This window comes from Melopsittacus undulatus, chromosome 8, assembly GCF_012275295.1.
Source record: "Melopsittacus undulatus isolate bMelUnd1 chromosome 8, bMelUnd1.mat.Z, whole genome shotgun sequence".
In the NCBI taxonomy this organism is placed as follows: Eukaryota; Metazoa; Chordata; class Aves; order Psittaciformes; family Psittaculidae; genus Melopsittacus; species Melopsittacus undulatus.
In genome coordinates this window covers 6,029,775-6,100,423 of record NC_047534.1, presented here as the reverse complement: position 1 = coordinate 6,100,423, position 70,649 = coordinate 6,029,775, and the positions used below count along the sequence as shown (strand labels likewise).

General features: G+C 45.6%; 4 protein-coding genes and 1 pseudogene across 5 annotated transcripts in view; 2 read left to right on the top strand and 3 right to left on the bottom strand.

Moving 5' to 3' along the window:
- The window catches only part of ADAP1 (ArfGAP with dual PH domains 1), a 58,978-nt gene extending 46,961 nt beyond the window's left edge, over positions 1 to 12,017 (bottom strand). The window contains exons 1-2 of one of the 2 annotated variants that reach the window (XM_034065401.1): positions 11,913 to 12,017; positions 1,481 to 1,611 (exon numbers count right to left, since the gene is read on the bottom strand). In XM_034065401.1, coding sequence (XP_033921292.1) covers positions 1,481 to 1,611; positions 11,913 to 11,997 — 216 coding nt within the window. In that variant the 5' untranslated portion in view covers positions 11,998 to 12,017. Of the gene's footprint in view, positions 1 to 1,480; positions 1,612 to 9,749; positions 9,815 to 11,912 lie in introns of those variants that run through there. The other variant, XM_034065402.1, reaches the window with a different exon arrangement.
- Positions 12,018 to 24,835: 12,818 nt separating this feature from the next.
- On the bottom strand, positions 24,836 to 26,672 carry COX19 (cytochrome c oxidase assembly factor COX19). The gene is made up of 3 exons (XM_005145277.4): positions 26,480 to 26,672; positions 26,233 to 26,344; positions 24,836 to 25,361 (listed from the first exon to the last, which is right to left on the bottom strand). Exons 1-3 carry the CDS (start codon positions 26,661 to 26,663, stop codon positions 25,274 to 25,276), a joined length of 384 nt encoding a protein of 127 aa, XP_005145334.3. The 5' UTR covers positions 26,664 to 26,672; the 3' UTR covers positions 24,836 to 25,273.
- A 7,883-nt stretch (positions 26,673 to 34,555) lies between these two features.
- On the top strand, positions 34,556 to 44,417 carry LOC101880972 (cytochrome P450 2K1-like). The gene is made up of 9 exons (XM_005145307.3): positions 34,556 to 34,753; positions 37,094 to 37,256; positions 37,445 to 37,594; positions 37,872 to 38,032; positions 39,214 to 39,387; positions 39,927 to 40,068; positions 40,618 to 40,805; positions 41,320 to 41,461; positions 41,845 to 44,417. Exons 1-9 carry the CDS (start codon positions 34,556 to 34,558, stop codon positions 42,030 to 42,032), a joined length of 1,506 nt encoding a protein of 501 aa, XP_005145364.2. The 3' UTR covers positions 42,033 to 44,417.
- Positions 44,418 to 46,799: 2,382 nt separating this feature from the next.
- Positions 46,800 to 57,290, top strand: LOC101875200 (cytochrome P450 2W1-like). The gene is made up of 9 exons (XM_005145276.3): positions 46,800 to 47,099; positions 49,408 to 49,570; positions 51,348 to 51,497; positions 51,591 to 51,748; positions 52,093 to 52,266; positions 53,082 to 53,223; positions 53,613 to 53,797; positions 54,368 to 54,509; positions 56,278 to 57,290. The coding sequence occupies exons 1-9, from the start codon at positions 46,902 to 46,904 to the stop codon at positions 56,466 to 56,468; spliced, it is 1,503 nt and encodes a 500-aa protein (XP_005145333.2). The 5' UTR covers positions 46,800 to 46,901; the 3' UTR covers positions 56,469 to 57,290.
- Positions 57,291 to 60,508: 3,218 nt separating this feature from the next.
- On the bottom strand, positions 60,509 to 70,371 carry LOC101880802 (cytochrome P450 2W1-like; annotated as a pseudogene).
- Between the last annotated feature and the right edge of the window lie 278 nt (positions 70,372 to 70,649).

The window sequence follows — 70,649 nt, the reverse complement described above, 5'->3', positions numbered from 1 at the left end:
TAAAATTGTTGGGATGGAGCCTCTGTTCCCTTACTAAGAGGTTTCCCCAGGACTGTACACAGAAGGGATGCTGTAAAGACTGTGCCTGCAAATCAGGGCTCAGAAATGAATGTTGATTATTATTGCCAGGTCTCACAGCTTAATATGATGCTGAGGACAGCTCCATGTCCCAGTCACACGTGCACAATGCCCCCTGGTCTCCACAGGAGCAGAAGGCAGCACACGGTGGCATTTCCCACTTGCAGGCATAGGAATGAGATTACTCCCAGGGAATCCAGCACAGAAATTAGGTAACCAGAAGGCAAAACCTGACACTGACTTCAAGTCCCTGTATGTTACGGTTCCAGAGAGGTAACAGCCTCTGACAATACACCTTTTGTTTTGGATCACATCACTTGTTCCAAGAGGATAACTTTATTTTCCCAAAGCCGTGCCAGCAAGCTCAGGGGTTTGAAGCATCTAATACATAAACAAACAAACAAACACACATCCTATCTGCCCTGACAGCCCTCCTTCCTTTCTGATCTCGGATATGAAAGTCTAGTTGAGAACTCTGCAAACAAACCCACATATTCCCCTATTCATAAATTTTATGTAATGAAAGTCACTTTGTAAGTGTAAAAAAAAAGCCCATTATTTTCCAGGCAGACATTCTAAATACGCTTTGTCTTGTATTAAATGCCAAGCATACAAGCATAACAAGCAGCAAAGTGCTTTTTTTCCCCTCTCCTAAACATTTTTCCCCATTATTTTAATGGTTTTGAGCTTCTCAAGTTTACATATTCAATCTGTTCTAAAAAGGAAATCAGGGAAGGGAAAACCCATGCAACACAAAGACCTATTTTTCTCATAAAACACATGACAGCCTGAGCTGTGGCTTTCATAAAAACCTCAAATCTATAACATACAAGAACAAGATAAAGATCAAAGACTGGTAGTGTTCTTCATGCCTTTAAAAGGCACCAGTAGTCAAAGTAGATGGGTTTACTGGGTAGGCTTGTCCTTAGCAACACCACCCAAATCTAGGCAGGTGTGTGGCTTAAAGAGAATTTATACTGTAAGGGTTCAGTTCTTTGAGATGTGAGTTTAAGGGTCTTCAACACTAAGTGGAACAAAGCCAGAAACTGGTGATCTGGGCAGGGGTGGTAGACTCAAGGGCTAGTCTCCTGCCTGGTCTAAGCTACAGGTAATGTAAGGAACAGAAGACAATTCATTTAAAATTAGTTACTTCTACACACCCTATTTCATTGATATTTCTATAGGGGTGGGAGAAACCCTCACAGTTCTTCATGAAATGGCTATTCTATTCCATTTTTCAATCAGCACCATCAACCTCACTCCCACATTCAGGAATTACCTAGACATGTTTCCTAAAATCAGTTTTGTTGGGGCATCTTTAGAAAGGATTCTGGTTTACAGCTTTGCTGGTTAAACACAGCAACCCAAGCTCACTGGTACTTCACACCTCAGATGCACGTACCTCCACTTGAGCATCATCCCAGTCATCCAGGCGGACCGACTTCACTTTGCTGACTTGGGGAATATTGCGATGGATTCCTGAACAATTTAAGCAGATGAAGATCCCTAAGCTGTAGGATGCCCAGTCCGGGTCTGAAAGCAAGAAGGAAAGAGAGAATTGCACTTGACTGCTCTATGGGATTCAGTGCTGAAGGAAGGAGAGATGGGGCAGGACAGGTCATGGAAAGTAAATTCAGGAGGCACCAGGTCCAAATTCCTTGACTGTAAAGGCATCAAATAAATAAACAAGCAAAAGAGATATATGTGCCATTTATATTGATAGTAACACAAATTAAACAGATCTGCAATCTCAAGTGTAGCTGTTATTCACAGAAACCTAATATACAGACAACTTGTATGCCCAAAACCTCCTAAACAACAGGCTCACATGAAGAGGTGAATGTCCATCTTTCATCAGCAAATCCCACCCAAGTGCTGCATGGAACAGAAACTGCACAGTTAAAACAAACAGCTCAGGGATGCTGCTCTCTTGATTTGCTGTTTTTTGTTTCATTCTTTTTTCTTAATTTTCATTTATTTGTTATTTTCGTTATTTTTGACCATGGGAGTGTTCCACAGAGAGACTTCCCTCCCACAGCTACAGCACAGCTCTCCATGCCAGGAGGTTTCCAGCCTTTGCCTTAATGGAAAAATGCCACCAGTGGCAGCTCTGTACTTTCTCTGAGCAGAACCACGCGCTGTTTACAGCCCCGAGCTGACGTCTCACACAAAGCACTTTAAACACACGTCCCTCGCCTCCAAATTCCTCCTCGGGAGAGGCACTGCCTGAAGCGCAGGGCAATGGAGAGGAACTGGAGGAGGGCAGGGGCCAGGGCAGGACACATCCACCAGTGTCCCCAGTGCTGCCTCGCTAATAAAGCCAATACAGGGATCTTTGTTTGAACTCTGACTAGCAAATGTCAGCGCCTGCTATTCCAGCTGCATCCCAGCAGAAAGAGCTTCCTTGCAAGTCACCAACTCAGCCTCTAAATCCTTCCCCTCTACCCATCCTCACCCAAACCCACCCATCGTATGGGGCTGTTGACGGGTAAGGGCAGGTCTTCTCTTCTCACAAACCCTCATCATTTGTTTATTCCCCTGCAGTAATTACACTAAACACTCCTCACAGCACAGCTATTATTTATAAAAGCAAGGGAACGTGATTTCTCCTCCTTCTACATATTTAATGGTCTGGCTATGTCAGTGCAGCAGGAGCAGGCTGGTGTGGGGCAACGCAGCTCCTCTGTACAAGGTACTGAGGTCTGCTACCAGCCCCTGCCTGCAGGTATGGCCACCAGCCCCCCCTGCACGCACTAGGGAAGACAAATTTGGTTCCCCAGAGGTGGCTGTGTTCAGATATAAATGAGGAGCCTCAATGGATGTGGTTGGGTGTCCACACAGGAGAGGGGAGTAAATTCCCAAGCTTTTATAAGTCCTATGTGCTGCAGCTTGATTGGCACAGGGCTGGGACCAGCAGCCGCAAGTAAAGGTGTTTTCTGTTTACATGGTCTCCCATCCACACACAGGACCCTGATGACTCCTGCTGAGGCCTGGCAAATACAGAACCAGTCGAGTCAATCTAAGTGCATTGCAGCCTTAACCAAGTATGGGCTCTATGCCCACATACAACCACACCAGTGAGGACACAGAGTGAGGACCTGATCCCGGCTTCACACAACACTGGAGGTCAGGCACCTCAGTTATTCCGATTGCAGACTGCTGCCAGTTATTGAACTATGAGTTGGCCACAAGAATCAAGAGTTTTGCATGCCACACTCATGCACATTTCTGTGCTTTAACTCCTCATATTGTCCTGTCCCATCTCCAACCACCTGGCTATAAGCAAAGTCTGGGACCTGCCAAACTCCCTACTACAAAACCAGCCCAAGGTGCAGCACTGCTGCCTCGTGGTAGGCCAGGACCATGGGACCAAATGGTGAGAGTCATGCATGGTGAAAGCATCCTGGACTTTTGTTGAAAATCCCATCTCTTGACTTCCATGCAAAGGATGAGGCAAGAGGAAGGGAAAAAGGGTCTGGAGGACGGGGCAGCCACAGAGCAGCAGCAGTGAGGAAGCAGAAGCTGTAGCAGTGAAGTCTGGAGCTGGGAGCTAACGTGGCCACCAACTCCCTGTGCTCAGCACAGCCACTTCACAGTAACTGCTCCAAGCCTTCCCAGTGCAATGAGATGTGATCAAAGCAGTGCCTGACACAGGGAAATGGATATCAAAGTATGCATTTGCCTCCGCAGGTTTTACCAGGAGCCCCAACACTTGTTTTGTGTTGACAGATTTCTCTTAGCACACAGGTGGATTTCTCCATGTTGCCTGCAACTGCCTGCACTGCTGTGTGCGACAGGAGCAGGAGACATCACACCTTCCTCTAGCCAGGAATGAGGATACATTTGGGTGAACATTCTGGAAGGATATCCTCAGGATCCAATGGAGGAGACTGCAGCTCCAGGGGACATTAAGCCAACTCATAACCAAGCATCTCTTCTTGACATGGGTAAACAACACCTCCAGCAACAGGTTTTAATCACAACTGGGGCTTTAAAGCCTTCTCCTCACACCAACAGTATTTTCTTTAGACAAGACTGTTAAACATGCTTCCCCCCTGCTCCACACCATGTCAAACCATGTCTAATTAGGGAAGCAAAAGCTGGACTTTATCACAGAATCACATATTCATGGTCACATGCACATGGATGTTCATCAGAAGATGACAGTATTTTAGAGGAACAGAGACAAGAGGGTCAGTGATGATCCAGCCCTCGGAAGGGATGCTGTCAGCTTGTTCAATACCTATACCTGCTGCTGTCTTCTTCTGGTGTCTTTCCTTTCACTGTTTCCTCTCTTGCCTAGACCCAACCTCCATGTCCATGCAACACCAATAGCATCCCACATAGCAAACTTGGAGGAGGCACCATGACAGAGCTTCACATTTCACTTTACTCACCAGACCAGACACCAGCAGTTTGCGTTGCTCTTATACATTAATAACAACTTCCTCTTCATTGCTCTTCTGGTTTTAAAAGCATGTACCTTTTAAATCCAAAATCGTGCAGCAAGGGTGGATGGAGACATTGTAGGTGCTCGGCTTTCCCGTGACATTCACAGGCCAGAACCACACAGATTTGGCAATTGTTTTAACACCAAAGGGAACACCAGGCAGGAGGAGAGTTCAGAGGCCTCAGGCACTGAGTTAGCCTCATCCAAAAACCCGCCAAGTAGCAAAATCCCCCAGAACCAACAGATCTATCTGGGGAAGTGCCTCTGAAACATCAATGTTACAATCATGTATTAGAGATCTCAATGAACTTGCTCTCCTGGCTGAAGATGTCACTGAGAAAGCAAGCCAGCCCAAGCCTTTCCCAGAGTTTACTTGAAAGCCAAAAGGAATTCCTAAGCATCAGCTAAACAAGCCTGAGGGTTAGAGACCCACACAAGGCACTGGTGTGACCCACCGTGCCACACACTGCCTGCAGGCAGGAAGGATGAGGGTGGAGGATTCCCTGAATCCATCTTCTGGAGGGTTCTGCCCACACTGCTTCCCCTTCTCACCCCCGCCCTGAACTTGTGACACTGTTTTCGAAGAACCCCATAGCTATGAGACTGCTGCATCAGACATAGGATCATAGAACATCTGCAGGAACTGGTGACAGACACCCAGGCAGCCAGCTGCAGGATGCGGTGAGCACCCACTTCTGCAGGGATGCTTGTCCAAAGCCCTTATATAAGATCTAGGGCTGCCAGTGGCTACTCAAGCACATCACAGCCCCCCTCTCTTCATTCCTGCTGCCCACCACAAACAACAGGAAAATCCTGAGCTCGGGAACATGGTAGATAACACCAGTGATCTCTGACCTTGGCATAATCACAGACTCCAACCCTTCAAATGGCTATGCCATCGCTTTGAAATAAGACATCAAGCACATGAATAAATTCACATAAGTGTCTTCATATGAGACAAGTGAGTTTTGGGGCAGCACATTTAGTGAATCCTCAGCTGTATGGGTGGCAAGCCATGGTCTCCATAGCTCGGTGATGTCCACCTTGCTGCTAGACACTTCAACAGCTAGAACATGTTCTGGACATTGCTGGGGAGGTCAGTAATTTTATTTAAGCCATTTTACCTGGGCAGGGCTCAAAAAAAGTGCATCAAAATGGCAATATATCATAACCTGGATCTTTCGGGCACCACCCAAAAGAGATGATTTTCTACTAAGCCCCCAGAGTTTCCAGCAAATAGCAGTGAAGCAGAGTGAAAACTCTCCAGCATGCCTAAGTTCCACACAAATTACTTTATTCCATCATTTCAAGCCAAAAGGAATACAGACTAACAAGGAGCAAGGGGAATATTAAACCAAATACACTGCTGTAAGTGCAAAAAGCCTCTTATCCTGCAGCATTGTTGCTCCAGAATCATCCATGCCAGCCCTAGAAGGCTTTAACTGCCCAATGTACCAGAGATTTCTGGTCACTTATAAACAGATTATAATGACTTTTAAAGCAAAAACTGACTGCAGCTTCATTTTTAAAATTAATACATAAACAAAGCCAGACTAAGCTCAGGAGAAGGGCATGGGCTGGTATCTTCCCATCTCATACATCTGACAGGGAAGGCACAGCCAGGGATCAGAGAAGCATCTAAAACAAAACTAAAACACATGGGCAACACAGCTAAATTCAGAAACTAACTTCCACACACAATCCCTTTTGCCACCACAAGCTCTAGGAAAACCAGGGGCAGCAAGCAATGAACTCTGCAGCTTGAACCCAACGTTACCGAGTGCAAGAACTGCCCATAGGGGGAAAAACAAAGGCTGGACCCAGAAAAATACTGACAAGAACCAATGTAAGAGAACATAAACATAGGGTTCCAGTTTGAAATACCTAGATGCCATCAACCCAAGTAAAATCACACGAAGCAGAGCAGTAGCAGGCTCATAGTAGCCATAAGACAAGAGCAAGAACTCAAGAGTCTCAAAACTTACTTGGATGCCCCTACTCCACCTTCTGCTTTAAACCACAGTTACCACTCTATGTATATAGTGGTATATATACTATACTAGCGGTATAGATAATATATACTATATATATAGTATATTACTGACCAAGAGAATGTCAGCGAGAACATGGGCAATGCACAGCAATACACTGTTAACACACCCTCCAGCACACAAATGAAGGCCTGACCCTTAATTAGCTGCCTGGCTGCATCCCTACTACACCAGCTGGGTGAGAGCCGGTGTTTTGTTGGGATGGAGATCCAACAGATTTTTCTGACCTCTGTCTGTTTGAGGTGTTAAAGAGTAATTAGAAGGGAGAGGATAACCTCTCAAGGTAGGCAAAACCTTTTTTACCCTACAGGTAAGGTAACTCATACCCTATGATACAGGATATAACCACAGGGATTTAAGTGCCATCAACACAAGCAAAAAGCCTTTTCTGTTTGCTGCTCACTGCCTGCTGATTTTCTAAATGCCCCAGTCAGGAGAATCTCATGTCCAGCACTGAAGTTCTGTTGCTATTTACTTTGGACAAAGACTAGGAGGTTAATAAACAGACCCTGGTCATGCATGTTTAAAAATAACAATAAAAGACATTAAGACTGCAGCCAAACAGCCTCCCACCAACACTCCTCCCTAAGTAGGAAAAATCTTCAGTGAAGGCACTAAACTTGCCAAGGTCTTTTTATTCAGCTGGCAGATCCCAGCAGCCCACTCTGATGCTGTCTGCAGCCCCCGACTGTGCTGCGACCCAGGCATCAGGAGCAGACAGAGAACACCATTGCATTAAACCTCCTTTGTTTCAGAAAGTCCCCTTCCCTGCAGAAAGCAGCATCCTGCTAAACACAACTGCTGTGGGATTTTCTTTTTTACCTTTAAAAGGGCAGGCAAATTCCCAGAAAAAGATAAAATAAATCACTATTTAAGTGAGAGGACAATGGAGGTGCGGGAACAAGTTTCCACTTTCAGCTTGAAAACGAAAAGCCTGTTTCACGCCATTAGAGCAGCGAAGCTCTGGAACAGCTTTCCAGTGGGAGGTAGTGGGGGCAAGAGAGAGAACTAGCTGTGAGGCAGAGCCCTGTCGCTCCATAGGGAGGGGATGGGGAGATGTCGCTGTGGATGACAGCACAAGGCAGTACCCGATGACTCACTCAGTTGTCTTCCTGATACGTGTTTTTAGGACCAGTGGTTGGATAGGGTGAAGGAGAGGGTTGACATCAAATCCTTTCAGTGCCCTCCTTAATCCTAAGCAAATCAAGCAATCTCCAGCACTCATGTGTTTCCCTCATTCACCACCCTCACTTCATGACATCAAGGGAATGGAAAAGCTTCACCTGCTTTAGAATGAGAAGAGGCTGGGCCTGCAGGAAAGATGTTTACAATGACCTCAGCCACACACCACCCACCCTCAAGCTTTTACATATACTGTTAGACCAGAATACCAGGTCTGCTCAGCTTTGCAGCATAAAGCTCTGATACCAGGCCCCCTCCATCATCTGCATCTGCTCTTCCTCTATCCTTCATCTGCTCTGAGCCTCAGGCACAGAGGCCGATGTTACCCAGGGTCCCAGTAATCTATCCCAAATAGGAGAGATGAAAACGATAAAACCAGGCCATGTAAACTGCTGCTGGAGGGCTTAAACTGCAGAATCGCTTTGATGGGATTTCCATTTCTGTTTTTGGAGCCTTCCTGTCCTCCTACAATGTAAAATGATTCTCCCCTGGTGGAAACACAAACCTAAGTCATAGAAAAATGGAGTAAAGGGAGAAATAGTCAAGGTCTTGTTATGCCCTGAGATAACCATCCGTCTCATGATGTGAGGAAAGATTGCCAGAGACAAAGAACCATTTAGGGAAAAGAAGGCTGAACTGCCACATTAGTCTTGAAGGAAAAAAAAGATTATTCTAATACATGGAGAACCATCACACACCAGCAGTTCAGGAGATTGCTCAGTTTGCACTGAAGACTGCATTTCCCATACTGTCTGCACTGGGAAAGCACATCTTTAAACCCACCAAAACAAACACACTGCAAACCAACACCCAGGACCCAGACTCCCACACAGAAGTACGCAACAACAAAGAACCTGCTGCCCTAGGTAACAACTTTATTACAGCAGCTCCTACCCCAGAATTCAGCCTGAAAATGCAGCTAAAGCGATCTCATTATTCAATACAGATGGATGACATTTTTGCAACTGAGACATTTTTTATTCAAAACAACTTTTCTTTGCAAATTCAGATTTTGTAAAGACACAATTAATAAAAATCTAACTAAAATCTTACAAACATAAAAACCTTGCCAGTTAAAATGTAACCTCTCACTTTCTTCCCACTCTGATTTTCAATTTCTACTTCAGCATCCTTTCTGCATTCCCAGCTGTCATGGCCAGGTTCACTGTAAGCCTGTTCTCCCTACCTGAAACATGGCCTCAAAATCCGGGAGGAGTTTTTGGAAGCTCTGCTTTTACACAAGAGATTTTCCTGCCAGACACACATGCTGGTCATGGGGAAGACAAAGATCTGACCTTCCTGAGCATCACATTCAATACCATGTTTCACCCAGATGCAAAACGCACAAACCAGAACACGCATCTTGAACACAGCAGCCTGGCTTGCAGGACTTGGCCACTTAAATATCCCTCAATCACCATTAAGTGGCAAATTCTGGCCCAGACCCAAGCAATCAGCAGGTGCTGACTAGATCTCCCCAAGGAGATGCGATGACCCTGTGTAGGATGAGTTACTTACACCTCCTAGGAGGAAAAGCACTGCCTCCCCCAATGCTTCCCATCCATCCCAAGCTTTGGTTTTCTGCATGGTCACAGCTTAGCCACAATAATACCAAGCTGTGGGCTCTTTTGCATCAGGAACCCAGATTTTTGTTACCTGAGTATACAATACCCCGGACAAGCAGTTACTTTAGGGCTATGGCTACTGACCCTCACCTGAATGTCAAAGCAGTAACAAAAGGAAACAACCTTTTTTGACAGCAGGGAAGGGAAAAGCAACTTTCCCTGGCTGATTTCTGAAACAAATATTTCCAACAGCAAAAGCAAACCCAGTTGGCTTCCAAACACACAAATTAAAGTCACTAACAAAGAATTTTCCCCTGCTACATTTCTGACCCATCCCAGTCTTTGTTAGCATCCCTGAGCTAAATGGCTACCTCTTCTGGATCCCACCTTAACTAAGGGTTTCAGGGAAAGGAACACACCCACCTGAGCAGCAGCAATAATAAATCAAGGATCTTGACCTTTTGCTCTCCCCTCCTCAGCTGCACCAGATCAGCGCTCTGATGATGCACACACATGTGGGACAGCACAAGCACGCCCTTGCTTTCCTCATCTGCTCATTCCCCACCCTCTCTCTTCTTTCATTCTCACTTTATTTCTCTGCTCTGGTAGTTTTCCAGTGCCCAGCCGTCCACCCGGTTCCAGCTCTCCCCTTTATCTTTCTGTGCATCCCACTTCTCAGCACTCCATTCCAGAGGCTCTTTGGACACCCACGTTATCTCATACCCAGAAACACCTGGTGTGCCACACCTGCCCAGGAAATACTAGAATTGAGCCTCAATATTGTACATACTACCTAAAGACACAAGTTATATATCTTATGTGAAGTAGCCCTGGGCATCTCCAATTTATTGTCACTCCCAGCAGATGTGCACATCACAGCACCACCAGTAGCTCTTGTTTGTCAAAGAAACTGAGGCAAAGTGATCATTACAGAAACTGGGTTGATGAACAGGGATTCAGTCCCAGGGAAGTAATGCTGTGACAGTTCAGAAGAGAGGCTGAATGGTATTAATATAGCACATCCTGTGTTACAAAAGACACTGGCCCAAATTCTCCTCTCAGAGTTTCAGATCCATTAGGGCATCTCTCCATGCAAATGTCACCAAGAGCAAAATATGGTTTTGTTGTTTTACAAGCCCATTTGAAGCCTTTAACAACGACTCTCTTTCCCTGATGTGAGCTATTTTACTGACCTATAGCTTAATCTCCATCCTGCTGATGGCTGAGAAACTTCCCCTTTTGCAAAGGGGCTTTCTATTACACACAGGGCTAGGGAGAGTTACCCCATTGATCTGAATGGCCCAGGATTGCGAAGTCTTCCCAAGGAAGGAATAATTTAGGTAGCTACCTAATTGGTGAACCCAAGCTGTGCTCAGCAAGATACCTCAAAGGTGGGTTGGTAGAGTCAGACAGCAGACGGGTGGGAGCAGGCAGAGCAGCACAGCGCTGCAAAGCAGTTCACACTATGCAAAAGTTCTTTGTCCTTTCCAGCTGGATACTGGGAGACACAATGCATCTGAAGGTGAACTGCAGTGTCTGAGATGTAGATAAGGGACATAAACCCAGCGGTAACAGCATGAGCTGGGTGGTGGTATCCAATAGGTCTTGGAATCCTAAATAAATCAATAGCCAGAAAAATGAGGTTCAGCTGAAGTGTTGGGTTTTCTTTAACCTACAGAATGACAGAGGTTGGAAATGGCATCCTTTCTCTATGACTGTTCAGAGCCATCCTGCTCGAGCTAATACTAATTTAGGTGTTTCTATATAGGAAATTTTTAATCTTTTTTTAAAGGGAAGTTACTTGCTATGCAATTTTCTAAGGTTCTCCTCAAAGGCAGGTCCCAGCACACCACACAGACCCCGCTCAGCAAGAGCAGAGGCTTCCCCACGCTCACAGCCAGACCCCAGCAATTCACCATCCAAAGAGTGAGGAGGATGCTCCTAGCCCAGGTTTTCTCCCCTCTGTACACGAAGAGGGCCATGGACATTTCAGCCCGGTCCTGTGCCGGGCGTTAAGCAGCGCGCAGGGCAGGCTCCCACCGGTGGCAGCCTGGTCAAAGGTTTGTGGGCAGGATGCCCACGGCAGTGCCCCTGGTCCCTCCCGTCTGTCTGCTCGCCAACAAGGGCAGGAGCGGCGACAGAAGCCGCTGGTGGTGAAGGGACACAGGGAACGACCCCCCAGCAACAGAGCCTCTCCCGGGCAGAGCCCCACGCCACCGCCCGCTGCCGGGTGAGCGGCACCGGGGCTGCACTGCAGACAGCGGGACCCGCCGGGGATGACATCAGCGCTGCCACTACCGGGCGAGGAGCGGGGCTGGACGGGGGGGGGGGGGGAGGATGGAACCTCGGCTGGGGCTGGTCCACGGATACAGCGACAGCGCAACCCCTTCCTCCACCCGCCCCGAGCATCCCGCTGCATCCCCCGGGGGACACAGGGGGTTCGGTACCCTCTCGGCGGGCACATCCCCATCCTTCCCGGAGCAGGCAGAGCCCCCCTGCCCCGTCGCTGTCTCCGTGCCGAGCGGTACCATGCGGGCAGGTGCAGGTGCAGCCGCCGCCCGCACCCCCCCCCAGCCGTGCCCTTACCCGGGGCGGCGCAGTCGGCACACACGGTGTTTCCCGGCCGCTGGAGCAGCTCCACCAGCGCCTTCCTGCTCCTCTCCTTCGCCATGGGGCCGGCGGCGCGGTGCGGGCTCCGCCGCGGGGCGAGCTTCAGGCTGCGGGGCTGGGGGCGCTGGCGAGGCGGGCGGCGCGCCCGGGGTGCTCCATGCGGCCCCGCACAAGGTGAAGGGGCCGCTCCGCTGCCGGTGGGGGACGCGCCGGGGCGGGTCCTGCCCTGCCGCCTCCGAGCCTCGCCGCCGCTGCTGCTGCTGCCGCCGCCGGAGCCGCCCGCCCGGGCACGGTGCCGGTTCCGCCTTCCGCCGGGCCCGGGGGGCTGGCGGCTCCCTCAGCCGCTCGCCCGCGACCTCCAGCGGCCGCTCGGCGCCGGGGAGCCCCGTTCCCGTGGGGGTTCCCCACCATCAGGGCATCCCAGCCCCCACGGGTGTCTCCAGCCACCCTGCGGTCCCTTCCCAGGTTGAGTTTGGGGTGCCCGGAGAAGGGATGCTCTCTGCCATGGGCTGGGAGCTGGCGTGGCAGTGGGGAATATGGGGGCAAGGAGGTTGCAGCTTGCAGCCCCCCAGCCCTTGCTGGATGGGGTCTCACTGCTCCAGCACATTGGTGGGTCCAAGAGCAGTGCTTTTGGGGCACTTCTTAAATTAGCATCGTTAGGGGATACTCATAAGTGCTTAACTGGTACCCACCCACACTCCAGAACGTTCCTCCTTCACCACCACCTTCCATGTCTGCATCTCAGCAGGACTATCCCCCAGGCATCTTCTCACACTTTTCACACCCCTCCATGATGTCAAGGGAGTATTGGTGGAGAAAACACCCCAAGGGCAGGGGCAGAATTCCCCGTACTGTTGTGACTGTGTTTCCTGTCACGTACAGGACAAGGCTCCTGTCCTTGCTTTACCAGCTAAGAACAAGAGGCTGACCTAGGGTGGTGATGAGGGAAGCCTTTGGCTGAGGAGGGGTTCAGAGCTGTGCCTCATGGGCTGCTGCCCTAACCCCTGCTGAAACCTTCCTGTCAGGAATGGGTCACAGGCATCTGCAATGGTGCTATGAGCTACCTATGGTTCATAAGCTCTGCTTACAGAAAGGGTTTTGGTTTAGCAAAGAAAGTCTCCCATTCAAATGGTCCATCTCTGCTTCCTCCAACAAAGCAGAGCACCTTCCCGCAGGCTCAGCTCATACCATTTGTGCTCCTTCCTGGGGTGTGCACCTGTGTCTGCAGGAGGAGTGTGCTCCCGGAAAACATCCACAACCAAATCACCATCTTGGTCCTACAGCCGTACATGGATGTGAGCAGAATTCAGTGGCACACACCCTTAAACACGAGCAGAATCACTGTCTGGCACATTTACAATGCCCCTCTTGCCTGGCAGACGTTTTCCTAAATGACCTTTGTGCTGTCAGACAAGGGACTGTAACCGAGTTGATTTCTGACTGGTTTAAACTAACGTCAGTGTTCCTTGCTGACCCCACGCAGCGTTACGCGTCATGCTGGGGTTTGCTCCTTTTACACGTGCAGGCTGATGAGGTCTGGAACCTCGTTCCTGTGCTAACCAAAGGCATAATCCCACACATGGGCTTTCTGTGGAGAAGCTGAGCTGCTGCATCCGGATCCTCACCTTCTTCAACCTCTGAGTCACTAATCCTAACCCAGAACAGAGCACTGACTTCTACCATCCACTGAGTAACACCAGCTCAGCACAGTATCTTAGCCCTAATCCTCCACACCCGTACTATATTCAAGCTTGTCAATGTAAATGCTTACAGGATCAGAGCTTCACCTAAATCCAGGTTAAGTTATGTTTGCATTTGCACTCTGGCTTTTCCAGAACATGCACTTGCTGAAGTCTTCGTGCAATAGCCAGGATGCTGCACGTCATCATGAGCTTACCGAGGGCAGAGGCTGGGAGGAGGGAAGGGCACTGGTTTTTAAGTCTCTGTTTAGCTTTCCATTAAGACTTATTGATTCTCTTTAATTTCTTGTTCTGCCGGTTGCTAGGCAATCTCTCTCTCTCCTCCATGTGCTGCAAGCCAGGGCTGCAGACAGAAATTTATATCTTGTAATAAAATCAAATATAACAGAGCCTGTTGTCAATGATGAGGGCAGCGTTTCATAAAGGACAGACAGAGCAGGAGAGCAGGGCCAGCAAGGGTTGATCAACAGCGGTTCTCAGAACTGAAGTCCCATCACAATTACTTTAGACCTCACATTGGGAAACAAGCAGCCCAGTGGTGGAGGGGATGTGGAGAGAGACGGAGAAAAGTTGGAACTAAATGAGCCAAAATCAAAGATAAACTTCTGTTCAGTGCAATATTAAGGGCTTGGTTCAATCTCACGTGTACAGGGGTAACTCCACAGATTCACTCCTGGTTTATCCAACGTTAAGAGGTCAGTGTCGTTCCAGAGTCAACCAGCAGAGTTGATCCAGGGCAGGCAGTGAGGACACTGGCTCCTAAAGACTGTGATTCCTGGTGTAGAGCAGGGACAGCATCAGAGTTTTCCATCCCACACAGGGTAAAGGAGGAAGGTTGCCCTGGCAGGGCTGGTGGAGACTCCTGGGAAGCTGATGGTCATCACTGCTAAGGCTTGTCCATGTCGACTGTTCCTGCCTGTGTCCACAGGAGCCAACACCTCATCTGAGCTTTTCCCCCTAGTTTTCCTGTGGGTATGATCTGTCGGGGAATGCTTCATGAATTTGCCCCTACTTCTTGCAAAGTCTGTGGCCAAACTCTCTGGAGACGGGTTGTCACTGTCAATACATCACCCTCATTCAGACGCTTTCTGTCTCCCCACTGCTAAGTGACTTGTTAAGCCTGATATGAATTTATATACATATGTATATAAATACTTACATATTTATGTGTGAAATGTGCTTGTTTGCAAACATGCACACTTTCAACTCAGTCTTTTCTAGATCACAAGGTTGTTGCCTTAGAAACGGATGTTATTAATGCGCTCTCCCGAGGTGCTAAGTACGGTGGCAGCAAGGGCAGGCTCTGGAAATGCCAGACTGAGGTCAGGGCAAAGGATGCTCAGAAATTCCTGGAAATCTTTTCATCATCTTTGTGGTGATGCTCTGAAAATGCATAGACACAACCATACATTCTCCTTGCCCTTCCGTATTAGCTCCTTTCGCCTGACACTGGCTTGTTTTGTTAGGAAAGAGCTGTTTACACTGGTTTTTAGTTAATTTTGCAGCCCCAGCCCTGAAATGGCTAAATCAGTGTCACAACCATGCAAGTAAAAGGGTGTTAAACTCAACCCTTTATGTGACCTGGGAGTGCACAGTGTAACATAGGGAAGCATCACAAATTCCTGTGTGAACAGCAGACCTCAACAGAAATATCAATAATTCACACCACTGCAACTGCATTCAAGCAAAACTCTCTGCAGCAGTGGCTACACCAGGCTGGATCCTTTAGGCTTCCTCAGCACCACAGGGGAGGCAGGTCTTGCAGCTGGAGATCTGGGTGAACAAGCCATAGCACTGACCACCCACACCCATGCTAAAGCAGCCACGTTTTGTTGCAGTGTGGTTTTCTGTCCTGTTCAAAACAAGAGAAAATAAGAAGAAAAGAAAAAGAAACCAACATCCTAGAAATATATATCCAATATATATATATATGTGTGTGTATATCTTATTTTCTGTGTTATCCAGTTAAATTAAGAGTGGCTACAGCTCAGAGGGAGGAATGCCACAGAGCAGAGCTCAGAGCAGGGTGTTTAAAACCTCTTAAACGGAGAACCTGACACAGATGCCAGCTTTCTCTGACTGTGAGCAAATTGCTTTGTTTTGGACCCTGTGAGATTTTTCTCCCTTAGAACAGGGAAAAGCACACTCACTGCCTCTGCATGGTTAGGATGTGCTAGTCAAGTTGAAGAGGATGATGCAAGAGAAAATGCTGTGAGGGTGCAGCAATAGCAGTCTGGGTCTGCAGAGCTGCTCTGCACCTGCACCAGCCCTCAAAGAAGAAAATGTGTCGTGCAGCTCTAAAAGTGCAGAGTTCTTTGCAGATCAGGGTTTCTTCACATTTGCATAGTGGTTAATCCTGTTGCAGTGTTACCAGGGAAGTCCTTTACTCCCATGATTTGACAGCTGTGCAGGCAACACACACACATCAGATCACACAGATCCTCTGTGAGCGAGACAAAATGGGGAGAATGGGGGACAAGAAGAGGGTGCAGAGCAAAATCTCTCTGCTGATTGACTTAAACACCAGTTTTTGTAGGCTTCTGCAACCTCCTAGAGCTGAGAACTGCTCTCTCACAGCAGCATCACAGCAAAAAGGAAAGCAGCTCCAACCACTTACCTGACCCTGTGCACCATGTGCTCAGGATGTCCTTTCAGTTTCTTTTCTGGCCATGCTCGCTGCAGCAGTGGGCTGGTTTCGGCACTGGTTTGTGGTCACAAGGACTGCTTAGTCACTGGTGGAGTGGCTGGGAGCCAAGAGACATCCTAGAGAGTGAGGGGATAATTGATAGCTTGAGGATGTTGGATATTTGTACATCTGCTCCACGTACACAGGGAAAGCTCAATGCAAGAAAAAACATGCTGCAACAGTCCTGTTGTAACAAACCCATTTCATATGATGTAAAATCTGATGTGGAGGGGGCAGCTTGGGGGAACTGGCTCCACAGGAGCCACCAGGCACCTGACTGGAGCTATGCTGATTTCTACAGCCTAATGGCAGGCTCCCTTCTGCTCTCTGAGAGGATGAAATTAGACCAATGAAGTCAGTAACTCACCTGCATCAGTGAGAGACCACTGCTTTTAGCACTGTCCTTGGTTTATACTAATCAAAAGACTTAGGCCTGGGGAAGCTCTGTATGGAGGAAGCCAACGTGTGAAGAGTTTCATACATCAGGTATCAGCTCCTCCAAGAAACGTCAAAGTAATTATTCGGAGCAAGCCATCATCAATTCAGTCTGAGTCAGAGGCAGCAGCACGACAGGTTCGACGTGCACACCACAGGGCAAGCACTTATCATGGGAATTGCTTTGTTCAGTTCCAATAATTTAATCTCTTCCTGGCTCAAATGGCTTATCCTTCCAGGAACAGCTTGGAGACATTCAAGCAGGAGACTGGACTGCATGATGTCTTGTTGCAGGGTGGAGATGGAAGCAGCTAACCGCTGCCTGCTTTGGGGGTCCTGGGAAGTGGTGGCTGCTCCTGCCAGGGGTCTAGTGCTGAGCAGGCAGGACCATAGGACAGAGGGGCTGAAGCCTAGCACATTGATTCTGATCTGGAATCTCTGCAGCAAAGCCTGAGTCCCCCATAAAGAAGACAAACCATTTCCAAAGGGCACAGAATTAAAACCAGTGCAAATATAGGTTCCCACAGTCAGTCTTGTGTCATGGGCTGCTGCCTTCAGCTGCCAGTCAGACATCTGAGACCACATCACTTTCTGTAACATTGTTCAGCTGTGATTTGAATAATGGAAACAAAGCTGTGGTTTTTCTCTAGAAAGAGATTAGAAATGCTGGCATGAAGGAAGCTACTGAACAGCTGGAGATGGTAATTGATTCTCCCCCAGTTAACTCTGTCCGTAGAAAGCTGAGAACCATGTCCTACCCTTCCTCTGGCTGCTGGTGGGACTGTTTGGATGTCGCTGCCTGCCTCCTAAAAGCTCCCATAACACCAAGATGTAGATCATGCTGCTCACTTACTTGTTTATTTCAACATGCTTTGCCAAAGAAAAATCAGCAAAGAATTAATTAACAGCAATTATTTCTAGCAACAACAGAGCAGCTCTGCTCCAGAAGCCATGAAAACAACATCATGAGACCCCTGTGGCCAAAGAGCCTTTATAAACAGGTGCAAAAATAAACAGTTTTATAGTAAGCTATAAAAAGAGCCCAAGCCAGGTTGGGGAATGGCAGAGGAACAGCCATTTCGATGGCTGGGTTGGAGCATCCACACAGGTGACTTTCATGAAGGAGATTTAATAAACACACCAAAGCAGAAGCACCAACATGAGTCAAAGTCCCAGCAGGACCAGGTTATTGCTGCAATAGAAGGTTTACTATACCCGTCACTCTGTGTTATTAGCGCTGCTAAAGTGATTTACTGTCTAAGTCAGTCCGACCTATTAGAGCTGTGATCTAAAGTACTAGCCAGCTCCAGTTTCAGTGATAAACATCATCCCCCCTGCCTATTACTTGCTAAAATAGGCTGAAATAAAGCCATCAATCCAGCTATCTCTCTGCTCAAATGAGTCCTTCTAGCTGGCACCATCACACCTGCAAGTCTCCTGCCATGCACACAAAAAGGATGGAGGCAGATGTTCCAGACATGCTCTCAGTTTTCACCCATGTTCCTTTTCCAGCAGCCAGTGGACTCAGCATTTCTGTTCCTTCGACCTGAACTTGCACATCTCCTATAGCCAAAGCCCTGCAGTGACCCGGTTCCTGTTACATCTCTGTGCTGCACATGTATACTCTGAGCATCTCCCCACGGAAGGAGGCCAGGATGCAATCTCCTGCCAGAGATGTTCACCTCTGTGCTGCACCCTAGGAGGTGGCAGTGGCCAGTCCCATTTCTCTGCCAGGCTCTGCACCACACTTTAGGGAGGGGGGGGAACTAAACCAAAACCCACACTCCATTCACCTGTACCATTCACACAGATTGTTAACACCTAAATCATGGTTTTGCCTGTGCTCTCCCATACAGATACAGGCCTGCATGGACCCAGTACATGTATTCCTTTAGAGCAGACAGAAATCTGAATGCACAGAGAGAGGGACACACACTTATGCTACCTTAGCAACCACTCTGAGCATGCACACGCATGCCAGAGATGTGCCAGACAACAGGCAAAGCTTGGAGCATGTGTTCTATAAGGGCTGGGTTGCAGCCATGGGTGGTGAGGACTGGGGTAAAGACAGCTTGCTAAATCCATGGGTTAAAGTCAGCACAAGGTAACTCCCACATCCACACTAAAGACCAAAACCTGAGGGAGGGAGCCCCAGCAATGAAAGCAACCAGCATCATTACACCCCTGGGATTTCCTGTTTGGTGCTTGTTCATGGGGCTGTGAAGGTTCAGTTACCATTGGGGGGTTTTGCTCCTGCTTGGTTCAGCATACTGAGTTACTGGCAGTTTTCTCAGCACTGATCTGATCCGCAGCTTCTGTGCAGTTCCTGAGTGGCAGCAAGAAAATGTTTTCCCATTTGGGTCTGCCTGTCCAAAAACATCAGTTTCCTCAGTGTGGTGAAATCCTTCTGGCCATCCAGCAAGTCATGCTACCATGGGGCTGTCAGAGCAACCCAGAGGGAAAAGCCCTCTCCAGATTGGCAGCTCCTCTAAGCAGGCTGCAGCACACAGCATTGCATCAATCCTCAGAGCAGTCCTGAGTGTCCCAGATTCTGTACTGCAATTGTTCTCCTACCTTGCCCAGTAAGGAGAGATTCAGTGCTTCCAAACCCTGCTGAAGCCCAGAACATGGGCTGATAACAGAGAAAAATAAACTAAGCAAACACCAGGCCTGACTCCCTTGCAGAGCACCTTCTCCTATGCCAGTGCCTTCCCTCCCTGCTATCCTTGATTATCAGCTCTGCAAGCAAGACCAGAACCAGGTGTGTGAGGGGTTTCTTGCTGGGCAGGGCTTGCTGGCAGGGAGGAAACTAGAAATCCTTCAGAAACCAGAGCTGTCAGCTCCTAGAAGGTTACTAAAAAGGACTCAGTTGTTCAAAGGGGCTGCAGAAGCATCCCTCACTGTCTGCCTCTTAAAGGCATGAAGGTGAAGTTAAAAGCCTGGGCCATTCTGGGAAGTCTCCTTGATTTCTTCACCCCTGCTCTCTTTTTGCAAGGCTGCTTTCCACTACTCTGCTATCAGAGTTTGCCATAATTCATAAGGACCTGAACAGAAAAGCATCTACAGTACTGAGTGGTTTAAGGTATGACTCGTTACCAGGCAGCAGGACACACAGCCAGGCAGGCCACAACATCCCTCCCACATCAGCAGGATCCTACCTTGCTTTGTGTGGGAGCTGGGAAAGACACAGCTTCACCTCCCACCAGAGGTTGGGAAGCATCAGACAGTAAGGGCTGGATTCAGCCCACCAGATTCAATGCACCTGAACTGCTTTACACTCAGAGAAATAACTGTAGCCTTTGTTGGGCTATATAGTGAATGCCAGGCTTGCCTGGGGTGTTTTTCATTCAGCCAAGCCCAGCAGGAGTCAGCAAGCATAAGATCGATGCACCTGTTAACACAAGTCCCAAGATCCCCTGGAGTAGTGGGAATAAACAATCCAATGGTGAAACAGTCTGTCCAGTGCTAGAGAGCACAAATGTCGGAATCTCTAGGAAGAGCCATAAAAACCTGTTCCTGTATCACCACCAGTCCTAGGAAACAAAAAATGTGTCAAGGTTTATCATCTTCCTCTGCACACATGCATTAGACTTCTAGATGACTTTCTATGAAGCTCCTATTTTGAGCAGTGATCAATTATGCATTTCAAGCCATATGGCACCTTCCTTCCAGAAGGAAGGCATTTTGTCTTGAAATCTGTAAGCTAGAAAATCTACTGCATCCTGATGGAAATGCAACATTGTCAGCTAGTCACAGGATCATTTAGAGAAAAAAAGAGAACTAGAATAAGATTAATCAGATATCCAATTTCCATTGAAATATCCTGGATGGGGAAATGGGCTCTTGCATGTGCCCTTCCAAATGTCCTTTTTAATTAATCTGAGTTAAAGCTTTAATTTTTGAGGGAAATCTGATACAATACACAACATCCTGAATTTAGCAGAAGGATCTCTTCCACAAGTGATCTCCTCCAGGCCAAAAAAGTACATAAAGTCCTCTGGGGTCACTGGGTACATTACTAGAAATGACTGCACTCTTGCATACTAGCAGAAGCATCATTCCCTTCCCAGGAATCACGGGTAAGAAATGTAGAAACATACTGCTCTCCAGTGGAACGAGAACACTTTAGTGTTCTCTTTTCAGATCCTACAGCAACAAGTGATGCTATAGATGCTTTCTGTACAGGGAGCAGGCTGCTCATTCTCTCCCAGCCTTGTATGTCCCAGGTTTAGCTCCAGCAGCTTGGTGGAAGTGGCACTGCCTCCTGCTGCTCTCCAAGCCTGCTTGGAGCAGGACAACAGCAGGGTGAAATTCAGGAGGTGCTCTAACTGACCCTAGTTCCTTCCCACAGAGCTGGTTAAGCCTAACCTACAAAAGCAACAGTAAGTAGAAGCTGTTTTGATTGCTACCACAAAGGGCAGTTACTCACCAGAGGCCAGCAAATCTGTGGTCTGCAAAGCAAACAAAGTGGGTGACTACTCACCCAACATCATGCCCAGCTGCAAGGGCTTCCATGGCCTCGAAGCAAGCAGAACAAACTGGGAAGAATGCTCTGGAAGGGAACCAAGCATGGAGGTCAGCTGGGCCTACCTGTAACTGTGCACAACCTTAAACATTCGCTTCATGGGTGCAGAGAGATGCAACCTTTCTGCTGCACCAGGTATCCCACTTCCTGGTGGCAGATGCAGCAACAATCCTTCCTTTGCATGGAGGCACAAGCCCATTGTGCTTCTACAAAGGACTTTGGACCATAGCCCACTTCCAGCAAGCACAAGAGGCTCTCTTTGTATAAGCTTTTCTATAAAAGAACACCCAGAGCTTTGGAAATGTTTATTAAACCCTCTCTTCCTTGTTCTGCAGGTCATTGCAGTTGCTGGGAGAGACACCCATAGCTCAAGGTCTCCCAGGAAGACATAATGACGGTTAGCTCACAGCAATATTCTCTCTGTAAATAACTGCAGCGATCAAAGTTAAGCTCTTTGTGGTTGAACGGATTCTAATCTGAGCAAAGGGCTAATGTGTGGGCAAGGCACTCCTAAATGCCAAACATACAAAGCTCTGCTGACCTGGAACCCTCTGGGGACACCCTGGGACAGGATGCCAAGCAGCAGGATACCTACAGTTGGTGTGAACAAGGTTTTGCTAGAGAAAAGCTGCAGGAAAATTGTAGCCCCTTCACTTACAGATTTCTACTACTGTGTTAGCAGCTTACATAGACCTTTACTACAACGGTCAACACTTCCTCCTGCTTTGGGCTATCCCTTCCACACCTGCACAATTACATCCAGGCTGGCACTTCATACATCACTCCCATCTGAACCTTATTTTTCAACTCTTTGCACATCTTCAATTCCCAGAGTCTGTCAGCAGGTGGTGCTTGGTGGCAGCAGTGGTGCAGGCAGCACACAGGCAGGCTTCTCACACAAAGACTGATGGAGGTCTGTGGGACTTACCTTGCTCCTGGTGTCACACAGAGCAGAAAGGCTTATCAGCACCAAATAGCTCCATTACGAAATCTATGTCACTGACAAAAGGCCTCCCCTGTAGTGCAGATGCCTCGGCTCAGCCTTTTCAGAATACAGATTTTCTCAAATTGGTGGCAGGCTGCTGGAGGGGTTCCTCCTTGATACAGGAACAGGAAAAATAACTATGCACTTACAGCTTTCCTTTGGCTTATACACTGCTGCCATTTTAAAGGGGCACAAACCTGGATACCACAAGCAAATCCAAAATAAATAGGGTTTAAATGGAAAGGCTTTTATTAGTGATATGTATGTTGGCAGGAATAAACTGAAGCACATTCTGAGACTTTCCTTCTCCCACATGACTCTGGTGTGGCACAGACTTGTCCCATATAGCAAGCTGGGAAAATTGTTTGACCCCAGATTCTTCACTGATTAAAGACTTGTTTTTTCATGACTTCTGTTGCATTAGATCTCAACCAAGATCAGCTGATGGCCATCACCAGCTCTGAGCTCACCTTACAGCTCCACTAAACACATTCTGTTCTCAAGCTAATTCCCTACAGCCAGGAAATGTGTGCCTCTGCCAGTTCCCTGAGCTTTCAACTACCCCTTGTCCTGGCATAAAGGTGACAGCTGTGAGCCTGACTGACAGTGCTGGGAGGCAGGACACAATATGCCTATGGATCTGTATGGGATGAAGATGTTCTCTTTGGTTTGGTGAAAGGTACAAAACTATCACCTCAGTATTCCCAGTTCCTAATTCTGCTGTTGTTTGTGAGGACAAAGCATGCTCTGGCCACTTTGGTGGCTCAGCAGCGCAGTCAGTCTGGGCTACACAGGGTCCTGCTGGCTATGTCACTGTAACACTACACGGGGACTCCAAGCCTACAAGCAGGACAAAGCACTTTTCACTTGAGCACGCCATGAAGTTTTATTGAAACTGTTTTTCACCCATCACCCCTCCTGCAGCAGGTCCAAAATCTGGGCCTTGGTCACTGCAGAGTCCCCAGTGGTCCCTCCTTCAGTGTGTGGTCCGAGACATTTCATATAATGGCAGCTATCACTGCAGCTTAACAGTCAAAATTCAATCACTCAAGACAAACTTCAACCCTTTTACTTTATGATAACCTGGAGATCAGAGTTAGTATCAATTGTCTCAGGAAAAACATACACTTAATTCATGCAGTAGCTGTTTGGCCAAATGACGGTGCAGAGCAGTATCCAAAAGATGAAACTACCACTGACAACAGTCCAGACTACTCCACCACCACTGGCAGTGGTTCTTTCATGCCTATCAGGATGCACTTCACCCTGTAATATTCAGGGAGCACAGAAGCATGAAATTTGATTTCTTTCTTCTGAGATGCTGGAGATTATTTTAATTCTTACTCGGTATCATTGAAAGAAAACTCTTGTTCAGTGGTTTAATATAATGTCTTTTAATATCTGTTTCGGCAATAAAATCTCTGCTTTCTTTTCTATAAGTGTACTAATCTTACCAAAGGATATAATTTAAACAGTAGAATGAAGCAGAATAAAAATAGGCAGCTGCACACGAACAATCTTTTCAAACAGGAACCTGCTCCGAACTATGTGCAGAGTGTTCAATTAGATTAGACCCCAACAACAATTTCAATTCCAGCTCCGACCATCAATATGAAGAGCAGAAAATGTTCTTTTACCCCTTCCTGGATCTCTGTGTGAACAGATGCACAGTGGAAAGAAGCAAAAACAGTAATAGCAGACAGCAGGAAAGGTGAGATATATCAAAAAGGGGACACCAAATAAAGGAGAAAATGTGGGAGAACTGCCTTGGCAAACAGTGTGTGTATTGCTGTCTGCAGGCCCTGACCCTAAAGTTGTTGCTTGAGAGCCAGATACAGAGAGAGAAATGAGACACTGGGTTAAAAAAGAGAGAGAAAAAAAACCTGCAAGCAAGAGGAACAGGGCAGGGAATAGTGGAAAATACATCCAGAGAATTTACAAATTTATTGTCCACTTGAAATACATTCCTAAGGGGCTAAAAGGCCACATTGTTTTGGCTTGAACTCAGTATTAATATTAGAGATCTTAAAGACATTCTCTGATCTGATTGCTCACCTGCTGATGGCCTGCTGCATTACCTGCTCTATGTATGGGTGGAGCTACCTGTTCTGGAAAGAAATACTGTATTTGTTAGATAGCTAAGTCTTGATCTACCCTGGGTTTTGACATAAAACATTTGTTTTTAAAAAAATAAAATTATCCAAACCCATTTACATGGGAGAGAGACACAAATAAATACCAGTTACTGAGATAAATAAATACAATTCCTGTCTCCACACTGTCACTATAAAGATATTAAACCCTCCCCCCCACATATGGCAGCTCTACTCAAAGAAACAAATACATTCATCATGAAAGATTTCAGCTAAATGAAATCAGGTGAAGTTACTGTTAGCTTGGCAAATAAAAGCAGAATCACTTCCTGAGTGGTGTGTGGACCTAGAAATAGTCTCCCAACAACAATGAAAGTTGAAAGACTGAATGAAAACCCCTCACCCCTGGTTCCCAAGAACACTATAACATGGTGAGATGGGAATTATCCCAAAGATGGGGATAAATACCAGTATATAATAAAAAACAATTCACAAGTACAAGTTTTATTTACACCTGAAAACAGCTGTAAGCACATTAGTAATGTCCATGTAAGATTAATCTGTAGTCCAACATCTACACCACAGAGATGTTTGTTTTGTCTTTTTAAAATAAGAGTTCACCATTCTTGGAGACATGGAGAACACTTCAGGCAATAATTGTTTTCTCCAGGTTCTTATGGATCTTTAAAAGCAGGCAAGAGAAATTAAAAGGGAGAAAAAATACCTGAAGAAATCACACAAAGGCAGTACTTTTGCTCATATTTTTAAAAAATAAACTTATTTTAGGAAAATTAGACCTTGAAAAAGGTTCCTTCAGGAAACACTTCCTATTGCAATATGAACAGGACGTACAATATGTACTACATTAAGAGCTATGCCTTCCATACATGAGGAGTAAAGCTGTCCATCTTCATCAGAACTTTTCATGTTTTTCTTCTGATTTCTCATCAATCAGGTCTTTAAATCCCAGTTTTTCCAGTGGTTCATTAGCCATAAGTTGCCTATGTTAAAAAAACAAGAAAACAACATTTTGCATAACAGTCTATAGCCCAGAGAAGAGCATCATTTTCTATTTAATTCAGTATTATTCATTTTCTATTTCATTTAGCATTATTTACTTTAAGAAATCCAAGATATCATACAGAGTGACTGCTGCTTGGCAAAGCCTTAGAAACTTCAGTTTTTGGGTCAGCAACATTCATTTTTCCATAACATTCATTACGTTAAATTAAATGTGTTGTTTCCTGATTTTCAATACTGAATACAAGTTTCCTCAGAAACAGACCTGGCTCTTGGTTATCTCTAATTAAGAGACTTAAAGATAATTAGAGACTTAATTAAGACATTCCTAAAGCTACCTGAATTTGTGGCATTTACTAGATGCTAAAGTGGATGTGGCTTAGAACAGCATACGTGATACTGCTCTACTTTGCTGCAGTGATTTTCAAAGAGGTTTTGATTTGCAGCCCTCCTCATCACCAACCCATCCAGTGTGTGCAAGTCATTTTATTTAAGTGCATTTAATAACGCCCTCTGTGCATTTCCCAATGAGCTCCCTGACTCAGCACTGTGCCGGAAAGCAATGCAAGGACAGAAGCATCCCTTGAAAAGCAATACTTTTTCCACTTCAACTGAGGCACAAGTTAAACTTTTCACTTACAAATATAGCTAGGAAAGTAATAATAATTAAAAACTTCACATTGAGAAAGCTGACTGTACAGTTGTCTTGCAGGTGTTCCATTACCCATCGGACAGCTACAACACATCAAAACCAAGCCAAGCAAACCGCTGAAGCCACCAAGGGCACCTGTTTCCTACAAGGACGCAAAACTCTCCCGCATGAGTGGGTTTCCGTCCCCTCCCCGTTTGTACCTGTCCATCCGGCACTCCAGGTAGGCCATGGCGCGCTGTCGGCAGGCACCGCTCTCGTAGCCGCTGTTGCGGAGGCACTCCATGAACCGCTCCTTGAAGGCGCTGCACTCCCCTGGAACAGACAGCGAGGGCCGCGTTACCGCCGGGCCCGGGCGGCGGAACCGGCACCACGGCCCCCTCACCCGCGGCGCTGAGGGGAAGCGGCCGGGCGCTAGGCCGCAAGGAGGCCAGGCCGCCGTTACCGCACCGAAATGATCCAAGGGGAAGGCGCCCTTGTCCGGCGGCCGCGGCTTGAAGCTCTTGCTGCTGAAGTTCATAGCGGTGGACATGTCGCCGGTGAAGGGGAACGGGGCCGGCACCTCGTCCCTCCCGTCACTCGCTCGCCACCGGGGACAACCGAACACCGAGCGGCGCCAGAGCGCCGAGCTCATCGAGCGGAGCACGTGACCACCACCACTCCACAGAGGGGCAGGGCAGTGTCGCTATGGAAACGGCGTGGGTATTGCTATGGCAACCGGACAGCCTCGCTCTGAGGAAGGGGGTGTCGCCACGGCAACGCGATGGTAGTGACGCCGGTCACCATGGAGACGCCGCCGCTGCCGGTCAGGATGGGCTCGGCCGCTGGGGTCGGTCCCTGCGCGATGAGGGCTCGGGTCGGTGGCGTTCCCGCTGGGCTGCCGCAGCTCCCGCATACAGGGCTCGATCAGCTCCTGCTGATAATAAATAAACCGGTTTCTCCTCATAAAAACCTTGTTACGTTCCTCATTCACCTCAAAACTCTCTGAACGGGAAAGGTGAGAGCCATGGTTGTGGCTGAGGGGCAGGGAGCATGGCTTGTGTTTGTTCATTTGGAGGTGAAGGGAGAAAGCGATACCGGGGTCAGCAGCTCAGTTTATACAGGATCCAACCCTGACAAAGCTGCTCCTGCTTCCACCCAGAAGTGTGTGGTCAGGGTCCCTCCACCACAGGTTCATCACCCACAGCTGCTGAGCACTGGGTCTAGACTTAAAAACACTTGTTTGAGGACCCAGCTGTGGCTGCCGGTGTGATGTGAGAGCCCTGGGGATCAGCACAGGGCTGAGGCACCCCCAGGAGGCATAGCAACTTCCCTTAGAACTCCATCAGGATTTTGGAAGAGCCATCCCCATCCCGCTGCACGGACTTGAACTCAAGCATACGTGTCTGCTCATCCCTCATTAATCTGCACGGGTTAACATCTTTGCACAGACCTGATGGACAGCACCGAGTTATTTTATGCCCCCTACAAGCAGCGGGCGAGCAGACAGCTTCCCATCACGCAGCAAGACAAGAGGTCATTGACAGATGCTGGGGAAACAGTGAACTTCCAAACCTCAGGACAGAGAACCAAGAAAAACACCCCTTTTGCCTGAGGTTTGCAGCGCGCTCTCTGCAGAGCCTCAGATCTCATCCTGAAAGGAGGATGAGAAATAGCATTAATTTAACACACCTGAGTGCTAACTGTGGATGACGCTGCTGGAGTCTTTTCTTTGCCCATGTCTGCAATTGGTGTTTTAAGTTGATTTTCTTTTAATTAAATTATTGAGATAAGTAGAATTTGAGGCTGGGGGGTGGGGGTGGGAGAGGGAGAAACAGCTGCAATTATTAAGGACAGCCATTATGGAAATATTACCTGCAGGCCCATTTAAAGTGCATTTTGTTTATGCTTTGATTGCTTTCTTATTACAGTATTGAAATTGTAAATGGAAAATTACACCAGGTTCTGTTACACAAGCAACTGGTTTACACAGCCTGAAATATAAGGTTTTATTTATAATGATGTTTTCAGGGCTGTGAACAATAGATGTTTTTTATTATACGGTAAATAGCACTTTTCCACTTGACTTCATTATAACACTTAACAGTAAAAGGGAGATACTCCTCTTTCAGAAACACACGCAGCAAACTGTCTCCCGGATCTTAGAAGAGTGATCAGCAGAGATGCAGCTTTGTTCTGTCTGGACAAGTTTAACTGAAGTGTTAAGGCACTTGATTTTAGCAAACTGGCCAAATTATGTTCCTTAACTCCCTGTGTGATGAAGGAAGAAATCAAAGGCAAAAGATATTCAGGGATCGCACAATGGAATTATTCCCAAACAGACTACAACAATCCTTTCCACTTCTATTGAATATCTTAACCAATGATCTGGGCAAAGGGATCAAGTGCATGCTCAGTGAACTCACAGATGACACCAAGTTGGGCAGAAGTGTTGATCTGCTGGAGGCTAGAAAGGCTCTGCAGAGGGATCTGGGCAGGCTGGATATGGGTGGAGGCCAACTGTATGAGGTTCACCAAGGCTCAGCGCTGGGTCTTCCACTTGGGTCACAACAACCCCATGTAATGCTATAGGCTTGGACAAGCATGACTGAAAGCTGCTCAGTGGAAAAGGTCCTGGGGATGTTGGTCAACAGCAGCTGAACACAAGCCAGCAGTGTGCTGGTGGGCAAGTGGACAAGTGCCCAGGTGGACAAGAAGACCATTGACATCCTGACATGTATCAGAAACAGTGTGGCCAGCAGGACCGGGGCAGTGATTGTCGCCCTGTACTGGGCACTGGTGAGGCTGCACCTCAACTCGTGTTCAGTTTTGGGCCCCTCACTAGAAGAGAGAAACTGAAATACTGGAACATGTCCAGAGAAGGACAGTGAAGCTGGTGAAGGGCCTGGAGCACAAGTCTGACGAGGGATGGCCGAGGGAACTGGTGTTGTTTAGCCTGGAGGAAAGGAGGCTGAGGGGAGACCTTATCACTTTCTACAACTACATGAAAGTATAGAACAAGATGAAATGGCTTCAAGTTGCGCAAGCAGAAGTTTAGGTTGGATATTAGGAAAACTTTCATCAGAGGGTTTGTCAAGCACTGGAACAGGCTGCCCAGAGATGTGGTGGAGTCACCATCTCTGGAGGGATTTAAAAGATGTGTAGATGTGGCACTCATGGACATGGTTTAGTGGTGGACCTGGCAGGGCTGGGTTAATGGTTGGTCTCGATCTTAAGGTTTTTTTCCATCCTATAGCACTCTATGATTCTATGCAAAGGCTACATCAACTTTCTGTATTATATTATATTATATTATATTATATTCAAATGCTTTGATTACTTATCATAAACTCCATGTCTTTCTTTGGAGTCTTAAACTTTGTAGTTACCTAAATTCAGGTCAGGTATAGTAGCAGGTGTTTGGTTATGCTTACTTAATGTTTTTACTGCAAATGTCAGTTGTATCTTCTAGAGTTTCCTGTAAAGGTACAGTTTGTCTTAGGCTCTAATACATGTGCTTTAGCAGTTTAGTATGTATTTTTCCCAAGGAGATCAAATGAACCCCCCTTAGATAATCAGTGCAAAGAAAAAAACCTCATTTGAGGCTTAAGCCAACCAGTTCCAAAAGAATTCAGTAAAAACAGTGCCACAAAGAGCAGTGCCACAAACAGACTTAAATGCTCTTCACATATTATCTTTCAAAGAAGTGAGAGACTTTCACAGCCCCAGAGAAATCTGAAATAGCTGCTTCAGTAAAAAGGTGCCCATTGTACAAGAGAGATCAGATAACCTGTAAAGCATGCAGTGTTTTACACTATTCACAGTCTGGAGTCCTGAGCCCTTTCCAAACATTAGAAGGCTCCCCAAACTAGGGAAAACCTGGGATCTTCCCCTTTCAAGTTACACAGCTGGATAGTTAAAACAAAAAAGAACAAAAATCCTTTCCTTGAATCAGAACTGTTAGTCATTAATTATGGAGTAAGGAGTCATTCATTATAGATTACAGTAACATTTAAAAAATGTTTGCCCTTTTGCAATGTTGTCAGATCACACAAAAACTTACCGTGTTTATCCATCAGTTAAACAAATGTACCTTCAGAAGGAGTCTTTACGCACTTAGCATTACTTTTGGAAGTGCCAAACTGAATAATACATCAGGGCAGAACCTTTATTCTTTTCTATAGGCAGGGTGAACTCCGGGACTTTCATTATTTTCTCTCTCTCATGGCACATCCTTAAGAGCCTACAATTCAAATTATCAGGTAGTTAATTTGAAAATAATTAATAGACAAGCCATGAAAGGCTTTGAGTAAAGTACATGGGGATTCTGTAGCTTGACTTGGGATAGCTGTAAGAAATTAATCAGTTGAACAAGACCAAGCACATTCAGACACTGGAATTTGTGCCCTTGAGACTGCTGTTCCCAGCCCAGGCACAGAACACACCTCAGAGAAACATCCTTCCAGGATCACTCATTCCTACGCCTCACCCTTGCACAGCAAGCATGCCGCCAGCTCTTACATAAGGCCTCTTGCTACATCACTGCCACGGGCTGTTGTAAACCATTTTTCTCCCTTTCAGTTCAGGTTCCTAGACAAGCAAAAATGCAGAATATTGCCAGAATAGTCTGGGGAATGGGGATTTCTGCTGTGGATGATTAATGAAAAATTAATGTTTTGCACTTACAGGGAAATCATAGTTTCATGCCAGTAAGGTCAGGGCCTTAATACGTTATGTGCTCTACAAAGATGTACAGAATGATAGCTCATTTTCTGTTAAGATTGAGCCAAAACCTCATCAGGTTAGAGGGGAATGTGGTAGAAATAGTAACACTGCGCTGAAAGCCAAAGCAAACTTCGTTCTTACTTTGTGGGTTGCAATTCTGGTATATCTAAATCCACATCTCTATCTATCTGCATCAAGACAGGGAGTCCAAAAGTAAGATGCGGGAACCCTGATTCTACTGATACATACCAACTAACCCTCCTTCATGGTATGTCTCAAATCGCCCTTGAATTAATATGATTTCGGCAATACTGTGTTGAGACAGACTGAACCTAGAGACCCAAGAAAATCCTTGGAGCTATGTCAAAGCATTTGATTTGTTCAGCTATAGTTTGAACATAAACCCTTTATAACCTTACCTTCTCAGTATGAACTTCCCAGGTCAGGCTGCCTCGGATTGTTGGCTGAAGTGTGGGGCCTGGAAGAGTATTTTTATAGATACGCATATTATAAAGTACAATACCAGCATCGAATCCCAGGATCTTCATGTATCACTGAGTGAGACTCATGAAGGAATGACATCTATTCAGTCAAAACCAAGGCTTTTAAAAGCAACAAAGTTCTTGAGAACGGTTTGTGTCTAAATCATAGAACCATAGAATAGTTAGGGTTGGAAAGGACCTTAAAATCATCCAGTTCCAACCCCCCTGCCATGGGCAGGGACACCTCACACTAAACCATATCACCCAAAAGGGGCAAATACTTAACAGGAGAGGGAAATACTGTCACCCTATGCTCTGCACAGAGACAATGCACTAGTCCTGTGCACAGATATTCTATTTTCTTCTCGCAGTGACCAGAGCCCATCATATACAATCTTTCAGCTCAGAATATGGAAAAAGACCCAAAGAATCTTTCATTGGAATTTTGCAGTGAAATGATGATTTTTTAAGGTATATTTTCAGTCTTTCTTCTCACAGTAGTTGTGCATCACACACTGATTTGACAGATAAATGAAAGGCAATCCAGTACAAGTTATTTGTATCGAAATCAGCATAGCAAACACTTGAGACAGTGATCACTGTAGTGCTCCTGCAGAAATAGCAGTCTCCAGGATGGGAAGAAGCAGGTGTAATCCAATAAAACAATGCCATAGTTATGAAAAAGCAAAAGAGGTCAAAGTCAGAAAGCTTTTGATTCCTTTTTGCATTGGCATTTTTCAAGGTGAGCAAAATTCATTAGCAAGGAGCAGCTTGAGGTTTAATGCATCTGAGTCTTTAAAAATGTTAATGTTTAATAGGGTGTGCTCATGCTTTATATATCCCTGATAACAATGCATGGGCTGATAGGCATCTCCTGAGGTTGTAAATCAGTAGCAGAGCCTTGCAAGGCACACAAGCACTTGGTGTTCACTCTCCTGGTTTATTATGTTATCAGAACTCATTGACTGAATTATGGCCTTATAACAGCTCTTTCTCAGCATTATCCTACTGTTACTGTAGCATTATTAACCTGTGTCCCAGTAGAAGATTATATATCCTTCTCCAGATGAGCACACAGAAGTTAGATGACTTTGTGGCTGTTTAATATACAGGCTCATTTTCTAGGAGGAACTGAATTATTTCCCTGAGCTATGCCCACAAAGTCGCTTACCTGAAGATGATATCAGTTCTGGTTTGGGCTGGTAAAGAGACAAAGACTTTTGTCTTTGGGAGTGGGGAGCAACATTTTCTCCATTAGTATTTAGCTGGGCCCATGACGTGTGTTTCATCACTCTTACTGTATCTTATAAAGTCTCAAGAGTCTCAGTGGACACACCACTTGCTCAGACAAGAGTCTGGCACAACAGGATATTCTTAGAAATGTCTGGGACAAAGAGGGTGCAGACCAGGACTCCCTGGCTGTGCAGCAACTCATGATATGGACATGACCATCCATTGCCCCCCTTTCTCTGTCCACCCTGCCTAGTTCTTTTCTGCACAGGACAATTCCCCTGGTAAAAGCTCCGCTCCTGATAACAAGCCTTGGAGACCAGGCAGATGTGCAGGCACCTTTTTCATGTCAATCTAGTTAGAGATTATTAATTCCCCTTGCCTTCGGCTAATGTACTTTTATTAATAAATAATCATCATTTTCCCATCAGTGGAGCCTGTGCCTGGGAGCCTTGCAGGGTTCTAGGAAAAGTATTTATTAAAACTAAAGATTTCTAAAGGGTAGAACAGCAGCACGGCCCAGTAATCAGACAGAACCTGCAACTGGGGGGGCAAAATATCCTCACTTGAGAATATGTGATAGAGCATCAGATTGGCTTCTTACCCCCAGAGCCACCGTTTAAAATTGTGGCCTCCTGTTCATGATCATTTCTGTTATGTTGTCATATCCCAAGGATGCAAATGGCTCTTGGGGAGCTGTTGCCTGGGCACGCAGGCTCTTGCAGGACCATGCTCTGGCATGGTGCATGACTCAGTTCACCTGCAGTGCCAGGGCTGTTGCTGTGTGCTCCTCCTGGCAACAGCTCTGCAATTGCTGCCCAGGCAGTCACTGCCCTCCATCCTCTACCTGGGCACCTTCAAAGCCTGACCCTGGCTCCTCACAGGTTACAAAGATTCAGGATCTCTTTCCCAATCTAGGCAGAGAGATTGCCTGGACAGGACAGGGCTTCTCCTGCAGGATTGCATGCCTCTGCTTGTAAACAGGCAGGACAGACAGGAGTCATCACCAGACTTGGAGAAAATGATGGACATCCAGGCACACAGTCCTCTGGACAGTAAACTATGAAATAGAGGCTGAAGTGTTTTCAGGGTCATTTTGAGATTGTTGTTAGAGGATTTTGGGGACAAAAAGCAATACAGCATTAGCAGTGAAAACACTGTGTTGTTCAAAGAGGTGATTTTACTGGAGTGGCAGGAAAACAAAGAGAATCAGAGCTGTCACCTGTAAGTAGACCTACTGCCATCTGCAATCTGAACTAGCTCATATTCATGTCACCATCATTCCAACTTCTCCTTGGCCAGCCTTGTCTCCTCTGAGGTCTTCCTTGCCAGCTGTCACTTGGGCCATGCATTACTGGGGGCTTTTCCTCCCATGTCCTGCTTCCTTCCCAAAGAAGGAAGGAAGTCAATACTAAACAAAGATGTTATAACAGGATCCATATATAAACAAGAGTCAACATAGATTTCAGTATCACAAGGTACAGCATACAGCAACAGCAAGTACAGTCATAAATAAGCTTTTTGAAAGTAGTAAACCAATTGTCCACCAGGTGCATCAGTCCATCAGATACAGACAACTCAGTAACAGAAAGAGAATGCAAAGGAAGATGACAAAAAGCCTGAGACACATCCAAAGGAATCCTGAGCATGTCCAAGGGCAATAGCCTACATAATGCACGGAGGTTTGGTGCCCAGTATTTTGGAAAGGACAAGGCATTCTTGGGAGGGAATCACTAAAGGAAGCTTACATCACCAGTGGTCCAGCTGAGTCCTGTGACCTGGCACCCTGTCAGCAATCCAGCATGGTCCCTTAATTCTGTGCCTGAAATCGCATATACCACAACATGTCCACAACACAGATTTTCACTGGAAAACAAACACCTTGTCCCAGTGTTGTAAATGAAATAAGAGCTCCAGATTAAGATAATCCATGTTTCAGAATAAAATAGGGTGCTTTCTTTGGCAGAAAAATAAAATACATCTGGTCTAAATGGACGTAAACAAGACCTTAGGCTCCTTTTCTCCATGTAAAGCCACTTCCCCAGAAGGTGTGTTCAGATGGTGCTATAAAGGGACCCCAAGATGTTCAGGCCCACATTTTGGTTTAGAAATGGCCATACAGAGTTTGCTGCAGTACATGGGCTCTAGCTTGTTGCTCTTTCTGGCAGCAGGTCTGGTTGCTCTCCTTTACTTTGTTACCAGCTTGAAGAAGTCTGTTCGCAGTTTGCCTCCTGGACCACGTCCTCTTCCTCTGATTGGAAACTTGAATGTGGTGGACCTGAAGAAGCCGTTCCAGTCGCTGACAGAGGTAGGGTCTGAGTGAGCAGGCAGAAGGAAAACGTGCAATTCCTGGAATGAGAAATACAACTGTGGAAATGGAGATGTGATTGTGTTTGTATTGTGTGGAGGGCAGAAATTATATATTGGGTGTATAGCCAGGTGGCCAGAGTGACTGCCTTTAGAGGTATATATGCACACACATGTATTTATTTATATATTTATAATACACATATTCCTTCCTTTATACACATGTGAGTGTAGACTCCAACCCTTGCAATCAGATCCATATTGTTGGTATTTTGAGCCCCTCAGAATCTGCAGGTAGAAGACTCAGGTTGGACCAGTCTGCTGACAGATATGGGTTATTTGGCCTGAAGAGATGTCTTGCTGCAGATAAACCTTTCCCACTGAAGGTAGGTAGGAAGAAAGGAAGGAAGGGTACTATCCCCACAGCAGAGGAAATCATAGAATCACGAAATGGTTTGGGTTGGAAGGAACCTTAAAGACCATCTAGTTCCAACTCACTGCCACGGGCAGGGACACATTTTAGTCAACCAGACTGCTCAAGGCCCCATCTAATCTGGCCTTGAACACTTCCAGAGAAATGGGATCATATGCACATTTATTTCCAAAGCTAATTATATCCCTTCAAGGCAAAGCTCAAGTCTGCCTCCCCAACCCTTCCTCTGCACACACACACTGCCCAGCATTAGTTAAGACTTGATGCACGGCTCTTATATGTCTAGGTAACAAATAGCTTTTTCTTATGCAGCTCCATGGATACTTCTATTTCTAAAAGAGGAAAAAAAAAGACTTAAATATTATAAATCCAAGTGCAATATGTGTTTCAGAAAGTGTCTGCTGTGCTCCGTTAGGGTGGTGGGGACAAGTCAATGTGAATTCAGATTTCTTCCTGCTGCTGTAGAAACAGCTGAGGTGCCATGAGTGACCTGTCACATACCCTACATGTGTGCTTACCAGACACTGTGATGGGGGAAACCCAGTCCCCAGTAAATTCTCTCAGCCACCCGAAGAGCCACAATGAGGGGGGAGCGCAGACACTGAAATCTTCCAGGCTGTCATAGAAGAAAGGGTGCAAATGTACAGAATTCCTATAGCAGTCATGCGGTGTTCACCTGCCTTGATTTACAGTGCAGAGGATTGTGAAGAGCCCAATGACAGGCTTCTGGTCCTGGGCTCTCACTTGATCATGGGTATATTTGAGGGTGCTGGTATGGGAGAACAACTATTTTTTGGTGGTACTGGGGTATTTAATCATATAAATGTCATACGAAGGCAACAAACTTATTTCCTATAATCTACCAAGCATCTTTTTCAGGCTTTCAGACCTGCCACATCCAATACTTGGTGTTGCTAAAAATAAACAAGGTTGATGCCAAGAGTACAGTATTATTGCAAAGAAATGACCACAGGAAGGCGAGGAGTCGGCTGCAGTTCTCTGCCCCTGGCTCTGCCACACACTCTGTGAGCTGCTGGGGATGAAAGAACCAGTGTTAATGTTATCTCCCAAGCCGTCAAACCACCATTTGATGAAAACAAATTCAATTTGTCTGGTGTAATAACAGGAGCTGCTTCTAATCTGAAATTCAATTTTCAGAATGTATCTAATACATAGCAAATGGTAACTCAGGCGCATCGGAAACAAGAAGACATTTGGAGTGGATGGCTTGCAGTGTGTTTAAACCAAGTCTAAAATACAGAATGAATGATTAGGTTGTCAAAGCCACCCTTCTGTGTAACAGATGATTCAGATTTAATTTGCTATAAAAGCCTAGAGCTCCTCTGATATTATCTACAAGAATCTGCTTCCTAGTTGGATTCAAGTTTCTGGTGGCCAGCAAATAATTTTGCCATGAGAGCAACACTACCCACCTTGCCATAATTAGAGACAAGTGCTGTCCTGAAAGAAAGACTTATTGTCTAGCTTTGTTTTTGTAGTGTTTGTGGCTTCGGCCTCAAAGATGTATGCACACCCGCTTGCCTCAGGTCACCAGCATTAAAGTAAACAGGCCTGCCTCAGCTGCCTGCTACAGCAGTTTCCAACCAGCCTCCAAATGGTAGTATCACTATGCTGGCCTGTTACTGCAGAACACCACAGGAATGCAATGGCATTTTATTGCCTTCTCTGATAGAAGCAGTGATAGCAGACACCTTGTTGTGCAAACAAGGTGCAAGCAGAGATGCTGGCAATTGATAGTTGTTGCTCATTAGTTGCATTGTAGCAGCACCTGGAGACTTCAGGCAGGGCCAGGAGGCTCCTTTAGGGCTAGAAAGCATCTAGGGTGGCTATTGCTAGCTTTTGAGTCCAGATTTGGTTTAGAATTAACATATTTATTTACCTTGACAGCTCTCCAAGATATATGGCAATGTCTTCACTGTGCATTTTGGACCCAGGAAAGCTGTGGTACTGGCTGGCTATGAAACCATCAAGGATGCCCTTTTAAATCACGCTGAAGAATTTGGAGAGAGGGCAGAAATACCCATATTTAGGAAAATGACACAAGGAAATGGTAAGTGACCTTTTGGTTGGTTGGGTCTATGTTCATTATATTCTCGTAGGCAGGGATTATCAAGCTCTTACAGATTGCTTTTTGTCTATATAATAGTGTGTCAAGCAGCTTTGGTACCACTGTGTAAGAAGACCTTAACAACGTTTATTAACCACAGGTAACATAAGGATGTCACACCTTTATTTTAGGCATAGCATTCAGCCATGGAGAGCTATGGAAAACTATGAGAAGATTCACCTTGTCCACACTGCGAGATTTCGGAATGGGAAAGAGAACCATTGAGATACGAATCCTGGAGGAAGTAAATTCCCTTATCAAATATTTTGAATCCTATCATGGTGAGTGTCAAGACTTGCATCCAGAGACAGAAGAAATGTCTAGCAGAACAATAAAGATTAATGAAAGTTTAACTCTAAGTAAATGCTATCTCATGGTTAAAGTTCAGCATATGCTGAAGTTAGGTTATTAAACTGAAGCCTTAAAACCTTGAAACTGAGTTCTCTGCTATGCATTGTGGGTGGTGAATGAGGGTATTTTTTGGACTACATTTCCATAGGAAACCAGACTAAATAAGCAGAATCAGATTGTCATTTGTTTTCATTACTTCAAATACAGGGAAACCATTTGATACAAAAATGATACTCAACAGTGCTGTGTCCAATGTCATCTGCTCTATACTGTTTGGAGAGAGGTTTGAATATGATGATCCTGTATTTCTAACTTTGCTGAAGCTGATGAATGAAAATACTAAGCTGTTGGGCTCCCCTATGGTGCTGGTAAGAGCTTGATTTTATGTTTTAGCCTTTAGTTTTTGGGGGATATCTGTCTGCCTGTGTTTGTCCTTCTGGCCTCCCACAGCTTGCTTCTTCAGAACAAGAACATTATCAGCCAGCCAGCCTGTACAGAACACACCTGTGGTTCTATTTCCACAACACACAGATTCCCAGGCCCCTGTGTGAATCTTATTAGTAAAAGAAAAAGTACTAAAGTCTTCACAGAGGAACTATTTTAACCTCTTTGAAGAGCAGAAGCACAATATGTCTCTCATATTGGACAGATCGTGAAATGCCATCTCAAATCTGTCTCCTTGTATTACACACACCTTTGGTAACTGTCTCTGCCTCTCCTAGAATCAGGTTTGACAAACTTCTTTTTGTTTGATTTTGGCCACTGAAACTCAATCTTAGCAAACTACCAGTTGATATAAGCCTGTTCTCTCCTGACACTGGTGGAGCTGTCTTTCTTAGCCACAGTCTGCGGCTGGCTGTAACACCAGACTAGCTAAGCCCCAAAACCACCATGCAAACAGGTCAGAGTTACACACTGTGTACAGAGACCATCCCAGAATGAGGCACCAGCTAACAGCTAACGGCTGGTGTTTGTTCAGTTGTCTGGCAGGGCAGCTAGTGGACTTCTTGAATATGTGCACACCTCTCTTGGGTTGATGGGGTGAGACCCCTCCTTTTTCCTGGCAGGACATATGTCTATGCTCCTAGGAACAGCATAGTTAGGTTAGCTTGGTGCCCTGCCTAAGTTAATTGGCTTGGAAAGCACCATGTTGACACAGCAATATCGTGTCTGTGGAGGTGATCAGTTCAAGTCCCTTCTGCTGCCACAGGATGTGACACACCTGAGATCTTTTCCTGAAATAAGTACAATGCTCACATTCTCATCTTTCACATCCAAAACTCTGTATCTCAACACCAAAATAGCTGGAAGCCCTCAAAGATTAAGCTGATGATTCTCCAAAAAGTCATGTTGAGGACTCATGCAGAGATATAACAGAGAGAACACTCTATTTCTGCAGAAGTTCATATCTGCTTGGACTGTACAAGAGAATGGGAGGGAATTATGGCCTGAAGTGTCAAGGCATGGGACAAGGGACAAGCAGTGTGATTTGAGACAGCAGCGTGTGTTCAAAATGCTGATTAACAATAAGACTTCTCTTGCTCCACAGTTATATAATTTCTACCCATCCCTTGGATTTCTCTCTGGAGCTTCCAGGACTGTGCTGCAAAACGTCAGTGAACTGAATGCTTTCCTCCAGAAGCAATTCCAGGCACACAAGGAAGAGTTTAACGAAAATAACTTAACAGGCTTTGTTGATACATTTCTGATGAAGCAACAACAGGTACTTTAAAGCTAAGTCTGAGTCTTTCTGTTCTCTTAGCTCTGACTTATTATTAGGACTGACCCTCTGTGTGGGACTGAGAGTGAGTGGAAACAGAAGTGCAATAAGCAGGACATATCAAAGCTCATACTCACATTGAGCTGTGCTGTGCTCGCTCCATAGCTCCACTGAAACTGCTGGCTACAGGGATATAGATGTCAACATGTCCCACGTAAGTGGAATAGGTTACCACTCAGCACACATAAGGAGGAGATCATCCTAAACCTTCCTGTAAGCATAATAAATGATTAACTTCATTGCAGTAGCTAAATTCCAACGAACCTCCCCTAACCTGGGGCTTGCACATACACTTGGGACCAGATGAATTCCATACAGCATAGGCCCTTCTGCTGAGACAGGCATTTCCACCACTAGACATATAGCTTCCCAGAGCATATAAAGTCACCAAAAGCTAAATTGCAGACAAAATAGTGGTAACACAGTCATATATTGGTATCACTTGCTGTAGAACTTACGGCCATTACCTGTATGTTTTGAAGGAGTCAAAGAAAGGCCAAACTATGTTCAGCAATGGAAACTTGATGTTTTCAACCCTGGACCTCTTTGCTGCTGGGACTGAGACTACTTCTACAACTGTGCGCTGGGGTCTTCTTCTGATGATGAAATACCCAGAAATTCAGAGTAAGGCTGAGGAGTCCTCTTGTACGATATACTAATGCATGCTTAAGGCTTTGGTTGTGGAAGGGAGTGGAACTCATCTGTTGTTGTCCAGAGTAATTATTCTGAGCATTCTGAGAGAGATAACAACCATTGTCTTTACAAAGGAATTTTATTCAGCTGCATTGCAATAAAGCAGCCCAGCCAAGTGGGAGAGGCTGAGGGCCAGCCTACTGTTAACAGTAAAGATCCCCCATAGTTATTCACCTGCAGGCTATGGGCTTACGTCACTAAAGGTCTCCTCAGGAGCTGATTCTGATCTGGTTTCTGTTGAAGGTTAGAGGGTAACAAAGGTGTGTAACCAGAATCAGGCATGGGACGTACTGTAGTGACTCCAAGCTCCCTTGGCTCAACAACAAACCTGAAAGAACCATACCATGCCCTGATTACACACTCCTGCTCTTCCCAAATACCCCTCAAAATTTTCCATTACTTCACCTTGGCCAAACTGGAGGCAATTTCAGTTGCAAGATAAGAGGGTTATCAGCTTCTGAAACCTTTCCTTCTTCCAAGGAAAGATTCAGGAAGAAATGAACCACGTCATTGAACCAGGAGAGATGCCTAAGTTGGAGGACCGGAAAAAAATGCCATACACAGATGCAGTGATACACGAAATACAAAGGTTTGCCAATATTGTCCCAATGGGTGTATCACGATCAACTCCTACTGATGTGAATTTCCGAGGCTATGTGATTCCTAAGGTGAGCTTTGAGGCTAGCAGCTTAGGCTGCACAGATTCCTTACAGTTTTGTTTAAAGCAGTTAAGAATCAAAATATAAAAATCTAAAGATGCCACGATATGTGATTCAATCTATTATGTGATCCTTTGTCTTGGATCTAGAGTAGTTGTTATAAACAGGCACTGGACTGTCGTCTGTTACAGTTTTTGAATCCTGAATAACCAGAGGCTTTGATTAAATCACACTGGCTTGAATTTCTTATACCAAATGTGGAACCTCTACTTCAGCATTCATTCATTCATTCCCTTTCTTTAAAGATCTGACTCTAAGAAGGGACTGTTTTGTAGTCCAAAAAGGCAGCAGCAGCTACTGATGGCAAGTAGAGCTATAGTGGGGCAGAGAAGCATTCCCCAGTTCTATTTGCCATGGCTCAGTCTTATTTGTAACTTCACATTACTAAAAACAAGCAGCTAGCCTTGACTAGGAAAGTGATCTGGTCTAAACAGTTACTGTGACTTTCTTTGGTCCCTTTCAGGGTACAGAGATTATTCCACTGCTGACCTCTGCTCTGAATGATGAGTTACACTGGAAAACCCCAGATCAGTTCAACCCTTCCCACTTCCTGGATGCCAATGGGAACTTCACTAGGAGAGAAGCATTTATTCCATTCTCTATAGGTGAGAAGGGTGTGTATGTACCACCTTGGTCTGGGCTAATGGCACGGCTCCCCCTGATTCTAGGCAAATATGAAAGTCAGGGACACAGAACATAGGATGAGGGATTTCTGGTCAGTTTTCCTTTCCACCATCACTGCAGGTATAACCACCTTTTTGGGAGATCCAGGAGACATTGATCTACCCACAGTCACTGAATAATTTCACATACCTACAGGCTTCAGTGAAGTTTGCCACTAAGTCAGTAGCACTTCCAATGTACACGGAGAAGGAAGGAATTTCCCACCTCAGCAGCCTGCACTTACAGACTGTACATCCAGTTTAAAAGGTCTCGGACATCAACAGTAACAGCACTTACCATTTACTTCTTTCCTTGGTGTTTTTAGGACGAAGGGCTTGTGTTGGAGAAGGACTGGCCAAAATGGAGCTGTTCCTCTTCTTTGCTGGCTTGCTCCGCAAATTTGTTTTCCAGCCCCCTCCAGGAGTGGATAAGTCAGACCTGGATCTCACTGCTGATGTTGGCTTTACCTTGAACCCCATGCCTCACCTAGTTTGTGCTGTGCCCTATGAATGACAAAACAACATGGAGTTTGAGTAGTGAGCACTTCAAGCTTGAAAGCAAGTGTAGTTAAGGGGAAAAAAGCTGTTTGTACCTGAGCTTTAGGGAAAGGAAGACACTGGGCACTGCTCTTTTTCTCTCATTCATGCCATTCTTTCCAACAGCTTTTGTGGTGTCTGTGTAATGAGGATCCTTCAGACCCCCCTGAGTACTGATTTCAGAAACTGTCATTCATTCCTGGAACAGCATATCAGAGATACAGTTTTCAGGGCTGTCTGAAAGAATGAAATAGCTTAAAGACTCCTCTATAGATATAACCCATCAGAGGCTCTCCCTTAAGAGCCTCCAAGAGAAATTTCTCAGCCTGAAGTCTAAGCTTCAGGCTGAGAAAATCAGCAGAGCTGATTTTCAATGACCCAACTGGAGATGACAGACACTAAACGGATCTAGAAATCTCCCTAGTACAGTTGTTCAGCTGAGCTTCAGACTGAGTTTCCATTGTGTGGTACAACTTGCCTTATCTTTATTACAGAGTCCCAGACACAAGGGTGTAACATGGGCTGATGCCAAGAGCCAGGTACAGGACAGTTATCAGAAAACATCTAAGTGGTTTGGGAAGTGGGTTCATTCCAACTCACACTGGGCACTTTATGCTGAAGAGCCTGTTTATGATGGGGCCAATCTAGTAGCTTTCAGTGTCTGCTGATAAAGGCATTTCTACAACTCACTCATCTCTCCTGGCTTCATGCTGGCTCTGGCACTTGTCTGACCCCTTACTGGGCCATCTTAGACTCCTAAACTGGCAGAAAATGACTGGCCAAACAAAGTGAAGAGTTTCTGAATCAACATGGCTAAATCTGAACACAAGGCCAAGGCAGTGTGAAGGTGATGCAGCCTGGGGCTGGGCAGCAGAACTTGCCATGCTCCTGTCAGAGAACTGGGAGAGTCTCTGCCCTCCTCTCCATTTGCACCTTAGGAGCTGTAGTTGCTCTCTAGACCCTCTCTACCCTCCACAAAGAGGGAGACAGGATCCTTCAGTGGGTGATTCACCTGCCCTAAGGTCTCAATTCCTCACTCTCTCTACTGACTGCAAGGTGAACCATCATTCACAGGCTCCCAGTTCAAACTTCAGTCTCATGTATCAGGTGTGTTAGGATGAATAAGGACAGTATTTTCTATTTAACTGAAAATACAGATTCAAATCTTTAGAAAATGCTGCTGTCTGTCTTCAGCTCTGGACCAGGTACACAGAGGATGTGCATTTGGTGTAGAGCTACAGACAGACAGCAACTTCAAGCTGTCTTCCTCTTTAGACATTCCTTGTGTCAGGGATAGGCTGCAAGGTCTTCAGCAGAGTAACAGATTGGCCTGCACCACTGAGCAAATGCCACTGCCATGGGCTCCCATGGAAATTACATGTGCTCAGCACACAGCAGGAGCAGGCCCATTGCAGTAAGAACTGCAAGTGACGTTTTGGTGCTTGCAGAATGTGCTTTGGCCACTTTCTTAGGAACTGAAGTTACAAATTCAGAGCTGGTAATGTTCATGTTCTGCCAGCAGAGATCCTGCATCACTGTCACAGATAATAGGATTTTGAACGTAGTCGTGAAAACAGATGTAAAACTAGTAATAGAGACTGGAAAAAGAAGCAGGATAGGCTTTGTTACCAAGTCATTTACCTGTAGCATTAACTTGTCCTGTGGGGTCTCTGCAGAAAGTTGGCAACACCCCAAAGACTGTAGCTGTCCTAGAGCAACTGTTTGATTACCACAATTAATGATTCATGTAACAGCCATCAGGAGTAGGAAGACCTACCTGTACCCACAAGGCTACACCAGTTGAGGGAAGCACGATACATGCAAGATCTGAATAGTGGTGCAGATACAAGAGAGGAGGCCGCTTTGTGTGCTGGGAAACAAGGAGGAAACCACAGGTGGGTTAGGGAGCAATGAGTCACTGAAGATGCTTTTGTGCTGGTTGAGGCAAGAAAGACAGGCTGGGATGAAAAGAAAAAAGGGAGAAACAGAAAGTTACAGAGACTGAGGGGGCAGTTATGGTTAATATATAACACAAAACTAAAGCTGCTGTCACCTAAGGCTAATCTATGCTGCAAATGGAAGTAACGAAAGGAGGAAGAGAATATGAAGGGATAACAAAGTGGGGCAGTCTTTGGCTAAGACACAGACTCTTCACACTAGCTTTAGCTCATGTAACTAAAGGCAGCACTCTAATAGTTACACTGTACCTTGTACTGGTATTGCAGTGGTATTGCGCTTCTATGTGCATTGTACCTACCACAGTGCTAGCCCCAGCTTCTGGTCACATCTCAAGGAGTCTGTAACTCTTGCTTATGTTTGTTTTGCTGTCGCTCTATTTGCAGTGTAACTACTGTAAGCTTGATCTTATATCCTACTTCATAAATAAATGTTTTGCTCTGTTGCTGTTGATCTATCTGTTGTGGCAGAATGAACTTGATTTGGGGTCAAACTGATAAAGCTGGGCTGCACTACCTTTAATACACCCACTCTAGACCGGGATCCCTGGCAACATGCAGCCAAAGCACGTTTAGCAATGCAAAGAGTAAGCAATACCCATAGCTACAAACAGCTCAAAGGAAATAACTGGATGTCCAATCGCAGGAAATCACAACTGCTGTCTGAGACAAGATGTGGCTCTGAATGGGTCTCTGCTGTGGCCTCTTACAGTGATTCTTATGGCTCCTGCCTTTGCTTAGAAGGAACTCATCACAGTAACAGGCAGCAGGAGTTATCTGAGGCTGTGGTCCTGGATGCACTGCTGGTCAAGAATGGGACTGACAGGGAAGGTGCAGAGATTTGGGGGGATTTAAGTTAATTTAAAGGATGCAGGGCTGGTGCTTTACTGGTTGGCTCTCCCCAGGCTGGCTAATTGGCAGCACAGGTTGCTGGATGACTCCCATGCTCCACGTCCTCACCACCACTGGCTTCACATGCTGTGGCAGGAGATTGCCATGTGGGCACAAGGGATGGAGGACAACCTGGCTGCAAGCACCCCGAGGGGCCTGGCTGCCCCAGGAATGCACCCAGAGCAGTGTCAGCTCCTGGCAGGTGCTTTGTGCTCAGCTCTGTGTGCTCAGGCAGGGGAGCACGTAGCAGCGCGGCTTCGGAGTGAAACACGTACCAGACACATTATTGAGACAGGAATTTCTTGTCATTGCAAGAGCTTTACTTACCTTTTGTCATTTTAATGCATTGCACTCAGAGCCTGGTTTAAAAAAACCCCAATACGCTCCCCCCTGGCTTTTCAGAGATAATCTAAGTCTCTTTCTGAAAGGCCTTTTTATGATTTTAGCAGCTTCCAGGGCAAGGATGAAATACCAGGAGAGCAGCACATAACTTCTGCACTGCAGGGTGCTGCCAGTGAAACAAAACCCTGCAGGAACAAATATTTTGCACAGGGCACAAAGCATAATGTGCCATCGCAAGTTCTCATCGTGGTGCCCACGTTCTGCATCCTGTGCCAGCCCTGATCCTTGCCTGTCTTTACAGCCCCTGTGCCTCTCCACGCACTAGAGCAGGCAGGTTGAGTCATCCTTGGCATGCTCTGGGGGAAACCGTTGCCTCCAGCCCATTTCTTGGAAACTAATAAAATAAATATCCCAGAAATGTTGCAACACATGAGCTGCTTCTGGGTGTCTCTTGTGCTGTAACATCTCCAGGCTGCTCAGGCAGCTCCACTGTGCAGCCGTTTGCTCTGGGACCATGCTAACCATTGCTGTTTCACTTCAGATTAGGTCCACTTCCCTCCCTGATTTTGCATTTGCTTAGGACCCATATTTGTTGAATAATGGCCTTTATATGATCTAACCTTTGGACAAATGTACCTTTAACCTTGCACTTCCTGATCATGTAAGATAGCTCTTTCTTCCCTGAACAATCTTATTTCATTGACTGTTTATTCCCAGTGTCTTCCTGAAAACCACTATTCAAGCAGGCAGATCTCAATTCTTTTCATACAGGATTTAAACCTTTATGAGGGATGCAAGTTCCACGTGTTTAGACTCTTTAATTTAAAATCATTCCCTTCTTCTCTCTTGTTCCCCTTCTGAAGCCTAACAGGTCATCTGGTTTCATTAATTTCATCAGCCTCTTCCCTCTGTTTCTTAGAAGCTGCTCTTGCGAAAGGAAAAATCTTCCCTGAAGTTTCAAATCTAATTTTGTCTTTCCATTCCACTCATGAATCCACTCATGATCACTTGATCCAAGCTAATTTTCCATGGCTAGCTATTACATGTCCTCTCCTTCAGACACTAAGTGTGAAATCACATCCCTTCTGGGCAGTTCCGAGCTGACTTTATGAAGAACCTCCAGGGATACATGGGCTTTACCATCATTAACAACCTTTGATCTCCATTTGACATCAAGAAAGCTGAAGTCTCCCATAACAATACTATTTTTCTCTTTAGTAACATGGAGATCTCAAATCCTATTCAAATCTAAACCTGGAGATTTCTAATAGCATTCATTTCTCCGTGTCAGTGGAGTGTTTGGAGGGTCACAGTGCTGCTAATGAAGGACCCTGAGGTCTCAGGGGAGGTGGAGGTTGTAGAAGAATGCCAAGCACCTTTTCCCATGTATATGTTCTTGCACACACATGCATGGGTTTGTAATTTGAAACTCTTTACTTCTGGACAGGCTTTACAAACTGCTTAGACCACATTCTCTGAGGTGTTTAAAGAGGGTGGAGTATGCAGTATTTATTTAGGTACTCTACAAACCTTAATAAGAATCGAGTGCTTGTAGCGATCGCAGAGAGCAAACAGAAAGCCAGCTGGCAGAAACTGAACAGTGCCACTGCATTTTTATTGCTTCTAGCTCCCCCAAAACAGATTATTGCTAAATAATTATGTCTTTTTTAATTTCGTTTCTCTCTGATCCTACATTAATTTCTCTGCTGTGTGCAGCAGTATTATTAGCTGTAGTCTATTTTTCAACTGGCTATAAAAATTCAGCTTTTAAATTTCCTCCTGGTCCAACTCCTCTTCCGATCATTGGTAACCTGCACTTGGTGGACATTAGAAGGCAAGATAAATCACTAATGAAGGTAGGACAACAACCCCCAAACCCAGACCCTTTTAGATTTTTAAAGCTGCCTGGGATGTATCAGCAAGAAGGTTTTGTCTTTTATAATTCAAACTAAACTGTAAAGGTGCGAAAACTGCTTTATAGCATTTTTCTAGGCTTCTTCTAGCCAGTGTCTGTGTTGATGTCATTTATGAGCGATCACCCATTAAAAAAAGACCTTTGGGTAATACGGGATTTCTTCATGTAATTGTGATGATGTACACGAAGTATATAATGCTTCTGGGATTTCAACTATTAATTTGACAGCTCGGACACTCAAAAATCTTTAAAAGCATTAGGACGTAACTAACATGAAATGAAATCGCTTCCCTCTCCTCTGCCCTGGAGAACTGGAAAGTGGAATTCTACAATGCAGTGACCCCAGAATTGCTTTGGAGAGGGCCAAATGCAGATGCCCCATGCAAAATCCACTTCCTTCTTGGTGAATTGGGTACACATTAAAATCTGGATGCCAGTACGAGAAGAAGGATGGAAAAGCTGTGTTGAGGAACCAGAATGAATAGCCTGTAAGCTCTTCTACTAACCTGTAATTAAGACTACTCACCCAGCTTATGGTGGTAAACTGTTCTCCTGTGCAAGATGAGGCTGGCACAGCCCGGGGTGCTTGTGTCAGGCACTTCAGGGCTCTCCCCTTGATTCAGCAGACAGCACCAGCAGGGATCGACCTGCACTGGGGTCAGGGAGAGAGTGAGCAAACAGACAGCGGCGGTTCACGATGAGGCGTCGACACGGCTCCCATAACACCGGTGCTCAGCAAACACTGGTGCTTCTATGGGAGCAGCCGGGTGGTGGGAGAGCTATGCCACAGGGTGAGGCTCCCAGCATCTGGTGCTGTTATGGGCAATGTCAGGGCTGGGGTCAGTTTACCCAGCAGGGCTCGGCAGACATTGCCGCAGCCTCTGAACGGCAGCTTGGAATTACCTCCGCATGCTTTCATCACCTGCTAGGCTCTATTTGGTATTGCCTATGTTTGCATTTACTTTGGGATTACTCCAAAGGGGTTATCCCTCCATCTCACCACACAGAGAGCAAAAAATAGTGATGGCATAAAGCAGCAGGCACCAGGGTTTGTTGGTGCCTGCATCCTGATGGGTGCTCCCCTCATCCCTGAGGAAGCTGCCAGACGAACTGGCACCGGCTGAGGCTGCACGTATACACTGTGTGTTTGCTTAGACAGCAGATCTGGACTGTGGCTTCCCATCACCTTGCTCCAACCCAGCCCAGCCTCTTAGCTGCCCCTGAATGCTGTTATCAAGCTGCCAGGAAGCAGGCACACACATCAGTCCTTGTGGAGCATGGATTCCCCCATCAGCCTGTCTTGCTCTGCTGCAGACCCCTTCCTGGGCTAAGAGGAGTGGGGACCAGGCAAAAGCACAGTGGCTCCAGGGGCACATGTAGGACATGCCAGTGGGACTGCATGCTCCTGGAAGGGTTTTCAGCTCCCTGAGGCATTGCATTGCCTTTGAAAACCAGCCAGCAAGGCACAGTGAAAGAATCTTCCTGTGATATGGCAAAGATACACCCAGAGCCTTCTCAGTGCAAAACGAGCATCACTTTGCGTACAGACACGGGGAAAGGCAGTGGTTTGGGCAGCCTCCTGCTTGCTTTCATCACCTGCTAGGTGCTCCTGCTCTGAATTTCCTAGCTATGCTCAGCTGAGCTGTAGGTACCAAAGCCATGTCCAAGCAGAGGGGCATGGATCTGTAAGTTGTGGTCAGCCAGGGCAAACTAAACACCCAGCATGCAGGAAATGGTTCCTCTGGTCTAATAGCAGGGATGCAGGAGTGCTTTGGTACAAAAGGAGCATTACACCAAAGCTTTCCTGTGTGACAGCATCATTATTTGCACTGAAATGTCTTCTCTGGTTTGCCACCTTGTGTTGTTATTTGAGGTCCAGTTTTAACTCTAGGTGTTTTGTTTGGGTGTTTTTTGGTTTTCATTATTTTCTCTTTAAGAGCAGAACCAGATTAATAATGCACTGATGGGGGTGGGGGTTCTTTGATAGCAAGAATCTTAAAATCTACATGGATGCTGCCCAGGTATCCATACAAAATGCATTGGGTTTGACTGTGATGAGCTTTAGCTCACAAGCACCATTCTGCAGGTGGCGGCTCCACAGCCATTCCCAGCAGGATGCCAGGATGTAATGCCAGAAAAGCAGCAACTGATGGAATATCAGCATGCAGATGCGATTCTGATGTAATATCAGAAAGGAATAGGTGCTTGCCCCATCCCTTCCTGACCATCACAGCTCACCTCTTTTTCAGCTTGCAGAAAAATATGGCCCCATCTACACCCTCCACTTTGGGTTCCAGAAAGTTGTGGTCCTGACCGGGTACGAAGTTGTGCGGGAGGCGCTTGTGAACTACACAGAGGAGTTTGTAGACAGACCATCCATCCCAATATTTGACCAAATTCAGAATGGAAACGGTACTAGAGCAATGAGTGAGAGTGGGCGGGAGGTGTTGCTTCGTGCCAGCGTAACTGCATCCCAAGAGCCCGGCTTTCAAACATCCCCCTTGGGCCCTTCTGAAGCCAAGCAGAATGAAAACATTTGGCTTTCCTCACTTCCATGCTTCCTTGCTTTTCATCATTTTTGCTAATCTATATCCTAATCATTTGAGGGTGAGGAATGGGATTTTTAAAAGCACTGGTAATTTTGGGGTTAATTTCCATCAGATGTCAGTGAGAGCAGAATTTACAAACCTTCTCCATGGTTTCAGGGGACTTCAGAGTAACTGGTTTGGCTGCTTGGAGCTGTAGCACTTTTCCCTTTCTCCCACTGCCAGATGCCACAATCTGGGACATCATCAGGCCCCTGCACCTTCCTCTCCACAAAGGCTCTTGTAGATCAACGTGAAACAAGCTCAGGCAGAAGCAACTGGCTGAGGCTGGAAATTCACCCCCACAAACAACCCCATGGTTTTTCCAAGGCAATTCCCCATCCCTGAGTATTTCAGAGGACTTTTTGCCTTGATTTTCCATCCTCTGCTTCAGCTGTGGCTCTAACTTTGAGCTTGATACACTGTTTACAGGCTGAAGTTGGGATTACAATTAGAAATTAAATTAACCAGCCACAATGCCAATAGATGAATTTATCACTACATAAAGGAAAGGAATCAATGGGAGAAAAGCATTTTTCAGAGCTGATTTACATGGAAAATATCCTTGGGGTAGACTGTCAGTATTACACTATAAGTCCTTTCACACTTACCTTCAAAGCCCAAGTCCGAGCCACTTAGAGGTGGGAATTCACAGAGGTAAAGTAACAATGGTCACAGACTTTCCCAGGAAACATTTCATCATGCCCATTTGTTGACTCCAAAGCTGCAGAAAAGGAATGATCCAGATGCAACTGTGTCAATTAAAGAAAAATTTAAAATCAAATTTGCTTTGGCACTTTTAGAGCAAGAAGTTTTGCTTTCCACATGGAAACTGCACTGCTTGAAACAGTGTTTGTTCTAGAGAAAGCAAACACTTTTAAAAACCTTGCAGCCAAGATGAAGATGTGAAGTGCTGGAATCCAGCTTTTTGATTGGCACAATCTGAGATAGTATTTGGATTATATTAACCTAACTATTTCCAACACTCTGATGGGATGAAATACCCACCCCTGCTTTGTGGTGTTAGACATCATCAAGGCATGAATTCAGAACCCCCCGCAAAATGATAGCAATAGTGTCATTGCTGAAAATACAGTGCTACTGGGAACCTCAATAGAAGAGTTCAGCACTGACCAGGGTTGTGGAGATTGAATTATCCCATTTCACATTGATAAAATACCTTTATAACTGGAACAGGGCAAAGGATAAGCTTTAAAGATACAAGGTTGTTGCTTGAGGCCTGAGACTTGCAGCCAAACAGGGTCAGAAATGTTGCAGGACTGACTGAGACCTACATCTCTCCCCAGCTCTACAGCTAAACCGTATTGGTTTGAAAGCCATACCTGCTTATCTCGTACACAAGGAGAGGGCTGTGGCAAACTGGTTTGGGTGGGAGCTTGTTTTTCCCAAACTACAGGCTCAGTGAGACTAGGAGAATGGAGGTGAGAGGATACAGGGATGGGGCACACATAAATGGGAGACCCTTAGTCCCTAAATCCATGGGAAACTGGGCAGCAGAGACACTTGTGGAGATCCCTGCTTTGTTTCGTGTGGTGGGGCTGCCCTGTGCATGAGCCCAGTGCAATGTCTCACGGCCCACCCAGGTTTGTTCTTCTCTATTGGGGAGCTGTGGAGAACAACTCGGAGATTCACAGTATGCAGCATGCGCAACCTCGGCATGGGGAAGAAAACGATAGAAGGGAGAATTTTTGAGGAGCTTCACTTCCTTATTGAGATGATCAAATCCTTCAAAGGTAAGCTGCAGACCATCCCAGTGCTGTACAGCCTCATACATGTCACTGCTGCTGCAATATCTCACTGGTATTTGCATCCTCCTCCCATTGTAGGGGAACCTTTTAGCTTGACATCCTTCAACTGTGCTCCAATCAACGTCACCTTTGTCATGCTGTTTGGTGAGAGGTTTGAATATAAGGACCCAACATTTATCACTCTCCTAAGACTCATAGACGAAGTTATGATTCTTCTGGGATCTCCATATTTGAACGTAAGCAACCTGTCCTACAGAATAACATTTTTTTACACAGACACATTACATCTGTGATCAACAAAAACCATAGGGTTTAGTTCAGCAGTTCTCAAGTGTTCAAAACTAGGTCAACCTGGTACCAGCAACAGCATAAATGCTTAAAACTAAGGAGTACTAAATAAAGGCTCAAAGGTCAATAAGCAAAGCCCTTCCCTATGAAAATCTGCCTGGGAAGTCCCTGGGATGCTAAGATACTACTACATGATAAAACTCAAATGATATGTTATGCCTTAGGAAGAAGCTGTTTCAGCATGTTGATATTTCTACAGACTTAATGTTTCTCTTTCTTAATTCCTCATTAGTATTTCAATTTCTACCCATTCCTGGGATTTCTTTTCAAAACCCACAAGATCATGCTTAAGAAAATAGAAGACGTGCGTGCCATTTTAAGGCAATACATGAAAGCGAGCAGGGAGGATATCAATGAGAACAGCGTGAGGAGCTACATTGATGCGCTGATATTCAAGCAACAAGAGGTATTTGCTTAACTCTGCTGACTGTAATGTCTCCTTTGGATTTTCTGGTTAAAACAGTTGCTCCACTCTTGAAATAGCAGCTCTAACAATATGAGATCAGCTCCTTTATCCTAGTAGAAAATGCATGAATTCACATGAAAGGTGACTCTACCTTTCTTTCTAAGAAAACAAATCAATTCATCATTGATACTGTTGCTCCAAGACAAACTACAGACTAAATGTTTGAATGATAAATGACAAGTCCTAGTCCTGCCCTGCATCTAACCCTAGTAGAGACTCGACAGTTTCACACATCAGTTGATTTCAGTCAACACAAAAAATTTGGCCTCTGAGATTTTCCTTCTTTCAAACTGGCTCTAGGCCAACCTTAGGCACTAAGGGTTCCACCCAGCTATGTGGAGGAAGGGTCACTATAGTCCTAAATGGCCTGAAGGTAATTTTAAACATTGTTAGGGATTCGAACCTGCCTTTGGGCAGGAGGAATCCTTAAGAGATAGGATTAGCTGAATCTCCTTCTGCAAAGGGGATAGACAGGGTTCTTTCCAAACCCACAAGGCTGAGTACATGAACAGCATCTGGTCCTGGGCTTCAGCCTGCTTCTGGGTGGAGGTGGATGCTGAACCAAAACTCCACTCCAAACCTATCTTTGGTTCCCCCATCTTTGGTGAATGATTCACATTGAAGATCAGGTCCATTTTATCACCTAGTTCACAAACACAAGACCATAGTTAACACTGTCACAGGCTATGCAGAATTTCCCAAGCTAAGGCTGACTTAACCCTTTAAGACCGTTCTTACCACTTGTGTTTTTCAAGGAGAAAAACAAGAAAGACAGCCTCTTCCATGATGACAACTTAATGGCATCCATACTCGACCTGGTCATGGCAGGAACAGAGACCATAGCCACAACGCTCCAGTGGGCCATCCTGCTGATGATGAAATACCCAGAGATTCAAAGTGAGCTCCTTTTACCTATACTTTATCTGTGGCATGGCTGATATGAGGAGGGGAGAGGTCTCAGAGCCACAAAAACTCTTTTGCCTTAAGAGCTGAATCTCATCTCTTAATTGTTATGAATTCCTGATGTAATTAGATGTTGATCAAAGTCACAACAAAACAGTCCCTTTGCCTTGCTAGGAAAGAGGATGGATGGAGAGTCAAGTATGATGCTGGGGAACCAGCCCACCCATGTGTCTGAACTAGAAACAGAGGGGGGAAACCCAAGCTGATGTTTTAAGAAACCCTCTCCCTCCAGACCTTGGAAAAATATGTTTTTCCCCAGACCAGATCCAAGGAGGGAGTTCATTTCCTTGTAGGGGCACATCCATTTTGTTTGTTCCTTCCAGAAAAGGTGCAGGAGGAGATTGGGAGAACTGTCAAAGCTGGAAGCTGGGCCACATACGAGGATAGGAAGAACATGCCGTTCACAAATGCAGTGCTACATGAAGTGCAGAGGTTTATCACCCTTCTGCCCCACGTTCCTCGCTGTACTGCTGTTGACACCCACTTTAGGGGCTACTTCCTTCCCAAGGTAGGTAACTGCTCCATGCCAGGAACACATCACCCTCCTCATTTTTGCCACTGCCACTACAGACCAATATCTTTAGAAGGAATTACAGGACAGAAGCCCAAAACAGGTGTCCAGAATCATCCCCAGAAGAGTTTCTATACTGAGTCTATGACACTGGTATTGTAGGACTATTGCTTCATAGTTGACTCCGTTCAACTACATGGAATCCAGAGAGACTGGTATTGTAGGACTCAATTCTGTCACTCTCACTTCCTCACTCTACAAGTGACCCTGGTTTACCTCCTTGATGCCATCTGCACAGTGAAGTACTTGCAAGGGAAGTAATTTACAGGATCTGACCCTTTCCTTAAGGTTTTCACAGCACCATGTGGCATTTGGCTTCAGTCCTTGACACTGCTGGGAAAATCTCACTGACTTCTCTCTTTACTGACTGATGGGACAAACCCCTCAAGAGCTCTCCACCTACCCCTGGTGCAGCAAATGTTCTGGAACACTGAAGTCTCTGCTGCAAAATGAACCAAACCAAAGCATTTCTGCTAAATTTGGTGCTTTCATGTACTTCTCTTCCAGGGTATAATTGTAATCCCATCACTTACCTCAGTGCTGCTGGATAAGACACAGTGGGAGACACCACATCAGTTCAACCCTAACCACTTCCTTGACGCTGAAGGGAATTTTGTAAAGAAAGGAGCTTTCCTGCCCTTCTCCACAGGTAACTAACAGGCTGATCTGCACACAGCTGAGGCTATAGCAGGATCATTATATTATTATGTACACTAATGGGGTCTTCATGGCTAAGTACTACCTTTAACCTGGTCGGTAAGAAACCAGGCAACTGAACAGTCAACTATTCTGCATTCAGGCAAACGGCTGCTCTCAGAGCACACCTCTCTCACCATCTTGGTTCCCAAGGGTTAAACTGAAGAGAAGAAAGAGATAAACTGCATCCAAAAGAAGGTGGAAAACTGCCTCAAAGCTGTCAGGAGGAGGTGGATAATCAGACAGGACTGGTGGGGCTGCCAGCACAGCTATGCACGGGGTTCCATGAGCTCTCCTGGGAGTGAGGGTTACAATCCAGGGACCCTTATATCCTGTCTCAAGTCAAGTCCCATGTGTGAGTGGGTCTGATGGACAAGGTTTCATCCACTGCCCACCATAGCCAAGGAAGAGAGTCCCAATAAGCCTTGCACCTGGGCTTGGTATTACAGCCAGCAGAGATCCCATACAGGACAGAATACATCAACCCTTATTACTTTCACTATGAAATCTTTAATCTAAGGCCCTGGATTATTCCCAGAACCGTGGGACTGTTCACCTGGGGTACCGTGATTCTTCCAGTGCCACTTTTGAGAGCTGCCAAAGATTCCCAGCAAGACCTGTTCTTTTAGAGGAAGAAGCATAGCCTTGTGGTTAGGGGAGGTGATCCTGACACTACCCCCACTGTCATTTTGGTCAAGTCACAAACTTTTTCTTTTATTGCTTTTTTTAAAAATCCCAATTTCACCTTCAAAATACAAATTAACATTCTCTTTCTGGAGGCTCATAAACCCAACCTCCCTGGGACTTAAACTGAGCTAATGGTAGGAACAGTTGTTAGGTATCAGAAATCCTCCCTTGAGCCATCCTAGAAGAAGAGACATCTCTTTCTCCATGCCTTCCTAACAGCCATAAATGCTTCCAAAGGTTGCTCATTTCCAGACACACCTGCACCCAGCCAGTGCCCTCCATAGCTGCAGCAGTGTGCATTATGAAAGGGCACAGCTGGATGGAGGAGTCTTGCTGGGTGTTTAACAAACCCAGCACTGCAGGAGGGCCCAAGTGCTATAAATGGAGATTTCCTGCAGAATCCTACAAATCCTCCCATGTAACTTCAAACTTTCCAGCTGCTCCTCTGAAAGGATGGCTTGAAGGAATTCCAGAACGTGCTTCAACCCCAGACTCTCAGTAGTGACTTTGGACATTAAGAAGCCAGTCCTTGCTTGTCCACCAAGAGCTGCAACAGTACAGGGATCATCACACAGGGGCTGGGAATCTAGCACAGAGAGAGGATAAAAAAGAAGAAACACAGTCTTTTCTATAAGTGGGATGTTAGGATAAATTCCACAGGAAAAAGTGAGTTTCAAGCCATTCCACTTTGGGAGGAGGTGGCATTTTTCTGTCAGGCTGCTTTTCAAAGAGAAAGGATTAAAGATGCTGAGGGAGTTGGAAGAGCTAAGAAGAGGAGAAGGTACACCATAAATGAATAATAACCCTGTAATATTGCTGTGACTTGCTGCTGCAGGTGGCTGTGTGACAGAAGAGACCAGGCAGGCACACTGTGCCAGCCTTCAGCAGCTTGGGTTCCTCTACTCCAAAATATTTCTGGTGCATTTAAAGGTTTCACTACTTCTTCCATTACAACATTTCAGATGCTAACATGTGCATGGCAAACACTCTAGTTTGCTCTTTCCATCAAGTAAACATGCTGCTTTCATCTGCAGGGCGAAGGAACTGCATTGGAGAAAGCCTCGCCAAGATGGAGCTGTTCGTCTTCTTTGTAGGGTTGCTTCAGACGTTTACTTTTCAACCCCAGCCAGGAGTTTCAGAGTCTGACTTGGACCTTACTGTTCCCCAGACGACTTTCACATTAAGGCCTCAGCCTCAGGCAACCTGTGCTATCCTGCGTGAATAACCACAGCCTTGCTGAAGAGCAACCCAACAAGTGGGGAAGCTGCTTACACCCAACTTAGCTATGCGAGGACTTGCCATTCCCCATGCTGGCACACCACCCTCTTTCACATCCCCTTCCCACTGTCTCCACCGACTTCCACTCCACTGTTTTCCACCATAGGTTGCTGACCCCCTCTTTGCTCCCATACTGTGAAGAGGTGCATATGATTGATTAGAAACCATGATGGTGGTTGACAAACACACACTTCTCAAGAGAGATTGTGCATGGAGCCAAAGAAGGGCCCAAGGAAGTGGTCTGGTGAAGGGGATGCAGCCCATGAGTAGTATGTGTGACACCCAGGCTCCCATGGGGAAGCAGTGAGGATCATACTGGCACAGAAACCTGCCCAAAATCCTGAGGGAAGACAAACCGTCCTTTGCTGAAAGCCACAGAAATACACTGTGTGTCACACACGTGAACCATCCATGGGCACATCCTGAACTTTCCCAAGTTTCCTAATTATCCATAGCTTCTAGCAGAACCCTGCCAGGCTTGGCCACAAAGTCAAACACTGGGAGTGAAAAAAACAGATCGATTCACATGAATTGAGGACAAGGTTATTTCTGCCTTGGAATGGTGTCCTGAAAGATGCCCCAGAGTCTGCAAACCTGCTTAGATAAGCAAGTACTGCTCCCATGAAGTTCAACACTGCTTCAGAGTCTGAATGAAACAAGACCTACATTTCCAAGTTTGAAGTCTAAATCATAAGGCCACATGAGATTTGAAACCGATCATAAAAGGCTAATGATACAGAAAAATAAACTAGACCCATTTCTAGTTGCATGTACCCCTGTCTTTCTTAACCTTGTTAAATAGGAGCAAACACTGTTCCTCACTTCAGATCTCCTGGTTAATGTTAAAAGCCAACGCCAGCTGTCAATTTGGTATTTGGACTGGTCTGGCCATTGGAGCCAGCCATGCAAATTGTGCCTAATTTAATAGTTTTGTATTGCACACACTCATGCAAGGAGAACTGGGATCAGGGATTAGGTGAGACCCAATTTTGGTTGTTTTCCTTCCCTCTCTAGCTTAGTTTGGCTGTTGTCCCTGTTTGTAGCACTCTTATCTGCCATCATATTCCGCAATCTTATTCCAGCTGATGCATAGCTCAGACAATTTTTCATCCATTTATCTGCCTGTGAATCGCCACTTCTCCATATGCATTTTCTTATCACATGCTTCATCACATTGTTTGTTTCCCCCTTCATGGGAACCCGGTAAAATCTGAATCCCACGTCTTCATTATATTTCACATGCCTCCCTCCCAACTTTGCACTACACAGAAATACAAATGCCATGAAAGGCTGATCCTGAGCACAGAGTGACAACAAATGTTATCATTTTGCTTGTATCTCCTGGCTGAAAGGTTATGCATACCCTCATCCTGAGAAAAAACAGCTCAATAGGAGACCCTCCTGCAGAGTGGTTTCTCCAGGGCAGAGCTTTCCCTTCATGCTTGGCTATGGGCTACCAGTGAGTCCTGGGGATAGCCTTGTTTTTTCACTTCTATGTCTTCAATTCTTGCTTGCAGAGGCCGAATGAAAGGTTGTCACCACAACTTCACTGATGCTGGTGCTGTCCCTCTGCTTAGTGTCTTGGACCCTGAGCCTCCCATCTCTTGTGCTCCTGAGATATTACCTGCTGGCAATGTCACGCTTGAGGAGTGGTGGTAGCAGGATGAGGTCTTCTTCAGGGAAGGCAGAGAGAGGCAGGTAAAGCAACTGGGGAGCAAGACACATATCAACAGAGTGAAGGAAGTCTTGGTTTTGCTGAAATAAAAGAGACTTTTGCCTTTTGCTTCAGAGAGGCCAGGACTGCTCCTGCTATAGCCTCCTCCAAAAGTAATATGAACTCAAAACACAGCTACAGCAACAATCTAGTGCTCTGGGGGACAGCACTAGGGTGGGCTCCAATCTGCACAAATTCACCAGTGGAACCTCAGACCTGACAACCTGCGATAGGCTAATGGGTTCTTGGCTTTGAAGGAAAGAAGTGGATCCCTTTGTACATGGCATAGCAGCCTCCTGAGCCTGCTGGTTTTCGACATCACCTTCTTCACTGGCACTCTGCAGCAGGCACAGCAGAGCCTGCAGCAGCACTGCCTGCATGCACAGATTCGGCCGACTGCGCAACACCTGTGCCTCAGAACCATGAGCTACCAGGTGCAAACATCCAAGGAAAACACGTTTGATTCCTTTGAAAAGTGCATCCTACTTGTGCCTGTGGTTGGAAGTGCTCCCTCCCCAGCACACTGAGTTAGACAGCTGAATATATCTCCATAAAAGATTCTGCCTCCCATTTGTTTGTTCAACCAAATGATGGCAGAACACTGATTATAACTCAGCTACATATTTATCTAGGAGAAAACATCAGCTCTCAAGGGTGGAAATACCATTTCCACATTCCTCAGTGGCCCTGAGGGTCTTCCCTTTAGCTGCAAAACATGTTTGTGCCTTGCAACACATTGACTTGAATTGAAGGCAAACATCTTGGAGCAGGACAGGTTGTTTAGTTTTTAAAGTAAGATCTGCACGAACCCAACTGACACCATGTCTGTGGCTCCTGGCAGAAGCAGTCACCTGGGCAGTGTGTCCCAGAGCCCAGCCTGCCATCCCAAGCTCTGTGTGATGCTGGGAACTAGAGCTCCTGTTCTCAGAGGGGCAATGGTCAGATGCAAGGCTTGCAGGACCTGCATAGATCTGTAAAACGAGGGCTGCTTTGTATCTGCAGCCCCACTGAGCCAGAGAAATAAGTACTGTGCAGAATATCATTTCTATTTTATTTTTGCCACGAGATGGCAACATGATCCCTATGAGTCACAGCCAGCCCAGCCCTGCAGTTCTTACTGGGGTAAAACACCCTGCCAGCCCCAGATTCAGGCTGGGTAGGGAGGGCAGATCCAAGCCTTGAGGCTTTATGGAGCCCAGTCCAACTGCATTCACCTGTGAGCAAGTCTGGGAGCAAAGCATTTATTTACCATTAACCTGGAAGAATCAAGTGGTATACAGGACACAGGAGAAGTCTTCTTATCCTATAGCAGACACTGATCCCTCTGAGGGACTAACCATCTCAGACACCTTGTGGGACAATGGCTTAATCCACCTCCCATTGCAGGCCTATCAGATCCTTCTGGCCTTCACTCAGCATTTCAGACCAAGGAAGAAGCCAGCTGGCTTAAGAGAGTCCTGCTGCCTTCCCTGATGGGGGGATGTGATGAGGCAACATCTGTAGTCATTTCAGAGGAGAAGGAGATAGGGAATGTCAGGAAAAGGGATGGTCCTGAGAAGTCTCACAGAAAGCTGGGAGATGTAAGGAAAGGGGAGATGGGCAGGTTTTCTGTTGCTTTGCATGGATCTGCCCAGCTCCTGTGCTACTTAAGGAAGAGCATCTTAAGACATTCAGAAACACATCTCTACAGTGTTTGCATGCTTTCTTGTTCACACATTGTGCTCTGAAAAGAGTATGTGTCTGTTTATCTGTGCTACCTTTGCAAAAATGCTGGGGAGTGTCTTCACTTGTCTGGGGAGAGCTGTTAAGCCCTATATCAGTGCAGGCATAGCAGAGCCTGTACCCAGAAAGAGCCAACGTCTCCCAAGGAACCTTGCTGAGGTCCCTCAGAGCAAGAGGAACCTAAAAAATCCAGGGTCTGATATCTGGGAAATTACCCACTCTTGAGAAACATCCTCTCCTAGAGGCTCAGAACAAGGATAACTTTCTTTACACTGTAATTTTGATGTGTAAAGTGCTAACTGTCCTGCTATTTCCAGTCGTGTCTGGCTGGGATTTTCCAGGTCACCTTACCCACTAGCCATCCTGGCAGGTAAGGTGTCCTGTGTCCTGACCAAGTGTTTGTTCAATGGCACGTAGACATTACTTGCAAGGCTTTGGGTAAGAAGACTCTACTTGTAGCTACTTCACGGGGATCTGATTTCTCTTTAATGCATCTGCTAGGCTCTGCAGAAAACTATTACTTGGATCTTTATCAGTTCAGAGCCTTGGCTTTATTGGCATAGCACAGCATGGACACACTGTGGCTGGGGTCTCACAGTGAACCCAGCTTTTGCAGTTGTGTCCAGCTCAGATTCTTTGACCCCAGGTAGAGGCTTAAAAATGAACTTCTGTATCAAGCCTGTGAAGAAGATGAAGAGCTCCATCGTGGCAAGACTTTCTCCAATGCAGTTTCTCTGCCCTGCAATGTCAAAGCACGGCTGTTGGTGGAGTGATTGGGTAAGTGGTGGCTCAACCCAACATCCCTTCCCTGCTAATTGAGAGTGTGAAGGGCGGCATAGGCCTCAGAAATGCAAAATAACGTGGCATGATATTGAGCAGCCATCACTGTTGGTCTCCTACCGGCATTTGAAAAGGGTTGTTTCACTCTGTGCCCAGAAGGAATTGATCTGGGATGCCCTAGTAAACAGCTTTCCCAAGGCAGAGGGAAGGTTGAACTTGTCTGTAGGTGCTGAAGGTTTTGTAGGCCCCAGCATGCCTTCCAGCATGGGCTGAGGGGCTGTTTGGAAGTCATCAAAACCTCTGGCAGGTATTTCTAAACCATCCCCACCACCAGTGCCCATGCTGTTCCCAACAGAGGCTCAGACCTTGCCACTTGGCTAATGTCTTCTAAGGGGCATCGGGAACATGGGGCCCTGTGCAGGATCAAACACTTTCATTACCCAGGGAGAAAGGCAGGAATGCTTTCTTCTTTACGAAGTTCCCATCCACATCAAGAAAGTGGTTGGGGTTGAATTCATCAAGGTGTCTCCCATTGCATTTTATCCAGCAGCACAGAGGTGTGCAGAGGAATCACTATTGTTGCCTGCAGCACAGCCATGCTCTGCTTTAGCATGTGGGGTTGCAGCAAGATTCTGGCTTGCCCATTCAGCCATGTAACCATTCCTCCCTTTGGGCTGTGTCTGAAAGCAAACTTCTACCTCTGAAGAACTAATTTCTGGGCTTGTACATGACCATCTGACCCTTAGTTAGTGTTCACTGGAATTATTGACTAAGACGTGATTAAACAACAATAGTTGTTGGCTGTGTCTGAGTTACGAAGCAGAAGAAAAACATGGGCCAGGCTCCCTTGCTGCCCAGCTGATCTCTGCTTGCTTGAAGCAAGGTGATGAGATGATACCATGGTTCTCCAGAGACAGCACTGCTCTACAGGGCACAAGGGGCAATGGAAAGTGAAGAGAATAAGAAACAGACTCCAGGTTATGAAGACTGAGTTATGTGAAATGGGAAGTTGTGCACATAACCCTGAAGTCACACTGCCATTGGTCTGGACTCAGAGGAGACAGGGGTTAGGGAACTGATTCTTCCCCACCAAAAGCCTTGTGCTTTAAGCTCCCCTGTTCCTCGTGACAATTTCCCTGTGAGTCACTGGTGTGCTGCACCCCCTCTTCAACTTAAGAGCAGCAAGTACCTTGGGAATGAAATAACTTTTAAAGTGGGTATCAACTGAAGTGTGCACTGTGGAACATGTGGCAGGAGGGTGACAAATCTCTGCACCTCGTGGATCACTGCATTGGTAAATGGCATTCTTTTCTGGTCCTCAAAGGTAGGCAAGCAGCTAGGGTCAAGAACTCGCTCAATCTCTACATGCACCTTGTCTGTAAGGCGAAGAAAAGGCATAAAGTGTGTTTCCCTCAGTGGTAAAGCACCTGCAAATCTTGTTCATGCTGACTGTTGGTTGGGCTACCTCAGGGCAGGAGGTTTGCTGCCCCTGGGAGCAGATGGAGAAGAACCCCTCAGATCCTTTGGTCCTGCATATAAGGTTTGGATGGAACTGGGCAGGTTCCAGCTGCTCAGATTTTGCATGCTCTGGCACACATAAGAAGCTACAAAGCTTTTACAGGTGAGTATCACGAAGTCACTGCAGAGCACTTCAGTATACTATGTAACAAAAACAAAACCATAGATACCTTACTTTGAATCTCAGGGTACTTCAACAGCAGCAGGATGGCCCATCGCAGTGCAGTGGATGTCGTCTCGGTGCCAGCCATGAGCAGGTCAAGTGCAGAGGCCAATAATCATCATCATGAAAAAGTGTATTGCTTTTATTCAGCTCCTTTAGGGAAGTACAAAGAAAAAAACAACTCCTGTTAGCATGGGAAGGGAGAACTAGGAGGGGTAACCTAGTCTTCAGAGACATTACAGTGGGATGCATGTGCCATGATGGACCACATTGACATTTCAGTACAGAAATGCTTCAGTTTTTAGCAGAAATATTTGCACACTTGAGATTTTGCCTCCCCAAAATGAACTATTTGGACAAATTCACTGATTTTTGAAGATCACCTGACATTTATCTACTCTGGGCAGTGTTATCTTATTGACTGAGGATTTCTAGCCCGTTTGTGGATCCTGAGAGGGCAGAAATTGATGGGAGGTGCAGGACCATGCTTTCCCATGTCAGTGACCTGGAATTTGTCTAGGTGTGTAGCTCCCTCCTAGGAGTGACAGGAAAGCCATGAAGGCCCAGGACACCTCTGTCACATCAACTCTGCTGTTCCTGCTTTGTGCTGCTGATGGAAAACACTTTGCCCGTTCTTGTGTGCAACAGCTGAGGCACTTGCACAAGGGATCAGGCCCAAGCACCCATCCTGCCCACCACCCGTCTCTAGTTCACAGATACAAACACTGGGAGAAAAAGGGCAAATACAGACTGACCCTTCCTTGCCATACTCCCACACTAGCATTCCTGTTGGTAAATCCACTGTGTGGGAGCTGGTATTTGTACAAATGCAATAAGAACTTCTGCATCTCTGCAAGTGGGAATCTGTTGCCTCTTCCAATACCTGTAGGGAGTGATGTGTGTCTACCTGGAGTGTGTTGGAAAAATGATGTTACCTCTCTCTCTAGCAAGGAAGGGACTGTAGCTGACACCTGAGGACAAGTTTTAGGCATTCACGTGATAAGGAATAGCTAATTATTTCTTGTTTTTTGTTCAATATGCAGAATTTAACATATTAAAATAGAAGGATGGTTACCCAAAATATTCATCTAGCCCATTGGAGAACATGTTCATTAGACAAGAAACAAAGAGCTTCTTACAGCACTAGGAATTGTCATATTGTTAAAATACCTCTTGCTTGAGTACCAATGCATCAATGTAGCTCTTCAGGTTGTTCTCATTCATGTTTTCTTTGCTTTTCTTGATGCACTTCTTTAAGATCACACACACTTCTACTTTTTCAGTATCATCTTGTGAGGTTTGAGGAGAAATCTAAGGAATGGGTATAAATTAAATAATTAAAAAGGAAAAAAATCACCTTGTAAAACTCCAGTACCATAATGGAGAAATCATTTATGTGATGTGGCTGTGGTCTCTCTTTTTTGGTTACTAAAAAATTTAAATGTATAAAAATGCCTCCTCTTACTAAAAATTCTCTACAGGAATGAATGGAGCCCATCAGGCTTGTCTAGACAGAGCCTATAAACACGAATTAGAAACAAAATACAATTAAGGGGAAGTGATAGTGAACTCATGAAACAATGAAATTACATTTTTAAAGAGGTAATAAACCAAAAAGATAAAGCGCTTGCATTACATGAAGAAAATTCACAATGTTTAGCAAGCCAAAATACTTGTTTTAAAGTTGTTCGATCATCATTTTTAACTTTCACATGAATTATAAATCAATTACACTTAGTTCTCAGCATCGTTAAATTTCACAGCACAATAAACAGTTGCATTTTATGTGCAGGGGGGTTACTTACACCATTCCTCAATGTTACAAATAAACTGGCTACAGAATAAGACTCACAAATCTCCTGCACTTTCTAACAGGTTGTAATTTCTGCACAAACCAAACCTGCTGTAGAGATTAAAAGAAAAGGGATGTTGTACTGTTGTAAACTGTAGCTGTTGTAAGTAGTTCTCATTCAGGTAAGGAATTCATCAACATCTTTTTGTTAACAGCTTTGTGGATGAGTGTTTCACTATTACCTTAAGTAACTAATACTCTATGCCTTGTGATGAAGGATTAAATTTAACAAGAGCTCTTGGTTCAGATGAGAGCCTCTTAGTTAAAATACTCCTTTTATGTGGCTCCATTGAGCAGGTATTGATTTAATGCCACAATAGGAGGTACGAGAGGTCCATCTATAAATGTCTGTGGCTCTGTGCTTTGTATTACAACTCTGTAACTTCAGTAGTTTCTTAAACTGCAGCAAGTGACCAAAACCAAGTAACCCCCAAATATACATGTGATTCTCCTAAGAGAAGAGGTTACTTGTGTATGAACATTCCCACAGCATCCAGCAGAAAATAACTGGAATAAACCTGGCTAATTTAATTTGTGCATCCACAAATAAAGTCAATATTTCAATAGTTTTACCACTGGTGTGTTTTTAAAGAAAGAAACTCTGGCCGTGCCTTCCAAGAGGGACCTGATTCCCTCCTGTCTCTTCCACCAGAGCCTTGTTTGGCCTGAAAATACTAGGGAATAGAATCTGCTGCATTGTTTCATTCTGGGTGCTGCTGGAAAAATACTAAGAAACCCAAGAAAACATCAAAACCCCAGGAAAGCAGAATCTTTGTGAACTCTGCCAAAAGCACTAAAAACATCTTTGAGACACACTCCAGGAACGTCTTCCTGCAGTTAATGTGAAACACTGAAGATAGGTTAGATGGATCCCAGACCTACGTTAGGGTCTATTTCCTCATGGGAGGCTACAATTTGCCATAAACCATGAAGTTTGCTAAATAAAGTGACTAAAAATAACATAAAAGGAGGTGTCTATAGCACTTCTGAGGATTTCTATTAATGCTCCTGGACACTGCACATGCCAAGTCCCACCATGCTAGAAACGTCAGTTATTGCATTTTCTGGCTGTAGAAGAATCAAACACATTCCTTCTGCTGGCACAGTCACATCAGCATCTCAGCCCAGTGCCACCACATGATGCTGGACCTCCTTCACAGGAGGATTTTGTGGAGGAGGAAACCCCCAAAGAAAGAATCTTGTCCCTACCCATGGCAGGGAGGTTGGATTAGATGATCTTTAAAGGTCCCTTCCAGCCCAAACCACCCTACGCTTCTATGAACCTTATATTTCAGTAACCTAAAGATACCCCAAATGCATCCAGCAGAAGTAAATTGAGTTGACCTACTCAGGTGAGATGCTCAGGTGCGATACCACCTATCAGGTGAGATATTGGAGCATCTCAGCATAGAGGGTAACTTACATACAAGGATGGAGAGCAAAGAAGGTGCATAACTTCGTCTATGACTCTTAACAGGGTGAGAAATGTTGGGTCTCCATAATCAAACCATCTCCCAAAGGGAACAGCAAAGGTGATGTTGCTGGAAGCCATATTCAAAAACCACAATTGGAAAGGTCTACCTAGAAATGAACAACATAACTGCACTGGTCATTTCTGGAGCAACCAAGAGGTCTTCACAGTGGCTTTGTAAAGCAGCATGAAACACCTGATACCCCAGCTCACCTCCGAAGGATGTGATCAACTCAATGAGAAAGCGAAGCTCCTCAAGCATCCTCTCTTCACCAAGATGCTTCCCCATGCCAAGATCCCATATGGTGGTTATGGTGAACTGTTGTGTTGTCTTCCAGAGCTCTTGAGAAGAAAAGCACACATCGATGGAAGGAGTGCATGTCCTGTTTGCTGAGGTGGTTCAGGACTTGCTCCAAAGCAACAAAAGCATAGCTGGGGAGCACAGGTATTTTGCAACCTGGAGGAGCCTGCTTGGGAGATGACTGTGGGGTGCTGGAGGGGGCTGGCTTGGGCAACCACTACTCCAGGTAGGTTCAGGAGGGTAGGAAGCAGTATTTTGAAGTTGGGTGCTGTTCACACCAAAGCCCTGGGTTTGCCTAGTTTATAGCTTTGTCTCTTTGCTGCCATACACAGTAAAAAGCTCTGTGCATGGGATTTGTCTCAGGCTGATTTGTTTTGCCTTAGAAAAAGGATCCAGCTGTTTCAGAGAGCAAGGCTAAGAGCAGATGACATCACTCCATCCCTGTCATGAACAGGACTTGTGGTTTAGAAGATAAACTATGTACTGTGCAGGGGGATGAGGAGGGATGACAGGGAGGCATCTTTGCTTACAGATAGGGAATACCCTCAAGCTGGCTAACCCATTGGCCAAAAAAGTGCTCAGCCAAGAGGGCATGCAGGTGTTTGGCTACAATTTGAAGTCTTCCCTTCCCAGGAGGCCTTCCAGGACTGAATATATTCTACATCTTCATCCTGTGGTTGGGAACGTAGTGCAGTGTTCCCTTCCTCACACTGGGCCTCACTCTTAAAGACAAGATGAAAAAAAGCCCCACACACTGTATGCATTATATACATATTAGGTCATCAAATCTTTCCCTTTCAGCCCGAGATTATTCCCTTCATTGTTTTCAGTGTCTAGTCTTGGGCAATGTACTACTTTTTAACATGCAATTCAGAAACATGCCAAAAATCTGTTTACAGAAGTAATTGTTTGAGGTACAAACAGCCCGTGCTATTACGCTCTTGCCAGTTCTTGCAGTCTTTATCATGAGTCATGCATGATCCACACTTTGTCTGAACTCCCAGTAACTGCAGAAAAGAGATTGCATAAGGACCTCAGCCTTCACATTGTGAAAAACAATTTCCTTCCCTCTGCACTACAAAAAGAAAACCCAACAAAACCTTCTTGAAATGTGACCCAAGTGCCTCTAAAAGCAAAAACCTGATAGGGCAAATAAGAAGATCCCCAGGAGTATTTTCTTTAATAAAACAAACAACTGCTCCCAAGCTCCACAAAATACAGCTGTCAATAATAAGGATGCAGCTCAAGACTCTTTAATACTGCTGCAGTGAAACAACACATTTCAGAAACAGCAAGACAAGCACATCCTTAGCTTTTCAACCTGCCAGTACCGTTTCCATGTTGGATGTGATAGACTATGGGTATATATGGTCTGTCTGCAAACACATCCCTTGTGTTCAGAAGAGCATCTTTTACTGTCTCATAGCCAGTCGGCACCACCACCTTCTGAAGCCCCAAGTGAACGGTGAAAATGGGGCCATATTTCACTGAAATCGAGGAGAGGAAAATCAGAGCATAGAGTCATCAGTGGCAGTAGCACGTCCTGCCTGAGTAGATGAAGAGTTGCCTTTCCTCCTCCTTCTGTGCCCAGAAGGACTGGAGGGATGCCAGAGATAAAGCCCCAAGACACTTAAACAGAAAAGGAATCAAAGCAAATAAATAGTGGCCTGCTTAACTCCAAACCTTCCATAAAACCACTGTTTTTCTGAGCTGGTTTGGCTCAGTTTGGTGCAGGAAGTTGAAAGAGGCAGAAGATAAAAAGACATTTTGATCACCACCACCAGCGTAAAAGCATCATCAAGATTTGACAGGCAGATACAGAGCAACTGCTGAGGAGGCTGTAAAGCTACTGTCCGTCATAAGAGAATGAAAAAGCAGAGGTGTTCATATTTCTTATAAAAGTGAAATAAACTTTGCTCCAATTAATGCAAAGAGGTATATATGATTCACCAAGGATGGACATATGAAGGCATAAGAAACCATTGCTCTTTCAACTTGCCTTAGAAAATAACCACAATACCACACTCTGCTTTTTATTTCGGCTGCACCATAGATTTCAAGCCAATGCACAGCAGGATTTTATAATGAAATCAGAGATATTGGGTAGCAGGAGTTCTCTGGAGGCTCACAAACATGGTCCTGCCAGGCCCTACAAGGAATTAAGACCTGATTGAGAGCAATGCAGTTGAAACTTCATAAAGCTATTGTGAGACGAAGCCTTATGTCCCATAAAAGAGACCAGTTCTGGCAAACATGACCAGAGAAGGTTCCACAGCTTTGCAACACCTCCTGCTCTACCAAAGCAAACAGGTAGCCCCAGGCAGAGTCTAAACAGTGTTTCAGCAATATAGCCAGAGTTGTTGAACTTCTGCAAAAAAAAGTAGCTCACAGGACACTGCTTTCAAGCATTTGTCCAAAAGAATGGCTGCTTGCTGATTCATCTAATGGGAAACTTTCAGGGGGAATCCTTTAGGGATTCTCCTGTAAGAGAGGGTTTTCTACTCCAGGTCATTTATTTGCTAAGTAATACCTTAAAGTTCTGGCTTTTAAGACAGCTTTCAGATCACTACTGCAGCTTTGCAAGTCCCAGTGTAAAATCTCACCTCACCCGTAACTGCAGCCCAGGTACTGCAGCTGCAGACTATGTCTGCTCTGTCCTGACTGTGAAGGGCAGAGGATGGTGAGAGGCTCCTCTGGGCTGCAGCCACAGACCCTTTCCATGGGTGGTTTCAGCAGCAGACCCCTTTCCCAGCTGGCTTTTCGATGTTATAGTTTCATGAGGAAAAGAAGGCATCAGCATGGCAAATGTGCCCAATGCCTGTGCTTCACTAAGATGCTATCACCTGCTCCTGGGTCTTCAAGTCACCTCCTTTCCAGCCTCTGCTTTGCTTATTCTTCCCACTATGTTCATGCACAATCCAAAACTCCTCCCCTGCCTTCCTCTGCAGAAGGTTTCTGGTCTTGTCAGAAACAGGAACCACAGTCCAAAGCACTTCCCAGCTCCTCAGTTCTGGGCACTGAGCCCACTGTGAACTGCTTGGTGTAAGATGAAGACACATCTCCATAGGCATCTTGGAGGCTCCCCACATAGCACAGTGATGGGAATGAGACAGGGAAAGCAGGCTCCTCTTCCTTACATTATGCTAAGCCGGTCTGAGGGCTGCTGGCAACCTGATATTAAAAGGCTTGGTGTAAGGTGCAGGATATTCACACCCCATGTCCTGACTGAAAATGCAGTTGGGCTGCATTTTGGCTCTGAGAGACTGAATACATTGAAATCTCCCCTTTTTTCTAGAAGAGAGATGCAAGGAAACTGTGACTCCTATAGAGAACTCTGTCTTACTAAGTCCAAGTCATTTGCTGTTTCAAATGAGTCTGATATCTCTTCTTTGAGCTGTGCTACATTAATTGCCATTCTCATGAAAAACTGGCAACATAAGAAATACAAGCTATTTTGGCAATCAAGATTAAGCATCCATCTTTCAATTCAGCTACATGGACACACAAATATTTTGAAGTATTTCACAACACAAGGAAGATGCCAAAATTTAGGTCCATTGGTCTGATCTGATGCAGATACTCATAGTTTTCAATGTGTAGAGTAGTTCTCAGTGAAGCACTGTTCATATTTATCATCACCCTCTGCAGAGTTAGGACTCTGCTGAACAGTTTTAGCAGTCCCCAACAGTGTGGTTCTTCTGAAATGACACTTGGTCATTCTGAAACCATTGAATCATAGAATCATAGAATAGTTAGGGTTGGAAAGGATCTTAAGATCATCCAGTTCCAACCCCCCTGCCATGGGCAGGGACACCTCACACTAAACCATATCACCCAAGGCTCTGTCCAACCTGGCCTTGAACACTGCCAGGGATGGAGCATTCACAACCTCCCTGGGCAACCCATTCCAGTGCCTCACCACCCTGACAGAAAAGAACTTCTTCCTTATATCAAGTCTAAACCTCTGCTGTTTAAGTTTCAACCCATTACCCCTTGTTCTATCACTACAGTCCCTAATGTCACAATGTAAAAAAATTAAATCAATTTGGCACCAAAAATCATCTCAGTACTCTCATCAGAGAGAATTTTTAATGGGTACTTGCTGACATTCAACAGCCTAGAAACAAAGGACACTTGTTCTTACCTTCATTAGTGACTTGTCTTGCCTTCTGATGTCCAGCAAATGCAGGTTGCAAATGATGGGAAGAGGAAATGGACCAGAAGGCAAATTTAAAGCTGATGATTGCTTAAAAACTTTCAAAACATAGAGTGCAGACACAAAAGCAGTGCACACACTCCACAGATGAAGAAGGGCATGAAGGCTGCCATATTCTGGTGGAGCTCGCCTTTCTGGAAAGCCACTGAGACACCTTCCTTAGAATGCAAGTATTATTGCACTATATTTATCCAGAGTAAATGATGTCAGGGGGTTTGCTGCACTTTGCAGAGTCTTCCCCTCCACCCCCAGCTCTCCATAAAGTCTGGAATCAATGTCTGCAAAAGGCAAAGTCGAAGCACAGTTTGTGGAGGTGAAGACTTGCATGTTCCCCACCAAGTGCAGTAGGGCAGGTTTGCTTCATTTCAAAAGCCCAGCTTGGATTCTTCTG

Bases quoted from the DNA above. Each gene is read 5' to 3' on its own strand.
- COX19 (XM_005145277.4), bottom strand. From the start codon at position 26,663: ATGAGCTCGGCGCTCTGGCGCCGCTCGGTGTTCGGTTGTCCCCGGTGG. The intron at 26,345-26,479 runs GTGCGGTAACGG...TGTCTGTTCCAG, and splicing joins CTTCCCCTTGGATCATTTCG to GGGAGTGCAGCGCCTTCAAG. The intron at 25,362-26,232 runs GTACAAACGGGG...TTTTTAACATAG, and splicing joins CTGGAGTGCCGGATGGACAG to GCAACTTATGGCTAATGAAC.
- LOC101880972 (XM_005145307.3), top strand. From the start codon at position 34,556: ATGGCCATACAGAGTTTGCTGCAGTACATGGGCTCTAGCTTGTTGCTC. The intron at 37,257-37,444 runs GTAAGTGACCTT...CCTTTATTTTAG, and splicing joins GAAAATGACACAAGGAAATG to GCATAGCATTCAGCCATGGA. The intron at 39,388-39,926 runs GTACTTTAAAGC...TATGTTTTGAAG, and splicing joins TTCTGATGAAGCAACAACAG to GAGTCAAAGAAAGGCCAAAC.
- LOC101875200 (XM_005145276.3), top strand. From the start codon at position 46,902: ATGTCTTTTTTAATTTCGTTTCTCTCTGATCCTACATTAATTTCTCTG. The intron at 47,100-49,407 runs GTAGGACAACAA...CCTCTTTTTCAG, and splicing joins AAGATAAATCACTAATGAAG to CTTGCAGAAAAATATGGCCC. The intron at 52,267-53,081 runs GTATTTGCTTAA...GTGTTTTTCAAG, and splicing joins TGATATTCAAGCAACAAGAG to GAGAAAAACAAGAAAGACAG.